Source organism: Bactrocera dorsalis, chromosome 2 (assembly GCF_023373825.1).
Source record: "Bactrocera dorsalis isolate Fly_Bdor chromosome 2, ASM2337382v1, whole genome shotgun sequence".
NCBI lineage: Eukaryota > Metazoa > Arthropoda > Insecta > Diptera > Tephritidae > Bactrocera > Bactrocera dorsalis.
This window is the reverse complement of record NC_064304.1, coordinates 82,510,828-82,569,512: the sequence shown is the minus strand read 5'-3', so window position 1 is coordinate 82,569,512 and position 58,685 is coordinate 82,510,828. Positions and strand designations below refer to the sequence as shown.

At 34.4% G+C, this 58,685-nt stretch overlaps 3 protein-coding genes across 4 annotated transcripts in view; all 3 read left to right on the top strand.

The window, feature by feature from the left end:
- The first annotated feature begins 1,159 nt into the window (after positions 1 to 1,159).
- Positions 1,160 to 41,456, top strand: LOC105226558 (alpha-tocopherol transfer protein-like). Of its 2 annotated transcripts, none has more exons than XM_049450533.1 (3): positions 1,160 to 1,262; positions 39,996 to 40,300; positions 40,376 to 41,456. In XM_049450533.1, exons 2-3 carry the CDS (start codon positions 39,996 to 39,998, stop codon positions 40,995 to 40,997), a joined length of 927 nt encoding a protein of 308 aa, XP_049306490.1. In that variant the 5' UTR covers positions 1,160 to 1,262; the 3' UTR covers positions 40,998 to 41,456. The 2 variants fall into 2 exon arrangements, with proteins under 2 accessions (XP_049306490.1, XP_011203780.2); XM_011205478.4 differs by lacking the exon at positions 1,160 to 1,262 and adding an exon at positions 27,164 to 27,377.
- Positions 41,457 to 47,894: 6,438 nt separating this feature from the next.
- Positions 47,895 to 51,478, top strand: LOC105226603 (odorant receptor 83a). The gene is made up of 5 exons (XM_011205570.3): positions 47,895 to 48,631; positions 48,704 to 48,903; positions 49,895 to 50,183; positions 50,243 to 50,509; positions 50,575 to 51,478. The coding sequence occupies exons 1-5, from the start codon at positions 48,038 to 48,040 to the stop codon at positions 50,644 to 50,646; spliced, it is 1,422 nt and encodes a 473-aa protein (XP_011203872.2). The 5' UTR covers positions 47,895 to 48,037; the 3' UTR covers positions 50,647 to 51,478.
- A 3,470-nt stretch (positions 51,479 to 54,948) lies between these two features.
- LOC125776166 (odorant receptor 83a-like) overlaps positions 54,949 to 58,685 on the top strand; it is a 12,940-nt gene continuing 9,203 nt past the window's right edge. The window contains exon 1 of the mRNA XM_049447055.1: positions 54,949 to 55,393. Coding sequence (XP_049303012.1) covers positions 54,964 to 55,393 — 430 coding nt within the window. The 5' untranslated portion in view covers positions 54,949 to 54,963. The remainder of the gene's footprint in view (positions 55,394 to 58,685) is intronic.

The window sequence follows — 58,685 nt, the reverse complement described above, 5'->3', positions numbered from 1 at the left end:
GGGATTCTTTCAACAATGACTTCTGAGCGTGATGTCCGAGTAAGGGTACAGACTTACCGATATAGAAGGGTTCTGGCCTCGCAAAGCATACTACCTACTACAGTAGGTACTACATTTGTACTAGAACCGTTTTGTCGTGACTGCTAGATTTTAATGAGATGGGCTTTTGATCCACATTTCGATATGTAGATTTCTAAAAAAAATCGATCTGTACTTTAAAAAACAAGTTCCACTGTATCTTGTTGTTGTCTGACATACATATGTATGGTGGGGCCTTTAAGTCTGAAATGTTCTTTAAGCGAATGCAATTTGTACAAAATGGTTACATCAGACAATTTTGAACCATTAATCTATCCCATGACAGTCAGATAATGACTCCACTTAGCCAAACTGATTCCAGATCTATCGGCTGAGATTATTTTTATGAATTTCTGATTTTATTGTAACCGTATTTGTATTAAATACCCATCATGGCAACATGATAAACTTAAATGAAAGATACAATTTTTCTGCTGGTCTTCTTTGACCATCTAAATTAAATACCCATTGTAATCGGAAGTGGAAACAGTTGCTGCCCAAAGCCTTTGCTCAAAAAACCCCTCTACCGTATCCTAGTCGTACCGACCAGTTATATATTTATATGTGGCCTTTGGGGGACTTTTTTTGCACTTGATAGGCTAATGAAAAAAATATGGCGAGTTTAATTATATCTTTTGAGTGTGCTGAGTTTGTGAGTTTGTATGTACTCAAGTACATTTATAAAAAATCAGGTAAATGTGAAATGCAGTGATTAAGGAATTTGATTTGCTAGCTAATAATAATTTTCAAGTGTTTTGTTGAATATTTTTTTCTTGCACTAAGAACACTCTCCAATATGATAAATATAACTGCTTGAATATATACACAAATCTACCGAAAGTATCAGGGTACCCAAAACGTAATATGTATATCATATTAATAAATATATATAATTCTATTGTTCGGAAATCCTGTATTAGCTCACAAGTACAACCACCTGAGTCTGAGTGGTCTGGCTTACATTTATGATAATCCTGCCTTTTCAGAGTTTCAAATCCACCGAACTCGAACATTGAACAATCCTGTCATGTTTGTAAACAAACTTAGATAGATAAATAGAAGCACATGGGTACTGCAAAGGGGGATTTTCACTGTGAATAGTTTGAAGTGAGGAACATCCAGTGTGCTTAACGTGTGTACCTGCTGACGACAGCCTTACCCCACGGTGAAGTGAGGAACAAAAGGTGAATAGAGCTTTCAAGGCTTAGTGCAACCGGAAGCGAGCCCAAATCGAAAATGTAAACGTCTCTAAAAATTCAGAAACGCTGAAAAGCGTTAAGACAGATGATTATACCAGAAATGCAACGAATATCAAAACTTTGTCGCTTTCTAAGCTTCTGGCCTCTTAGTAAACGTGCCGGAATTACTATGAATTCATAAAGTTAATGAGAATAAGAAAGTTGTAGTTTTATCTTGTTTGAATCTCGGCTATAGCTCTCTAGTTATCATGGTGTTAAATACAAAGAATTCTGTTGATAGCTCTTTACCAGGAAAACGAACCCCATCTTGTAGACTCGTATCATCGACCTTTCGCTCTTTTTACTAACATATTGGAAAACATTAACAGCAACCTTTTAAATGTAGTCTTAGAACTTCAACGAGATTATACTAATTACAACGTAGGAGTTATATTCTCGTTGTAGTTTAAGATTCAGAGACTTTAAGTAGACTCTAAAGGTAGTGCTGGTAGGAATTGGGTAGTATTAATAAGCCAAGAAATAAGAAAATATACTTCAAAGGATGAGCTGGAAAAATATTAATTTGAATTATTAATGCTATTTTAGAAAAAAATATTTTCTTATTCTCAATGCACTCAAAACTTACTAAAAATCGACAGTCCGTGACGCTCGTCCACGTTATCTACATTTTGAGTGCATGAATTGACGTACGCTAGTTAAAAATAAACCCAGTCAAGTTCTGAATGAGTCATAATTTCAACACAACGGATGTACCAAGTCGTCTGCAATTAATTAATAATGATTTAGTATACGTATAACTTTAGTACAAACCAAGAAGAAAAGTTAACTTCAGTTGCACCGCTAAAAAATACCCTTCACGAAAAAAGTTTCCATACAAGAAATTGATTATGATCTATGCTTCTTTGGCAGCTCTATATAAATTCTATAATGATTCGATCTCACCAATTTCTTCAGAGATTATAGCGTTGTCTTGGACAAGATCCTACTAGAACTTGACATTGATCGGCCAGTTCGTATATAAAAAGACTCCTCAACAAATATAAAGGAAATTTTGGGATAATACGTACTAAGAAGTCTGTATGGTATCTGAGGTGTTCTGATTACTAATTTGAGTTCAAAATTTTTCTATTTAACACAAACAATTTTACGTGTTAGAAAATTTTTACAATCATTTTCGTTTTTAGCAACCCAAAAAACTAACAAGAAATAGCCTCCAAAATCTCAGTTGCAAAAAGACTGTAAGCTAGAGTAATCCACGCCAAATTTCGTGACATTAGCTTGTCAAACAAAAAACCTTTCAATACGAAGGATTGAGTTTGAACCTTCAGTTTGTATGACAGCTACATGCTATAATGGTTCGATATCGGCGTTTCCGGGAAATGAGCAGCTTCTTGGAGAGGAAATTCCTTGTTCAAAATTTCAGATTTACATCTCAAAAACTGAAGGACTCGACTCGTTACTCTAATCTTTTCTAAAAATATGAACTTTATAGGGTCTCCAAAATTAGCTTCTGAGTGTTATAAACATCGCGGAAAACTTAATATACTCTGTTCAAGGTATGAAAAAACTAAAATATTGTTTTTTGATAAAGATATGTAAATCAATTCAACTTTGAATATAGGTATAAGACGTAAACACGTACATTAGTGTGTTCCGGAATGAAAATGATTTTCGGTCAAACTGATCTCTAGAGCTTAGTCTTTAATTGTCACAATCTTTGTTTACAATTATAATAAGTAAAAATTATTTATTAAGCGAATATAAAAGCAGAAATAACCTATACTTACTTTCATCACAAGAAAATCCTAAAAAATTAATTGCCCTGCCATTTTATAATCTTTTTATAATATTTCCATTATTTTATTTTGTTATTTTATAATATCAAAATACTCTTACTGCTATATCATCAAGAAGAACCTCTCAAAAACGGTTTTTTAGAACCGCCTTAATGCATGTATTTATGAAATCTACACTCAAAATATCAATATTATAAAACTTTGCTATTAAAAATTTACTATTATTTACATAAGTAATAAGCAATAGGCAATATAAAGATAAGAATCTTATGGGATGGACGTGATTGAAGGCGGAAGAATTGAAAGCGTTTGATTACTCATAAACCTGAATTTAATCATCAGCTACAAAGATAAAAAAAATTAAAAAAAAAAGATTCCATAAATGTAGAAAACTTAAAATTATATATGATAATGTAATGGTTTCAGCAAACTACGCAAGCAAAGTGCTTTTGGAGAGTTTTTTTTTATTTCCATTAAGTCGATTTCGGAAAGTGAATTATGGATAGTATGCTATAAATCAGCTCCTTTACTTGCCAAGTCCGCCGGAACCCTAACGAAATATCAGATCTTTGCAATTTTCAAGCGCCAAAGTTTCGAGAATTGTCGATTATTATATCAAAATGGATCACTTAGTTTGCACGAGAAGCTTTAAATTGCCAAAGCTTAGATGAAAATACAACTGTAAGTAGCTGCCTTATCAGGACGAACAACCAACTCATATCCACTAATAGCTCAAAGTACCGCTAATTGGTTTCTAGAACAATTAATTAGCCTGTTAACGCCCAGAAAAAATTTTCAGAGGGGGTTTTATGTTTAAATTTTGCTTCATATTAAAAAGGTAGAGAGGATAAAAATAGTTAGTGCTGCCAAGGTGTATTTTTTATGGTTTATATTTACTTTTTACTGAACAAAATGCGCAAAGTGCAAAAGTGCAAAAAGTGCTTTAAAACGAAACCCAATTTTCTGCGCTGAGAAGCCAAGATGTTCAAAATTTCTTCTCTCGAAACATCAATATGCCGTTCAATTTTTCTCCGCTAGTCGCACTCCACTAGTAAGTTTTCAGCTTGCGAAGAGAGGTAAAACGATCTCTCACTGGGAGCAGCTGATATCGGTAGAGTTGCTTTGCAAATATTGATGCATAATAGGTTTTCAATGAATTTTTTGAACCCCTTTTGTGTATGCCCATGCCTAGTGGGTATAAAAATATAATTCTTGTCATTGTATTTCTTATAAGTTTTATATAATTGAAAAATTATATGTTTTACGAAAAAGATTTGTCACTCATTTTAGTCAGGTGGGGTGATTAGATATCACTTTCCGAAACGAACAACGCTATTAACGGTAATTAATCAAAACAGTAAAGGAAACTTAATTTGATTTTCGCAAAAAAAGAGAGAATATTGACACATTTGCTGACGTACGGTGAAATATACAGGGTGTAAAGAAAATATGTGTTTAAACGATAATAAAAGTTTTCTATGAAAGATGTATACACATTGCCTAAAATTAGGTCAAACATATATGATCCCGCACTATCCCATATACAGTTTAACTTGTCAAAAGAAAATTGATGTGAATTTTATTTTTGGATCTGGTATCTGGAGCAAGGAGGTATATAACAGATACACCACCATATTCATAAATGACTGAAGGTATTATTTATCTACTGCTGACAAACATGAAAACTATGAAGCACTACAGCAGAAGACCACCGTCGGTTGCGATATAAAAAAAAGTTAATCGAATTTTGGTTCACCCTGTCAAATACATAAATATGAGTAAATTTTTAAATTATAATGGATATAAACACAAATTGAGCTAAGGAATTATATTTGGTTCAATTGTCTTTCAGCAGTACTTTGTGATGTCTGTAGACGAGCCAATAAATAGGAATCGCTGCCAATTATTATTTTCTAATGCCTTAAGTCATTTAAAAGGTATTGCGAAAATTGGTGAAATTATTTCTTTGAAATTTCTTTATTTACAATTCTTTCTTTCAATATTTAATTTATTTTCATTCAAATCTAAACTCAAATATTAATAAAATATGGTATTAGAAGCCAAACAAACGACAATAATATTGCGTTGTAATGTTCCTGGAATTAAAATAACGACGCCAATTCTTGCAGTATTTAAAGAATAAAGAAAAAGATATGAAAGCTGTGTGAAAAAATTTGGCACCATAAATAAAAAATGAGAAAAATCATTAAGGTACACTCTTCACAAACACAAATTTGGACGTACGGACCGTCTTCAACACCGCACAATGGAAATCATGGTTTAAGCATTTGATGAAAAATTAAAAAAAAAAATACACACATATTTCAAGGTAATGGTAGGAGCTATTTGGAAGGCAGAATCTTGCTGTATAAAATCTCTGAGCGACCACGACGCTTTAAGGTAGCATTAGGAGCTGCGTAGGGATCAATAGTATTCAGTCCACACCTCTGTAACGCCAGTTAGCTCTATATATAACAAGAAAATGTGGACTTTGAAGAAAGATTACTTAGAAAAGGCACCTGGCCGCAGCTAATGGCATGCAAGTCAGAGACGAAAAATACGAAATGAAACCCGGAAGTAATGCGAAAGTGGTGCCAGGGTGGGCAACGTTTCCGTAAAAGAAATTTGTTTAGTGACATGCAAGCGGCACATACCATTGCTGTGCCGACACAATGATGATGCAGAAGGCACTTCTCTCAACCCCTTCCGAAAAACAAGTGCAATAGTTGTTTGATCTGAACAATTTATCCGAAAATTGTGCCGTTGCCTTGAAGAATACCACGTGCCAAATTCCTTGAAGATATCTCGTCAAATGAAAAGAGGATATGATTTTGATCATTCAGTAGGGTGGTCGTATGCTATAGTGGTCCGATATCGGCGATTCCGATGTATACAAACAGACGGCTAAAGCAAAATCGAGCTCGTCTAGCTGATCATATACGAGCACATATGTATACATTTAGATTCTTTTCCTACTCGGAGTTACAATCATCGTGACAAGCTTAATGTTCAGTGTATAATTATCAAGTGACCGCTAAATAGTTTAAATATAATATTAATCAGTTAGACGTTCAAGAAAATTCATTAATATTCTTCAATTGCTTTCATCAGATTAAGTTAACTGATTTCAAACATACCACTTAACATATTATCAATTTCGCCATATACCATATAATAAACATATAATATTTGCAAGCAGTAAAGATTTCGAGTGTGTTTTCGAATATTTTAGGGTGATAATTTTCGATTAGATCTAAAGCTTTTGAGCTTTTTATATATGTAAGTGCTAACGCATAGCAAATAACGGGTATTATTTTAATAATTATTATATATGTTTGTATGTCCATATAAAAAATAAAGCGGCAGGAATGTCAACCTGGTTACTAAATATATATTTATATAAGTATTAATAAATAAATTAATAAAGCTATATTTACTATACACAATATATGAATACTTAAATTAGTCATTGTTGGGAAATTCCGACGAGTTCGACTGCTTTCGATAACCATTTCAAAAGTCTAAGTAAACAAAGAGGTAACGAATATGTTATATATATTACTTTTAAGAGTATATCAAATAAAAAAGTTAAACTTTTTGGTGGATGTGTGTCATGAAAGAACACAAGGTCAAAATGAGAGAAGTGAGAGGTAAAATGTGGCTTGGGACCCGTGGAACTTTTCTGTTATTCAACAGCATTAAGAAACTCCACAAACAAATGAAGTAAAAGGGTTAAGAAACGCAAACTAATTAAATGATCCAATCGAGGCTGATCTTTTAAAATGGATTGCTCCTGTAGTCGAGGCTGGGGATCGCAAAGCAGTAGGTACATAGCCGGCCTGCGACAATTTACCGCCCTAAGCAAATGCCAATTTCTGCGAATTTTCTAAGTCTTTCTTGCCTTAACAACAAAATTTTTAACTATTGAAAATTATTATGGTCATTTTATTAAAAAAATACTCGTACTCCAAAGGTTTAACATACACCCTTATTACGGTTTTCAACTCCATTTAGTTGTATTGAAGTTGAAGCAATTCAACTTCAGATTAACCAAACTCTTAGATATTGAGAACTTTAAATATTTTGAATAGAAACTTCATTATACCAACAATAATAAGGAAGACTTGACAAACAGTTGAAGAGTTAAAAGTAAAAATAGTTCAATTCAGTTACTGCTAACGTTACTGTTAAGGGGTTGCATGGTTTTCCTCGGGTTAAATACCTCTGCTCATTTAACGGAATTACCAATATCGGACCATTGTAGCTTTAATTGCCGTAGAAGCTGAACGATCGGAATCAAGTGCTTGCATAAACAACTTTCTCATTTGACGCGATACGTATCATTAGGCGTGTTTTATTTGACCAGCAAATTAAGCTATTAGCTTATTTTGTATGGAAGACTTAGCCAACATTATGAAATTTTTGTAAGGACAATTTTGCATTTCGTGAAGGGCATGCTTCGGTGCAACCGAAGTTAACATTTTTTCTTTTTCCTTCTTAAATCTGCAACTCCTCTGCAAAACAACCTAACATCAAATGTGAGTAATTGCGAATTATCTCACTCCAAAATATATACTATATAAGGAATTGAAATATTAAAATACATTTTGCAAATAAAAATGTTTGAATTCACACACTACATTCCGAAGCAATTCAGAATTTAGACGCGCTTGTATTTATAGTAAATATTCCCGACATGCAAAAGACACAAAGTCACAATTAATTTGAGGAGAAACCACAAAGCTAAAAATGCCATATAACGAAGTGTCATTGAAGGGGAAATTTCGATTGTTCGAAAGTGAGCACTTGCGGTTAAAATAAGAAATTGAGTGCGATTGAGTTGTCTGGCGACCACAAAAATGACACCACAGGGATGAAAGGTGTTGATAGAAGGTGCTGAAAAAGGTTACAATAGCTTAAAACGTAGTTGTGGAGCCCACAAAGCAACACATTTCTGAGCAGTTCCCAACAATACTTCGACATTTTGCTAGTGCAATCGACAAATTTGCTTGTGTATTGGTATTTATGGATGAGTGTGTCCTATATAGAAAGCCAAAATTTAAGCAGTGTAATAAATGGAAAACTGAAAACTCTAACTAAAAATAAATGATTTGAATTAAATGTGATATTCATAACACAGAGTGGTTCATATATCGTGTGTTTGTCCCATTTTAGTTGCGAAGTCTTTGGAGCTCACGCTGTACACTGACAATTCAACAGTATTTCCACAGAAAGAGTCTAAATGAACAGGCAAGCGAGTAACAGAAAAGCCTATCCACCATTAACGAAAAGGTAGTAATATTGATTGCGCTGTATGAAAAATTCGAGCGACGTAAAGTCTCAATTCCAAGATATTGATTTCGTTCGAAATTGCAATATGTTGAGCCATTCTGGAGTCTAAAGGAAAAATAGTTCAAATAAGTAAATTTTCAACCATCATGTATTCAAGTTTATTTTACCAAAAATGTATTTTCTCTCTCGCAATATATGTATTGCCAGTAGTGTAATATTCAGGCAGTGAGACAGAGAGACAGGCGTGCCAAAATCGACTAAGCTCGTCACGCTGATCATTTAGATATATATTTTATAGTGTCACCGACGTTTCCTGCTGGGTGTTTCAAACTTCGTGGCAAGTAAAAATTTGCGAAGGCCTTCCGCGGAGGTATGCCACCTTACATCTAAAAATTGTTGAACTCGGACCACAGTTACTGAATATGGGGTCACATAGCCTATGGCTGACTTTTTATAGAAAGTATCAAGATATAAAGATTTTTGAGCTTAGATTAGATTTATTACCATATCTCGGTCAATATATGAGATTCCTTTTTATACCCTCAACATATTTCAGGGAAATATATAGTATGGTAAGATAGACTACTTGGTAAGACAAAGCCGGGTTTGTTGTTTTAACGAAGCTTGATACTTATTGAACATAGCTTTTGGGACCTTTACCTCACATCGCTGGTTTTATACATCTCTTTACACATTTTCTCGTTTTTTTTTTTTTGGTTAATCACTTTCGTTATTGCCCACGTGATTACAATTTTGATGTTAATTTAACGTTACACTTTCTTAACACGTTCGCGGACGCAAAAAATTTTAGGGAGCTGCAAAAATATACAGGCAATTATTTTTGAAACTAGTTGTAATATCCGAAATCTAATTAGACATATATTATAAGAGTAGTCAGAACATCGTATTTTAACCGTTATATACAATGAATGCTATAGCATCCACGACGATATAGATACTATTTTTCAACCAGAATGACGTGAATGAATTTGTAAATACACTGAGAAAAGTTAAAATAATATGAAAGTATCTAATGAACCAATTGGTCATTATTTTGAAATGTGTATTAATAACACACACTTAAGATTGTCTACAATTAAATGAATAAAAATTGGCGTTAACGTGTGAAAGCTATAGCATTCACGTCCGCGACCGTGTTAAGTATTTCTTATTGTTGTTGCATTTTTGCAAGACTGGTATCTGAACATTTCACTTCGGAAGCATAAAAAACAGTGAAACTTAGTTTTATGCAATTTCTTCGCATTTTTCTATGTGTTTATATAAGTATTTAATTTTATTATTTACCTGCTATATCTTAAGTATTCAAATAAAAAAAATTGTCAGACTTTCATAGTGCAGGAAGTCTAGCGAAATAAATGTAATAACTTTAAAATATCACACGTGTAGAGTTGCCGGTAGCCAAAACGAGTCTTTTTTAATTTTATACTCATATTTTGGTACGTTCCTCACTGCTTTCGGTTACGCCGAAACGTAATTACTTTTTATTACCTACTATGAATTAATGAAAATATTCTGTAATATCTGGCTTTTGATAGAATGGCATTTGAGTTACTCAACCGAAAGCTTTGCAATGTCAAATGCCTCCTCGAATAGCAATGTTGTTGCATTCTTCACGAAAGCCATATTTCTTCAATTTCGTTAATAATAACGACCGTCTAATAATTCATCTTCGAGGTCTAGGAGTGCAATTTCGACTCATCAGATGATGTCACTGTTCAAGCCTCTGCACCATATAGAAGGACAGAAATGAAGAGGGATTTGTAGAGTTTGGGCTTTGTTCGTCGAGAGAGTACTTACTTTTCAATGGCCTACTCAGTCCAAAGTAGCACCTGTTAGCAAGAATTATTCTGCGTTGGATTTCCAGGCTGACATTGTTGGTGGTGTTAATACTGGTTCCAAAATAGACGAAATTATCTACGACTTTGAAGTTATGACTGCCAACAGCACGTGGAAGCGAAGAATGCGGCGACTGTTTGTTTGACGACAAAAGATATTTCCTCTTGAACTCGTTCACTATCAAACCATTTTCTTCGCTTCTTTGTCCAACCTGGAGAAAACAAAACCGACGTAATTTACCAAGGCAAATTGAAACTAAATGAAATATTCTTACATATTGACCTTATACGGAGGTGCTGGCGAGTGCTCTCAAAGAGCAGGAGTACAAGTCCAGTAAAACATCATTTCGCTGTCGGTTGTAATGGTCGACGTCGTACGCCCTGTGTATAGAGGCGGGCGCGTGTCTTCGCTAAAACAATATAGTGATGCGTGCCGATGTTAGGTCGTCAGAGCGTAGTACGTAAAGGATAGTGGATACATGTCGTCATCTATCGCAACATCGATCAGGTTTCGAACTTTTCGATCCGGAGACAGCCCAGTAGCTTGATGAGTTTTCTTGTATCAAAATCTTGTATTATTATTATCGTATCGCCAGTGCAGAGACATGGATCATGACAATATCTGATGAGAAGACGTTTTTCAAGAGAAAGATTCTGTGAAAGTTTTATGGCCACGCGTTGGCCACGGTGAATATCGCATTCGATGGATCGATGAGCTGTATGAGATATACGACGACATATACATAGTTCAGCGAATTACAGACACCTTCTACGCTGATTAGGTCATGTCGTCTCATTGGATGAAAACACTCCAGCTCTGAAAGCATTCGACGCAGTACCCACCGTGGGAAGCAGAGGAAGAGGAAGAAGAAAAATAATCTAGTACTACAAACAACTATATTTCGGACCCCTGCGAAGTCGATCAGCATCATCCCGTTTGGCGATGTTTCGCCATGGAGGCTGAGTTTTCTGACTGTTCTTTGCCCACCCTGGCGTTAGAATCGCTGCAATCCCTTATAAAACGTATCTTTGGTCATATCGTTGTTCTCTTCTGTCGGGGCGCGCGCACAAATCAGTTTTATGTGGAAAAATTTTGCTCTGATGCGAATTGTGTGAGCTTTCCTCCCACCACGAACCCGACACCGATTTTGCGCTTATTTATAAGCCCACTGTAGTAAATCGTACACTCTGCTACGGGATACGCAATCATCACCATAAACTTGTTTCATCAACTGAAACGTGTCAGTAACAGTTTTGCCAATTTTTAAACAAAATTTAATGTTGACTCGTTGTTCGAAGCTCATTTTCGCACCGATAACACAAACATACTGCACAAACATACTGACACTTAAAACGCAAAGACGTCACTTCCAATATATGAAATGTCAAGAAATTCTCACTGGACAATCGACAAAGATAGCAGATTATAACGCATCAGTCGACATATATGTAGATGGCGCTACCAGGGAGCGGAGGGGCTAGATTCAAAAAGTCCAGTTTACTCTGGAACGTTCCTTGTAATTTTCGTTAGATCGAAGCGCTTTCTCTGATATTACAAATCATCATCTTCAGCCTGATATCCATACACTTGGTCACAATATTGTTCACAAACCAAGGTCTTCGGATATCGTAAAACCGACTCAAACTTCAAAGCTGCTTAAAGACAACTGCAGCAGAGTTCGCTCCCAAAAAAATAGGGTATAAATGAAACGGGAATGGACCATTTTATCAATTTTTTATGTTGCTACACGAGCTGCACCCACAAAAAACGTGCAACTAACGAAGCCGCCAGTTCATCACCTCCGATTTACCTCACCTCACTACTGGGTTATTATACGACACTTCTCACCATCAATTGGTTCTTCCCGTAGACGAGTTGTTGAAATTGCGGTAAGTACTGTGGTCACATGGTTTTGTATTGCATTACTTTAATTACTACCACCGCATAAGTAATTGAAAGTAATGTTGCCATTGGGCTTGTTGAGATGCTCGTTAATGGGTAGACGAGGTGAGCAAAAGTGTGTTGTTGCAACATTTAAGTGAATGTTTTATTTCACTTTTTAAAATTTTATATATTTTTTTCTGCTTCTTTCACTTTTATTTCGTTATAACTTTTGCTCATAAGTATGCATGTCTGTCTGTAAGTTTCTAAGTACATTTACCATTGCCATGGCTGTAAGTAGTCGCTGTTGCATAAAACGCACAAAATGTGGCAGATAACGGCCTCTACTAGTTGCCAGTGTATACATACATGCATACACACTTACAAATCCTCGTGCATGAGTATGATATGAAATTGCTCAGTTGTAACAGTAATTATAGTCATTACCCGCAAGTTATACTTATTCAAGCATACATACAAGCTCTGCTTGCGTAATTGCGGTTCAAAATATACTAGTAAGCATACGCGTCTAAGTCAGCAGTTTCATAGTGAAGCCTCATATTTGGCCATTTTATGAGGGTCAAACGTCGAGAAGTTTAAAATTATGTGCGCATTTTATTGGGCAAACTCAAAACAAAGGGTTCGTTTGAATGACTTCGGTACGAGATATTTACATACATATATGTTTGCGTGTGTGTTTTGCAACTGAAACTTGGCATGCTAATATCTATTAAAAAAATTAAATCGAAATTTAAAAGGTTAACTTTTTTGGCAAAGTTTGGTTTTTTTTATTCAACATAGCTCCCTTCACTAGTGAAACACTGATTATAACCACCCTCCAAGTTTTCGAAACCATTTTTGTAGTACTCCATTGCTTCAAAATTGCCCCAATTTCGGTGATCACCTCTTCATTCGACGAACTTCCTAGCAAGCATACTTTGAAGATCTGAGAACAGGAAATATTCGCTGGGGAGCAAATCTGGATAATACGATGGATGCGGAAGCAATTCGATCCGGTTACTTTTCCTGTGGTAAAGTCCATCATATTTTTGCTTCTACTGTAGCATTTTCCTTCACATTAACAAAATTTGCTTCACTAAAAATGATATAAATCACAAACTAATGATCCGACAGCTGTCAAATTTATACACGCATCCTTTGAAGATTTGAGCTAACTAAGAGTCATATGGATTATGGATATTTGCTTTAGTGGACCGGTATCTGTGATACCAGCGATATTTGAGTTGGTGGTGAGGTATTTTTAGCAAAATTAGATAACAAAATCGGCTTCCAACTACCATACCAATGCAGTGTCTTCCTAGCGGAGATCGCTGCTATTAAAGAATGCAATGAAAACAAGTGAATTATAGTATATTTATATACAGAAATCCAAGCGGCTTTGATATAACTGCAGTCTCTTAGGGTTTCATCAAATATAGGGCAAGAATGCCTTGATATCTAGAGTATTTAGTGAGGGAATTTAAGTAATAGTATTAATGACGAACTTACAAAGTATACATAGGTTACTTAGGTTACTTACATTTAAGCTTTAAGACAATTAACACATATTGAATAGCTGAGAAGTTTGTAGGATTGTTAAATCCTTCCGAGATATAATCCGAGCTGACATTCTCTTGCCACTCGCTGTTAAAGAAAGGAAAATGGCCGAACTAAAATTGAAGCATTGAGCATGAGGGAATAGGCAAGATAAATGCAACGATTAACAAATTGAACCACAAGCATATTTCAGAATTCAACTTAATCGAGTTTTGAGGAAATATTCAACTTTAATAGAAAATATTTTAATTTTTTTGCTCCTCGAACTAAACATGTATACATCATAGAGCAAAGATCGAGAAACATTCTGGATTAAGTTACATACTTAAGTTTCTAATTGACAGTGAATTGAATTTGTGAACAATTCTCAAGAGCATCGGATTTTCCTTTCACAAAGAAAAAATTACTAACGAGGATAGTTGGAATACTAAGAATTATAAATTTCGCGTATTTTTAATTCCCAACATTAATATAGTACATACATATATCATTTAAATGTTTACAGGAAGTCTGTGCCACAGACTATACATCACGTAAGTCAGCGCAGGAACTTATCTTGACCGAATCATACAAGAAATGAGTATGTCAATTGACGAACTAGTTCACGCGAGTCGTTAGACAAGTTTTTGTGGAAAACGTCATATCAGTGGTCTATGGTGATGAACCAGCTACGACGACCATCTGGTAACCAATGTTAGGCGCTTATTGGCAAATCAGATCAGCACTGCTGGAAAAATATTAAACCTAAATTCATTCAAACACTAAATATCGTAAAATTTGTGTCTAATAAAGTAAAAAATAAGAAAAGACGATTCCTTCGATTGTAGCGATGTTATTATTACCCTTCATAAACCAAAATGCTTATAAGAGCTTGATTTTAATCGATAAGTTTGTATGGCAGCTATAAGCTATATTAATCTAGTAGAGTGACAAAAATTGAGGAGCTTCTTAAGAAGAAAAGAACGAGTGCAAAAATTCAGATCGATATCTCAAAAACTGTGGAACTAGTTCGTGTATATGCTTAATCGACTAAGCTCATCATGCTGATCATTGAGATATATATTTTTATAGGAACTCCGACGTTTCTGGGTGTTACAAACTGAATATATTTTGTTCAGGGTGTAAATATTAGATTATTCGTTAATTTTTCTGTGCTTGATTTAAATCAAAGTTTATAAAACCTCCTCTATTATATATTGAAAACAACACTTTGTTTCATTGCTATAAAGACTGTCCTTCCATCACGAAAAAAGGAAGGAATCAAATTTCTCTTTTTTATACTTTTGCAACCAGCTGCTACAGAGCATTAAAGGATTGTTCACCTAACGGTTATACGTATCACCTAAAACTAATGGAGATAGATATCGGGGTATATATATAATTATAAATGATCAGGATGACGAGAAAAGTTGAAATCAGTTTCACAGTCTGTCTGTCCGTCCGCTCGTCCGCCCGTCGGTGCAAGCTGTAACTTGAGTAAGAATTGAGACAGTTTGATGAGAAAAAAAAGTCGAGTTCGTAGATGGGCGTAATCGGCCCACTGCCACGCCCACAAATCGCCATTTACCAAAAACCTATAAAGTGCCATAACTAGGCACTTAAATAAGGTAATGTAATTTGGCACAGGGGATCACAGTAGCAAGGGGCAGGTGTGGATGAAATTTTTTGAAAAAGTGGGCGTGGTCCCGCTCCCTAAGACGTTTAATGTGCATATCTCCTATACCACTAAAGCAGCTACAAACAAACTCGCCCAGCACGAAGAAGTACTACTATAGTGTGAAAATGATTGACATTGGATGAAAACCCCGCTTTCTCTCCATATAACGATACTGTTCACAGCCACTAAAAGCGCGTTAAATCAATAACTAAATGCGCCAGAAATGTAAAAATTTCAGGACGGGTTAGTATGATAGGCGTGGCACCGCCCACTTTTTGGTGAAATATCATGTCTCGGAACCCGACTGACCGATTTCGACAAAATTTGGTACGTGACATTCTTTTCATATTTCTGTGTCATAAGCGAAATCTATAGCGTAATTTTAAATTCACATCCAACCAAAACTGTTCAAGACCCTAGGTACCGAATATGTGGATCCCAGTACCTATAGTTGACTTTTGATTGGAAATGTCGGTCAATGTGTGATATTATACATACATACGAGTATAACTGGATTTAAGGGATAATCCTTCTCTTATAATGGTATGGCTGCATGTCAAAAATGGGTTGAATCGGACCAATAGTTCTTAGGGTCTACGACATACTTAATATAAAGAATTTCGAACTTCCGGGTGACTTTGTACTGCATAAATCGCCCAATATGTGAGTTATCCCAATGAAAATAAGCTAGCGTTTTTACTCATAAGAGTGTATCTTTGTGTCTAAAATAGATAAATTTGAGCGAAAATGTGACCCATACCCTAAACAACTAATACCAGGATTTTCGAATATCCGACTGACTTTAGTCTACATGATTTCTTTTATACCTTAAAGTATTTCCCTGGTTTTGATTCTTGCAAATTGCAAGAGTATAAAATGTTCTGTTGCACCCGAACTTAGCCTTTCATTCGACAAAAAGGGAATGCCAACGGCTCTCTCACAGAACTTTAAAATGCGCCCCAGACCACAAGGGAGCCTCCGCCTCCGCTAAATCTCTCTAGTATCCCAAAAAGTTGTCTGGACCATCAAGGTTGATCTTTTTATCATCGAAAAAATCATTTACAATAAATAGCAAAGTTTTTCGTAAGCGCATTATCTACTTTGCCGCAACTGTATATTTATTTGCTAACTGTCGACAAATTTCTCTATAATTTTCTTTATTATTCAGACAATTACACACCACTTGTTTTTATAGAATTGTTAGAGTTAGCACAGAACTTTAAAATAATTTACTATGAGAAAATACTAAAAAAAGAGAAGGATATGGTGCTTGGAAACCATTAGGAAAGTGTTAGAGAGAGCTCAACATTTGAAAGAGTCCGTTCGACTGATATTTTTCTCGAAAAAAGTGCGAATTTAATGCCAAAAACTTAATGAATACCATCGATCAAACACCATATTCACCAAATTTGGCTCCATGTGATATTTTCTTGTTCTGGAAACTGAAATTGCCGCTCGTGAAAGCCGTTATCAGTCGATCGAAGAGATACAACAAAATTCACTGAAGGAGCTGAAGGCCATCCCAAAAGTGAAAAGTGTTTCGAAAACTGGAAAATCGTTGCCGTAACTCTATTACATCTGATGGGACAGAATAAATATTGATGATATTGATGAATAATTAAATATTTGGTTTTATTTACAATTCTCGAGTTCTTTTTGACACAATTTATATATATATGAATATTTTCGATTGAATTTTGAATCATAGTATCATCATAATTGCACTCTTATTTTAATAACAAAACGTTTAAATCTCTGTTAATTTTTTCACCAATAGAATCTTTTTAAGCAACAGACAATAAAAATGTAGTTTGTGTGATATAATTAAATATTTATACTTTGACAATTTCAATAACAAAAGGTCAATATTTGCTTGCTAACCAGAAAATTAAAGCAAAGCATAAGTGTTCCAGGAGCGCAATGCTTAATTAAATCCAATAATAAATAGTTTAAGGGAAAACAATACACTAAATATACTCAGATATCTAAATATGTTTTCACATTTTTGTTTGGCAATTAGTTATACACGAGAGTAATCAATATTTTTTACCCCCGATAAACTGTTTGGTAAAGTGTTTTTAGTCAACACAACATTGTCAGTCAAAAAAGCACTCGGGCGTACTCATTACTCAACCGTGAAAGGTCAAGGCAAATGGAATACTTCAGTGAATCAATTATTATTAGAATAGACCTTACAAAGATTAGTGGCGACATCCATTTTGCGTCTTCTAAATACTTCTCCAACTGTTCTAGATTCATATCACTCCATTTGAGGTAAAGTAAATATATTACAATTACTTTGAAGCTTTCAGTGTTGATGTTGATGACCTCAATCGGGTTTAAATTATTATCCCTCAACTTCTTCAATAACGCCTAATAATTGCGAAGTCCTAAAACTGTGTAAGCCAATTCTTTGTTTTTTTTTTAACCACCATACATTAATCACCAAATATTTAAGTATATTATGACTACTAATCTTGGATTGGTCTGGGAAAACTGCATTTCAGACCCATGTCCTGAAATAATCGAGTAGGTACGTATACATTGTGGCAAAAAAATGCCTACCGTATTATAATTATTGTATGCTAGTATGGCAATAGTAAATAAAACGCAAAATCACCACTAGATTTTTTTTTTTTGAAATAACAAATACAGTTAAAGCAAATACTTTTTTAGGAAATTCAGCCATCAAGGATTGATATGCTAACTTTAGACGAGGTGAAATGAACACCGAAGACGACGATGGGTAAAATTGAATTTTGTGTGTAGATAAAATATTGCTTTTTGAAGGCAAAAAATGAGTTCAATTCAAACCGAAAACAACAACGAGTTGATGATTCGGAGCATTGTACATATATGTACATATGTTCAAGCGTAAAAAACCTGGGTTTTTGCTTCGATATGGGAAAATTAAGAAACATGACTCTATCATTTCACTCCGAAGTCCAATCTACAGTCATCAGTGTGGACTGCACACGAAGTATCCTCTTCAAAGCAAGGTTATGGCGGGATGAGCATGGAATAATTTTTATTAACTAACTTGAAAAAGAAAGGACCAGCAACAACGACGATTACATGGCGTTATTTCACCGTTTGCAAGACGAAATTGATAAAAAAACGGTCGCATTTGAAGAAAAGGGAGGTTATGTTACACCAAAACAAATTACAAGTCGATGAAAACGATGGCAAAAATCTATGAATTGGCTTTAAAGTGCTTCCGCAAAAATCATAGTCTCCAGATCTAGCCCCCAGCGACTACTTCCTATTCTCAGATCTCAAAAGAATGCTTGTTAAAAAGAGATTTTCGTCGAATAAAGATTTAAGCGCCGAAAGTGAGGCCTATTATGAAGCAAAAGAAAAAATTTTTAAAGGTGGAGGGTGGCTATAAGCAGTGTATCAGCCTTGAGGGGAACTGTGTTAATAAAAAATACAAATTTTGCCAAAAAATGTGTTTTACTATGGTAAGCCGGAGACTTTGCAAATAACCTTTTAAACATAATTATTCTCATAAATCGCTATCTAATTGCTTTACTCGAGAGCAGTTCGAAACATCATAATACTCAGTTGAAAATTTTACATATTTGCTCACGCGGCCTTTGATATTATCTCAGCCCACTGATAACGGTTAACCTTAGATAATTTTACACACATATTTGCTTAGAGACATGTCAATAACGCACTGGACGTGATTTTTGGCGGGAACATGTTACATTTTGAAATGAAATCAATTACGGCAAGTGAAGCGTTTTGTGCAAATTACTTAAAAACAATGGGCATTTGCCATTTTGTGCAATTAAAGCACTAATTATTTTAATATATCAAATCTAAGCAGATATTGCAGCTAAAATAGCAGCCAAGTTTGTGGCATGTGGCACATCTGCCTCAGAGCGAAATCATCTCTTGTCTCTTTGCTTTTCTTTTCTACTTTAGTTATTTATTCATTTCATTGTTGTTGTTTTTGCTTTCTGCTAGTAATTAATTAATGCATAATCGTACGTTTGCGTTTCCAAGCGTTTGCCAAGTGAGTCACTAGTTGGTCGGTTGGCTGGCCGCTTGGACGATGGTTAGATACACATGCATACATTTCTTATTGTTTACATATACATATGTTTGTGTGTGTGTTTAGTGGTTGCTAGTGTTGCCAATGAACTTGACGTTAATCATTCACGTTTCTCTTTTCAACACGATTTCTTTAAAGCTTCTGCTACGGTTAATAGTCCATAAGCAAGCTATGTGTACGTATGTATGTGCATATATAAATGTACCGTTTTCTAGTTCATTGCAATTTTATATTTTAATTATATTTGCATAACAATAAAAACAGCCAACTAAAAACTTAAAAGATCGTCGAAAATTTGCAGAAACTACCATACTTTATATCATTAAGACGGTTATGAAAAAATTCGCAAGCGCTACTTTTTGCACAGATGCACTTGTTAGCGTTAACCCTGGTGTGACCAACACTTTTTAAATAATTTTATTTTTTGCGTTATACTCTGAACAGAGTATATTAACCACGAAGTTTATAAGGCTCAAACGGAAACGTCGAAGATCCTCTAAAATATATATGTGTATACCAAATAAATGATTAGCCATGTCCCTCAGTCTGTACGCGAACTAATCCCTTAACTTTTCAGATATCGACCTGGAATTTGGCGCACGTAGATGGGCGTAATCGAGCCATTACCATGCCCACAAAAACTATTAAACGAAAACCTGCAAAGTTAAACACTAAAATAGGATATGGGACTGCAAATTAGCACAATGGATCGCGGTAACTAGGGGCAGTTTTGACTAAAAATTTTGAAAAAATGGCTGTGGCCTCGCCCTCTAATAGGTTTAATGTACATATCTCCTAGGCTAAAGCTACATTAGTCACATCGCTTAAGGTAATTCCTACTGGACTTCTTATCGATGAAATTGCATGAAACCAGATGATAACTCACTCAAACCCACTACCAATATAACGGTACTGTTCAAAACTACTCACTTTATGGTAAATTTAAATATTTCAGGAATTTCTTAAGCGATTTTAACCAAATTCGGCACATAATAATTCTTTGACATTCCTATATTACAATGGGAAAATGGGTGGAATCGGACTACAACACCGAATTTTTTCCTCACAAGAAGCAATTAATATTACGAGATAAAACTTTGCACGAATAGTGCCTTTGAATTATGTGACCAAATGACCAAAAATTGTCCGAACCAAAGCTGTTCAAGCTTCTAGGTACCATGTGTTATCTCAATGAAAATTAGAGAGCGTGTTTTACTAAATATATCTTCATGTCTAAACTGGATTAAACTTCCACTAGGCTCCGTTTAACCACTATCAGGAATTTCGATGACCCGGCTGACTTTACTCCATATACATGTATGTATATTATTGAGGTATTGCCAACATATTGTAAAATTTTTATAAAATCGCCGGTTTTGATCCTTGCAAGAGTATAAAATGTTCACTTACCACCGAACTTAGCCGTTCCTTAGATAAATCAATGAGGATTGCACCGCAACCGAGGTTCTATTGTGCCCTTGGCCGTCCCTTACTTGTTCTAATGCTGCCTCTTATAACTTACCCGAGCCCCAAATGACTTACATGAGAATTTTGAAACATCCTGTTGACTTTACTCCATGTATGTATATTTGTGATGGAATGTAAGAAACCTGAATGAAACTAAGGGAGGATTTTATTCTATATTGCTAAAAATAACTACAATCGCAAATCAAACTTTACGCCGGAATTGTCATTCCGGCTTTCCACCTCACAAAATGTGTGATGTTTTAATAAAATACAATAAATGAAAAAGTTTTCTAAAAAATTATGTGGTTTAGTGCTTAATATGAATGAAATTGGTTTAAACTTTATATCCCCAATATAATGAATTCCGATCGCCTGGTTTACCTTTTCTTCATCAACTCGATACATGACATTTAAACTCTTTGCTTTACGAGTATTTTATGATAGATATTTTGCATTTGAGTGGTATTTTAATAAAACTTTCGCTGACGGGAGATAAAATATTGTTATAAAACTAATTTTATTCTATGAATCAATGAATGTTTTAAAAATTTCGGAAGGTCTTTAGCCAGCTTTTTGATATTGGCAAGTTGTAAGATTATGAAATGCTCGGTTACACCCGAACACAGACCCTCCCTACTAGTTCAAGCATAAATTTGATTTTGACTTTTCTTGTACCGTAAGATACTGACGGTCGATTTCGACCAAACTAAAATAATAATGAAATCGAATTTGCTTTTGTGCTCTGTGATACGCCCAAAAGGGTTAATGATCACAACTTTAAGAGTCTATAATTTAATTTAAATTTGCAATAATTTTTACCGCAACCAGTTGTTCGAGTTCTACGCGTTTTGCACTGACTTTTGTACTTCTCAAGCGTTTTCTATTGCGCTTTTTTAGCTTTAGTAGGTCATTCAGCGAATTGCAGTCGAAAAACCGGAAGCTCGTGATTAAAACTCAGTAAATCATTTAAAGTTATGAATAACGTTTGAAAGCGCTTAAAAAGCGAAATCTCTTAATCATTACCTATTAAATTAATAGGGTTCAACTAACTGTGCCTAACAGTAAAATGCGTTGTACAAGTGTTCTCACATTATAACGTTTTTTTATTTTAGCAGAACAAAAGCGATTTAACAGAACATTTCGTTCGATTAGCCATGTACATACAGGGTGAGTCAAATAATCAATAATTTGTTCGTCAAGTGAAAATTAATTAATATTTCAAAAAGTAAGAGTGAAGAAGAGTTCTGTCTAGAATGGGCTATCGGTATTGTAAACTCGGCAATGTTTGTCTTTCTCTCCTGTCTCTTTCTCGATATCTTGGCAAATAAATCCAGCTTTGTTAATTTATGCCATTATAAAGCACCGTTAAGTCAACAATGTTATAAAACTGGCATGAAAACAAGCACACAACACAGCTTACATACATATATATTTTATTTATTTGAAATTTTTTTACAAAGCACCAGTAGATTAGCAGCGTCTGTGTAATTATACATTAAAAAAATATATTGAAGATTCGAAAACTGGCTGTTTGAACCAAAACAAAGCAATTTAAAAATACAAAGCGAAAGTGAATAAAACCATTAAAGATCAATATAAAATATTGTACTTTAGACAACTCTGATTGAAGAAAAAATTCAAACAGGAACCGGGCATATGGATTTGCGTTTGTATTTTCCACTTTTTTCTTTATTAGACTTATCAAACTGTAGACAATAATTATTGAATGGAATTTTTAAACAAATTATTATTTTTTTAAATAAATGCAACGCAAAATAATTCTTCAATATTTATCACACTTTCATTTGAGATTTCTATAATATACTAGCTGACCCCGCAGCCGTTGCCCTGCGTGAAATTATGTGTTTTGAAATGAAAATAAGGTTGAATTTATATTGTGTTAAAATCATATATTTGCGATTTTTCTACATTTTGTTTAATGTAGCGCGGCTTGATAAACAAAATTTTTTGGTTTCTGTTCTGGTGCGTAAATGTACAGATGTAATATCTTTCTGGTGCCGAAACATTTAGAAAGTTGCAAAAGACCCTCGGTGATAATTGTTTTTCGCGAGGAAGTGTTTTTGATAAGTGGGGTCGAGAAGGCGTTGACGACGAACCACGTCCAGGACGGATCAACATGAACTGATGATCAAGACGTCAATAAAATAAAGAAAGGGTTTTAGAATCGACGATTAGCTGTCAGGGATCTTACTGGCATAGGTGAAATGTGGGAAAAATTAGTGAAAACCAAGTTTGAAAACTCAACTGGCTGCCAAGATATCATAGAATGTTATATTACGCACCATGAGCCTTGGATCTATGCTTACTACCCGGAAACAGACGATCAATCTGTCGAATATAGTGTCAAGGATGAGCCGTAGTCGAAAAAACACTTCAAAGCAGGTAAAAAATCAAGGTTATGTATATAGTTTTCTTCGATTATCGAATTCCTTCCGACCGGCCAAACTCTCAACAAGGAATAGTATTTGAATGTTATGCTTCGTTTGCGCGAAGGTATTCGTAAAACAAGGTTGGAATTATCGGCCGACAACTCTTGGTCTTTGCACCACGATAATGCACCGTCGCATGCTGCATTAATTCTTCGAGAGCTCTTCGCCAAATTGTCAACCAATATCGTGCCGCAACCATCATATTTGCCTGATTTAGCTCTCTGTGACTTCGGCTATTCAGCAAACTCCAAAGACCGTTCCAGAGAAACCGTTTTCAATCAATTGAAGACATCAAACGTGAATCGCTTTGAAGGATATTTCGCAAATTTTCTTTTAACGAGGATTGGAAAAAGCGTTGGCACAAGTGGACTGTAGCCAAGGGGAATTACTCTGGGGGGACGGCATACATAGTTTCGGAAAATACATTAAGAATTTTAAAATTACGAGCAAAGTCTTTCAATTTTTTTGCTCAAAGTAGTACGATATATAATTCTATAATTATCTCCTTTAGTTCATGTCGTCATTCCTGCAACAAGTTTGCGGAAGTTTAAAATACATATTTACCCAAGCATGTGTATATTTATAGAAGCACTTAGAGAACAATTAACAATTAAATAAATGTAAAAAAATAATGGAGGCAATTTTGCATTTAATCCATATACTTTATTGGAATAATATAAATGTATTTAAATACATAATAATTTAATATATCTCGCATTTAGTAACAGTTATTTATTTGAGACTTTGTATATCAATCCATCCAATTTGAAAGGAACCTTAATTGTAAAATTATACCTAAAGGATTTTCATACTCTTCACAGCGTGCCATATGCCAGGTTCGGACCATAAGGTGGAACATTCCAACTCTGCTCACAGAATCACTGGCGAGTCACTATCGTTTTATTACACTACTGGTCGAAGATGAACACTTCTGGGCTATTGCTTCCTTCAAGCGGTCCTGCTCCCTCTCGACATTGTCGTAAGTGGCTCACTATTCATATTCATAGGCACATTGTGATTCGAAAACTTGTGATTTTAAAGCTTCCAAATGATTTCTTTGTGTAATGTTTAAGACCTAGACAATTGAAATAGGGTATGCAAGACTCTCAGATTAGACGATTTCCATTTCTTGATAGATATTTTCTTCGATTGACCTTCTAAAGCGCGGTGCATTTTTGACATCGAACCTACCGAATCGACGAAACAAAACATGGGCGTAATTGGCTGTTACGGTATCAGGACCATAAAAATTGTTCACATTTTCAGTCACCTGGCTAGCCTATTCTGATCGATTAAATATTTTTTTTTTTAACTCTCGTAGAACTTTGTTCTTAGTATATTTCCATTAAGCTTGCACGAATTTGTCTGATGCTTTAAGCATTAGGTGTTTCATTATTGCATAAATTTTGGACTGAGTTTGTTTTATAAAAGTTTTTATGGAGCTTTAGTTCAAGATTTTCTAATACTGAAGGAGTTTCCCATGAAACTTGCGCTTTTAAGAGCTTTTATTGAGGCTTAAGCTTTCACGATTCTTAGCTCTTTCTACTGGATCATTGTTCCAATAATTTATATTAATATTTATATAAATGGTTCCCACATACATTCAATGTATAAGCAGTACACTTTTTCAATGATTTTGCAAATTAAATGACTTTAAAATGTCTGATTCTTGGGTTTCCATTATATTATAGAACTTTCTAATTTTCAACATGCAAATCTCTTCTTCTTTCTTCAGGAAGCAATTCCAAAAATATTTTTTCAAGATAGTGGAATGATACTGCTTCTTTCCTTCATGTCTGGTCTATCAGTCTATGATGCCATGCCAACGCATTTAGCTTCGGGTCAAGCTGTTTCAGTTGAGAGTGAGCGAATCAAGTGCAAATATAGTGTATTTGAACACTGCATTTCTAATATTAAATAATTATAATTATTCGTGTGTGCACTCTACAATTATGATTGATTGACATGTTATTGCTCAAGATGTGGACCTTAACTTCCAGCAGCGGGCAATTACACAAGTCGCGGTGTGCAGTTATATGATGATTATCTTGTGATTACTTTTACTAACAACTTCCCCTTAACTAATAATATTCTTTTCCTTGCAAAAAAAAAATATTTAAATAAAATTGAAAATTTTGAAATACTATATTAAACATTAAATATATCTCATTGAAAAAGAATTATATTTTGAAATGAATTAATAGTAAAGAATAAAACCAAAATATATGTTAAACATTTTTATAATTAAAAAGAATATCCAAAAATTTCTATTATTTGATATAATTTTATTTTTTAGTTTAAAAATATCTTAAATTATCAACAGAATTAATAACAAGGGACTGTTACCCGGATTTCAACTTGTCTCGTCAAGCTGAACATTTTTATATATGTATATATAGTAAACCTTATAACTATCTCTGTATCTGTAGCAACGTGTTGCAAATGTTTAAAAAGTTAATAAAATTTTTAATGGACAGTGGCACAATTAACCCCAAAATAAATATGGAATGCTTGTATGCTTGCACGGACAATCACATTTTTCCAAAAGTAACTTCTTTCTCCACAACTCAGCAGAAATTAAAGAAAAATGCAAAAAGCAAAAAAATTAATCAATTTTCAGCAGCAAATAAAATTTCCGTATCGAATATAATTGCCTCCGCAAATTTCCACACTCGCCTGACTTTGACGATGCAGACTTACCATGCATATGGATATGTATATATATACTTGTTTATATATGTATATGTATATATATATCTACATAGATACACATACATATGTACATGTATGGATACTGTCACTGTATGTATTGTATTGATATGTCCGCACACCACCAAGTCTTGCTACATTTTCCAGCCATGACTCAAATACGAGCAATGGCAACAACAATAACGACAACACACACCAAAAAATCATAACTGTAGTAAATCAAAAACGAAATAATAATAATGAAAAAAAGTTGAGAATCATAGGTGCATGAAGGAAAACTCGTAGTCAGGCACACATGGCATCACTTTAACTCGTTGGAGGGGTGATATGAGGCGGCGCAGAGCCAGACCGCTCGTTGTGAGCATTTCCACAGCAAACTTCTTCAAATTATAAATGATAAACTTTTACAGGCGCACACACATACAAGCGTACACCGCTAAAGATCTATGTGTATATATGCATGAGTGTATATATGTATGTATGTATGCATGAATGCATGTGCTTGGACGGCTATTGACTTTCGCATGCGAACGCGCTCAAGTACCGTCGCTAGCTAGTGCTGGCGTTTTGGGGCGCGTGCGCTATATAATATTTGTTCAAAGCACTTTTACTGTTGTTTTTGTTGCAGAAACTATTATGCATGCATTCAAGTTGTTACAGTTTAGTTGTAGTTGTTGTTGTTGTCATGGTTGTTATTGTTAATGCGTCTTCTTCAGCTACTGCTTCAATCCGCATGAGCAATGGCTCCGTTCCACATAACAACAACAAAAATAATGAATACAACAACCACAGCAACAATAACAACAATAACAACACCGAACCAATTCATAGCTTTAGCCGATTTCGCACATTCCTTTTTGTTGCTATTATTGTAGTTTGGCTTATTTCGTGGCGATTTCGATTTCGGCTTTGACTTAGTGATGTGGAACCCAGTTGCGCGGCAACGCATCGCGCCAGCGCAGCACAGCTCGCCACGCACACACGCAATAAGATAGAGATACGAAGAAACACACACATACACGAAGTGACTTAGACTGCCACTTAGCTGTGCCATTGCACAAAGCGCCGACGACGACAACGATGCCGACAACAACAGCTGGCGACGGTACAACAACAACTCGCTGCAGCTACACCGGACTTATATAGCGGCAAAACATGTTTGGCAGTGTTCAGTTGCAGATTTAGCCACCAACGAAGCGGTTGTTGTCGTTGTTGCTAGTGCGGTCGTGAATAATTCAATATTTGCCAAAAATTTCAAAACCAAAAATAAAAATTAGAAAACTTAGTTAAAGCGCGCAAATCGCCCGTGACAATTTCAAAAGGAATACAGCTTTTTTGGATTAAAACTTCTAAAACAACTTGAAAGTGCTCAAGGTAAGGAAACGCGAAAGGATCAAATTGTATTCGCTGAAAATTACAGTTTGAACTTAAAATATAAATAAACGGATATGAGATAGGCAAACAAAAGACTTAAGAAGCGCACTTAACGGTGAATTTTCAGTGTTTGGAAATTGTTTTCAAATCACACATAATTAAAAAAATAAAGAGCTAAAAAACGATTTTTCCTGAAAACTTTAAAATTTTTGTGAAAAAAATATATTTTGTGTAAAAAAAAAATATTTTGTGCATGGAATATATTTACATTTTGCGACAAAATAATTTATTTTTATTTTTCATGAAAATGGTTTCTTGAAACAGGTTATGCCTAAATCAATAGCAAATTGTATATATGAAGGAAATCAATAAAAAAAAGATTTTAAAGAATAAATTAAACTCTAAATTTTTAACATTTCAAATATTTCTTTCCAAAATTTTATATTTAAATTGAAAAAAAATAAGACCAAAACAAATCAATGTAAGATTTTAAGATAAAACGTTGTTGGGAAAAATATTATAATAGTAATTCAAAAAATTAACGAAAAACTAAAAAAAGAAAAAACATTTTTGAAACTTTACAATAAAAATATAAATTGAAAACTCACTATTTCAAAATTTTTCGAAAACTTATTATTTGAACTGAAAACAAATATTTTTTTTTTTAATTTTAGAACAAAATTTTCAATAATTTTGGCTCAAAACGTATTTTTATGCACGAATTTTTCTGAAATATGTTTTTAAGAAAATTTTTTAAATAAAATATTATTATTTAAAAAAAATCAAAGTATATTAAATTTTTTTTATTAATAACAAAGTAAACAAAAAAGGTTTTTTATGTTCCGAAATAATTCCTAAGTTTTTATTCAAATATTTCATAAATGGACAAAAGTTTATATGCATATCTTCTATATTTAACCTAATACAGTTGAAATGAGCTGACAAATTACGATTCCAAATAATTTGCCAGGAAACTGTGTGTGAAATTACCATTCTATTTATAAAGTTTCGTGAGAGATTCTCAATAAATATATTTTTAAAGCTAAAGCTTACAAAATCAAGCAAAATATTTTTATATATTGCTTTTCAGAGGATTTTGTTTTTCAATTTACAACACAAAATTTTAAAAATATGCAAAAACAATATATTTTCAAAAAATAATGTAATAATTATACAAAATATATTTAAATTAGAAAATTTAAACAAATTTTTCCAAATAAAAAAATTTAAACTTTATTTTAATTTAAAAAAAATTAAAAAAAAAAATAAATTAGAAAAAATTTCCAAAATAAATTCTTTTTTTTTTTCAAGTTTTAATTTTTTTTGTAGTCCAAAATAAATCAAAAATAAATTTGTTTTTTAAATACATTACCAAACAAAAATTAAATAAAGCTTAATCAAAACTTTTTTCCAAAATAAATTTTTAAAAATTATTTTCCAAAATAATTTAAAAAGTTTTTTTTAGTTATTGTGAAAATTAAAATTTCAAATATTACTTACAAAAATTAATTATTGACAATTTTTTTCAAAGTTAGGCATAATAATATTATTACTTGCTTCTAAATACGATCTTTGCACATCATTTTTTAAATTCTTTCACAAAATTTGTCAGCAAGCTTGTCTCTTGAATGTTTCAAAATGAAAAGCTGTTTAAGTTTAATTAAATCGTTCACTAGAATAATTTGGAACATAAAATCGTTCAAACATCGTTCCGATATATTCTAAAATCAATCTAAGTATTAGTATAATATTTCAAGTATAATTTACTATAAAATCGTGTATATAATTTGTTAAGAAATTAAAAGAAACTCGATAAGTAAGAAAATACTTTCAATTTTCGAAAAAACTCACTGAAGAAACCCATAAACACAGTGCTTCAAGCTTAAAAAAAAAATTATTTATTTAAAAAATAATAATTATTTATAAATATTGAAATTTAAAGTTTAAAATTAACAGCCCAAAAACTATTACAAAAATTAAAATTTTTTTAAAACTGTTTAACGAGTTTTTCATTGTCTCAAAAAAATTACTTCACAGTAGAAAACCCAACAAAATTTAATAAAATTAAACAGAGAATGCCATAAAATGTGTACAAGCAGTACTAAAATTACAACAAACTAATTTGTTAACTGTAACAATAACTGTTACATTAGCGGGAATGAAAACAGCGTTTCTTAGCATATTCCACGCTGCTCAATATGTCTAGCAGTTTGCTAAAAAATTTAGAATTGCTCACTTCACTTAACTTTTTACCGCAAACCGCAATGCAACACATAACTTCAACAAATTCATTTTACAACAAATATTTGCACATGTGTTTCATACAAAGCAAATAGAGCACACCAACAATCACTAGTATATTTACTAAGGCACTCGTTTCGGCTCACAAAAAATTAAAAGCTTGTTGTTGCAAATACGGTTGTTTGCAAAAATTATACAGAAATGTTATAACAACAACAGCATCGAAGACCTTGCGCAATGTCAAGTTCGTCGCTTGAGTCTTTTGTTTGTGCTGCTGCGAAATCTAGGTGAATGTGGCAATGGCTCATGATGCTTTGGTGTTGGTAGCACCAGGCCGACTTGTCGCCAATATTCAACACAAAAAATTCGCACACACTAAAGGTCAATGCGGAAGTGTTGTGACCAATATGTAAATAAACACGCCGGCAAAGACCCGGTTTCTTTGGCAGCGCAAACTAATTTGCATGCGATTAATAAACTGTGAAGATTTCTACTACTTTGTTGTATTTTTGTGTGATAGTTAGCGCAATACAATACTTGTATTGATTATGGATTATGCCAACGTTAACTCGAAACCAAAATTTTTTCGACAAATGGGAGATAATAAACAATTTGACATATATTATTATTATTCCATAGTTTATTATATTGAATTTTTCCGATATTTCTGTTTGTTCTGGAAAACTTTTTTGTTGTTGAGATTTTTCAAATAAATTTTAAAATAAATAATTTGCTAAAGTTTGTAAAGTTGGAAAAAAATTTCAATATATTTTAAAAATTTATTTCTATAAAAACCCATGTAACATATATATATATGAACAATATATATTAGGGTGATTCAAAAAAAAATTTTTTTGTTTTTTTTTTATTGGTACTCGGAAAAATGGGTTCCTAGACACCTCTAAGAAATCCTCTCCAAATATGAGTTTTTAATTGTAACGGGAAGGTCCTCCGCCTAACGGTTTTCTATTTTTTCTTATTATCAGATAGAAAAATTTATATCCCGCTTCCAACTACTTGAAAAAATATCTTGTTAATTAGGTTTTGTAGGAAATTGAATGCTCTAAAATATGGTCTCTTATGATTTTTTCGTAAACCCAACCGTTTAAAAGATATTAACGGTTGAAATTTGACTATTTTTGGAAAAATTCTTTATTTCTTATTAATTTTATAACTCAATGAAAAAAAATTATTATGAATGATAAAACACATAGTTTTGTAGGAAATTTACTGCTCTATAAAAATGGTCTACTATGATTTTTCGATTAAGTTAAGCGTTTACGAGATATTCATCGTCAAACATCAATGCATATTAGGGTGGATCAAAAAAAAAATTTTTTTTTTCGTTTGGTTCTGTGAAAAACAGGTTCCTAGACACCTCTAAGAAATCCTCTTCAAAAACCTATTCATAATAATTTTTTTTCATTGAGTTATAAAATTAATAAGAAATAAAGAATTTTTCCAAAAATAGTCAAATTTCAACCGTTAATATCTTTTAAACGGTTGGGTTTACGAAAAAATCATAAGAGACCATATTTTAGAGCATTCAATTTCCTACAAAACCTAATTAACAAGATATTTTTTCAAGTAGTTGGAAGCGAGATATAAATTTTTCTATCTGATAATAAGAAAAAATAGAAAACCGTTAGGCGGAGGACCTTCCCGTTACAATTAAAAACTCATATTTGGAGAGGATTTCTTAGAGGTGTCTAGGAACCCATTTTTCTGAGTACCAATAAAAAAAAACAAAAATTTTTTTTTTTGAATCACCCTAATATATATATATGTGTACAAATATGATTTTATAAAATGTGTCCATGTAAATAGTATTTTTTGATTGATTTAAAATATGTAGTATAAATTAATTTCTATTCAATACAAAATAATATTAAAAAAATTAAAAATATTTTAATTATTAAAGAAAGCACATTGGTAAAAGATTGATATACATATATTTTTATTTTTTTTCTTAATTTTATACAATATATTTTCTTTTACTTTTTTATTATAACAAAATTATATTTTCTAAATCAATCAAAAAATTTATTTTATTTCATATAAAAAATTTAGAAAAGTTATTAAAAATAATAAAAATGTTTCTTAAAAATTATGTTAAACTTTTTTTAAACAACTTAAAATATAGATTTCTTATATAGTCGATTATTAAATTTTAATGAAAACTATTTTTGTTAATTAAGAAAATTCTAAAATCAACAATCATTCTTTTGAAAAAATTAAATAAATACTAAAAAGTATTTTTTTTTAATATAAAATATAAATAATTTTATTAATATTATTTTAAATACATTTTTAATATAAAAAATAATTTTTTTTTGTAAGAATTATAGTACTTTTAATTATCATAAATATTTTATAGATATTTTCCGAATTTAAATGATTTTTTTTCATTTTGTTAAGTTTAAAAATAAAAATCAGCAACAAAAAATGGTTATTTCTTACCCAAACAACTTTTTTTAAAATGAGTAAAGGCTTATAAAAATTTTTGGCGTCTATGATAATCATTATAATTTAAAACTTAGAGATATACAAAGTCCCAAATTATAGATTTTCTGAACGCAAATATGCATAAATATTTTTTATAAATATAGAAATATTTTGTGATTTATATTCTTTTCTTTTGCAAGATCAACTTATCGCGAGGCGTTGAAAAGCTTCTAAAATTCATATAACTTAACATATTTTCATATATAAAGCAATTCGGTTTTTAACTCTTTTTTAAAAAATTTTGACATCAAATCTACCAAAACCCAATTTTGAATTAAAATACAAACCTTCTCAAATTGAAGTTGTCCACATGCGCCATAAACATTTATTAAAGCTAATTGTAATCCTCAATACCATCGTAGAGTGTCTGAAACCGAAACTTGCGAAAAGCCATTTATCGCCTTTTTATTGCCACTTCCCGAAGCACAAGAATGACAAAAGTTGCCCAACATAAACAAACAACAAGTATGTTGTAAACAACATGCTTGCCAAATGCTTGCTGGCTTGGGTCAATAAACACACACGGCGCTTTAGCTAAGCACACATACATGCACAACAACAAAAATGCCATAAAAGCAAAAAAGTACGAAGAAATACAAACAAATGGTGCAAAAAGCTGGCAAATGTTAGACAATAGACCAAATGCTGCGGCAAGAGCGACCAAACAGGTTTGTTTCTGGTTTTCTAGATGTTGCAACTTCTGGCGGCAGAAACACGCTCAGCAAATGTGCAAAGCTGCAAGCAGGTTGCAAGCACTTAGCGAGCGTAATCAACTTGCAATTGCAGACTGGCCAGAGTTAGAAGTCTGCATGTAAGCGGATTTGTACACCGAATTGTGATTGCAAGGCATTTTTGTATATTTACAATAGCAACAAAAGCAAACTGATCAAGTGCGTCCAGCGCGATTCTACACGCTGCCAACGGGAGCAAAGCGCGCCAACAGCCGCATGCAATTGCAAGCATATTTACTAGATATTGTGTAGATATGTGCTATATATATATATATTTATATATATGAATATAATCTCATATATATTTACAAAAACACGTATGTATGTGTAATTGCTGCGATTTTACGAGTAATTGCCTAATTTCCCCTCCAAAATAAGAGTTGCAATCGATTTTGCTAGCGCTTGCCACATAAAATTGTTGCCGTTGCATTACAACAACAAACTAATAGTGAATAGTATTGCTTTAGTTGTAGTAATTACCGCTCAATGCATTTGCTGTGCACATACCATACAAACATGTGTGCAAAGCTTCGCATTCGCTGTTGATTGCTGCAGCAGCTTGCAGGCACCAGCAAGTCCACCGCTTCCATCGAAATCAAAAGCGACGCACAGCGTTACCGTTAGCCGCCATCAACTGTAAGGCACATTTATTGGTCGTAGCCCCGAACGTGCGCACCAATTTCCGCGGCATAAATGTAATAAAAGCAAAATGCGAAAGTATTGTTGCGAAAACGTGCTGCCTGCGTTTGCAACAACAACAAGCAAATATGGTTATTATATTTTAAAATTTTATTATTGTCATAATTTTTTTAATTACACTCTGTAATTGCTTAATTTTGCCGTTGCTGAGTTGGCGAAACGAATTCGCAGCGAAATTTATTTCTATTCGCTATTATGAAAATAATTTAATAATTTTGTGCAAAGCGCTAAGTTTGGCAAGAGAAAAATTGATTGCTCGCTTAATTGCTCAGATTTTGGTAGCTTTTTTAATTATTTATACGCTTTCATTTAAGATTTTGGACTCTTATACGAGAAAAAGTAAATGTGCTTTCACTTTATTCATTTTTTTAAGCTAAAATTTGTATATAAAATCAAACTTCTAGAATGCAAAATTAAATAAAAAATATCGGAGTTGCTTCCCAACACACAAATATGTTAACTTGAACCAAAAACAGAAATACTCGTAGATATCATATATCTTCCATGCCAGCTACTCAATTGCACACATTAAAAACATATCATAACCAGTGTTGCCACCCACAGTGCTTCAAAACTTCGCATTTTCCTACAAATCGCCTTATGTTTACTTCCTTATACCACAAGTGCTATAAAAATCGTATATATTGTATATCCAACGAATTTTTTAAAGAAAATAATAAAGAAATTCAACTCATCTTCGAAAATACCGTTTAACGTATATCAAAAAAAGCATCATAATACTGACAATATTTATTGCAAGCAATAACTTCTTTAATGTTTTATACAATTACTGAATTAACTTCAAAAACTTCTGAAAAGCTTTTTACTTAGTATTTTAATTGCTTATGAAAAATATTTTCAATGTACATATATCATATTCGAAAAATATTCGGGGGTTAGAAAATCAAATTACAGAGCCAAAAGAAAAAAATCCTAAAGTTCAATTAAAAAAACAAGCTCACCATGTTTAATTTTAAAAAGCTTGTTTTTAAAATGATAGTTCGATCCAATAATTTCTTACTGAAAGTTTTTCATTAATTTTGCTGAGCTTAAAAATTTTATATTGTGGAAACTAAACTTTTTCAACAACATTAGTCATGTCGAAACAGGTGAATTTACACATGCAATGCTTTCTGTGAGCTTTAAGCTCGAAAACATTAAATCATAAAACAAGTTTTAATCCTTTTTGTAAAATATTATGTTTTGTATATTATATGAATTCCTTTAGTTTTTAGGACTTAGCGTCTCCGTAATATGAATTCAAAATGTTCAGACAAGTCAAAAAATAAATCACTTGAGTTGGCAGAAGCTCAAAAGTATAAAAATAACGCTTTTATTTTCGGATTAGTCTCTAATATCATTCATTAAAAAATCTCTTTTCTTCAATTTTTTTCTCTACAGAAAGCGAAACAAAATTCCTTAATTTCTTCCAGTTCTTTATGTCGCTCTATTCTGACTTCACTGCAAGTTTATATTTCTACACACCTTTTTTCTCCCTATGTTCCAGTATGTATATCCGAAGTTAAGCTTTGAAAGTAGAAATATAAGCAAGCAAATAAAGGTGTCTATATCCACAAATTATAGAGTTGAACCCTGTCTTACCATTCGAAATGGAAATACAGTTTTTTTTTTCAAAACTGAAAACTTAAAAAAAAAAGAGTTTTATGTATATAGAAAATTATTATTGTTTATAGAAAACGCTTCAAATTAAGACGTTACTAAAATGTTTCCTTCGGAGAATTAAATAAGTAGAATTTCCAAAACAAACAAAGAAGAGTAACAACAGCGTATGTACCAGAAAACGTGATAGCACAGGGTTTCTACGCAACTGCTGCCACATTGTTTTAGAGATTGGTATAATTTATTCAATTCACTACTCTCCAATGCTTGGCAAATCGACGACAGCCAATATTTTGAGAATTTACCATTTTTCGAACTCACTAGACAAGCTCAATAGAGTTCTCAAATGAACCGATGATCCCAGAAATGCTAACAGAAAAACAACTTATTAAAATGTTTGAGAACCGAGAGTTTATTTGAAACCTAAGAAGAAACAGCCAAATGAGGCATAAGTGAAGTTTCTGGTTTAAAAAGAAAACGTTTTTGGTTGGGATTTTTTTCAAATTTCTTTGCAGTAACTGCTCTGTAGCCAACTTTAGTCCAGTGAAACCGATAAGAAACTACAACACGCTCAGCAAAGCCACCACAACTCTTATTTGGAAGTCCATACGCATTTGTACAATATTTCACTAACTAATGCTAATCAATTAACCAAAGTATTGAGAGTATAACAGCAAATCCACACACAAGACGGCCGTCAATATCAATGAAATGAGCAAATAAATATTGCACAATATTAGAGAGGGCGGGTAGGTGTGATGCCTTCCATTTGTATACAAACAGATATTAATATACTGTATATAGATATAAATGAATGTGTGTGTATGCGTGTGTGTGAACGCGGTTCATTCACATCAACGACAGTAGTTGGCTCGTACGTAAGTACAACTATTTGCCTGCAGTGTTGTTGTGCTGCCAGCGGCATTGCATGACAAAGTGTTTATGCAAATTGCGTGTACAACTAAAACATCAGCAACAACCGCGTCTACCAGCAACATTAGTAATTGCAAGACGACTAACAACAACTAATTTGTCAGCTGTTCGTGGGTGTGTCTTGCAACTGTGAGCCACTAAACAGCGTTGCAAACACTCGTAAATAGTTCAACACAAATCTGCCTAAATGGCACATCACGATAGCACGAGCATGCGGTTTGTTGTTATTGCTGTTATTGTAACAGTTGCTCGCTGTCGCTGATTGCTATTTAATCAGTACTATGAATGAATCGAATGAGTGACTGTTGATTGGGCGGTCTGCCAGTTGAAGCGTGATTGCTAGGTGAAGTTGAAAGGCGGTTATATAACACTTTTTTGTTGTTCTCTCAATTTGATGAATGGCAGCTCTTTGATTTTCCAAATCTTAGAAAAGCATCGCAACAGAATGTTTCTGAAATTGGAATTCGTTTGCGTACTCGCAGTCCTTTGAAGTTTGTACTTTTTGGTTGCTCACACACTTTTATCTATAAGTACCTTGTTGTTATCATAAAAACTAATTGTTTTATTATTACAGACGCTTTTGCGCACTTTGAGCGAATTATGTTTTGTTTCCTCTCAAAATGCTGAACATAAAAGTAGTTGGATATTTTGGCTTTGTAGTCTGTTTTTTAAAGCATATTCACGGCTTTTGGTATTCGGTATAAAAGAATTCTTACAAAAATTATGTACATATGTGAGCCAATTTTTCTTTTTAACTGAAAAAATTGTTATTTCTATTTCGATTCGTTTTTTGATTGAAGATATTTCTGAATATAGAGAGCCTCAAACTTTTCAATACCATTTTTAAAGTACGATTTGTCGTTTGCTTTAAAATATGCCGTTTCTTCCCAGCTAGCATTCGCTTGAGATCTTAGAACAGGAAATAGTCATTAGGAACCTGATCTGGAGAATACGGTGGGTGCGGAAATAATTCTAAGCCCGATTTTTTCAAATTTTCTGTGAATTGTAACACCGTAAAGTATTTTGGTAAAAATAGCACTTCCTTTTTCTTCAAATGCGGAGATTTTATCCGATTTCATCCTTTACAGGATCCAATATTGCTATTTAATAGTCGCTGCTGCTTCCTTTTTGAAGGTTGCCAATAAGAATTATTCCAAGCACATCCCCTAAATATGGACGCCATAACTTTGTCGAATATTGCGTTTTTCCACTCTCGTTAGCTGGTTCATCGTGTGCAGTCAACTCAGATGACTATGGATTGGATTTAGAAGTAAAGTGATGGAGCCATATTTCATCCATCGCTTGAAAATCTCCAAACACTCCTATCAATCATCAACTCGTTACTCTTATATATGATCACAATCTCCAGTCAAAATTTTTGCCAGACAACCTTAGCAAAGCCAAAAAACAAAAACTGATATAAAATTTACTATTGCTACTGCGCCGCTATACTCGACATCATAATTTAAAAATACAAATAATTTTATGCCGAAACAATTGTCATGTGTATCGCAATTAAATGGCACTGTTATCGAAGCGCTGTCATCAAGCGTGACGCCACGCCTGCAAAATTGAGAAATAATCTTCTTTTAAATTGAAGACGCAATAATAATTGCAACTGTTGTCGCATTTTTCAGTATGTATGTACAGTACATGCACATGCGCACTTGCCATAATCAAAATTGCGAACAATTAAAAGACAATTAATTTGTAATAAACATGAAAACTACAAAAAAGCTCATTAAAAGTATGATGAAAAATGATATTTTATATTTGTTTTTGTTTTTTTTATTTAACTTTATTTATTTTATTTTATTTTAAATTATTTTATTTTTTTGGAATTTTTTGCCGTGCGACATTACATCCCAACCACGGCTGAAGTGGTGAGTTCAAGCGATTTCCGTCCGTCAACTCAGAAGCGTGGTTTTGCGCATAATTAGCGGAAATGTGGCGTGATTGCAAACAAATAAACAAAAATAGCTCAAACCAAATGCCAATTTGCACTGGCTACATTAAGTTGTTTGCACACATCAATAAGTAAACAAGCATGCCTCGCACACAGCTCAGTATCAATACCGGCTTTGGTCACTCGGTGCACTAAGCTGTTGGCAACAAAAGTTGTGGTCACCACGAGGCGGCAATGCGGCTTGCCAAGCTGGCAGATATTGAAGAATCATAAAAGATTATAAACAAATAACACAAACATATTTTATTCATAAACTTAATCTTTATTACACAACATCACAGCAACTATATATATACTATATAACTATGCATATACTTATCATATATTTTGGTGAACTTCCTACTATTATGCAACATCCAAAACCTGTTGCGCAGCTGCACGCAACATCAGCTAAAGAACAATATTAGAATAACCGAAGCAAGCGTGCGCACTATACTATTTAGCTATGCGTAAAACAGGTCTGCATACCGGCCGCCGGAACTATTTGTGCCCGACAGAATTAGCGCTCGTCTCTGGTTGGCGTAAATATTTATTTATTCCGCTTTAGTCGCGTGTTTTTATTTATTTCTTACATTTTTTAGCAAACTTGTGAACAAATATACAAACATATATTCACTTTGCATACATACAACGACATGAAGCAGTTCAGTTCACTCATACTATTGCGTTAGCATATTAACGTCTGCTTGGCCAACATCACTATGTTGCGAAACATTAGCATCAACATGTTGCGCAAGTTGTGTGCAGACATGTTAGCTGCAATCGGCGCAAGCTGTGAAGCAAAATTTGAAGGTTGTCTCTGTGTATACATTTTATTATTACTGATATGTTTTTTTTTGCGAATTTGGCTGTACAGGTTCAGGTTATATTGATCTAAAAATTTGCTACCCGAATACCTTACGAAACTGTTATATGTAGGTAGAAAATAGCAATAAACATTAAAAAAAACTAATTAGTGAAGACAGAAATAATGTTTTCCGATTTAATGCATTACAAAAATATATATGTATGCTTTATTATACCAGTTTAATGAATTTAAATCAATTGCTTAATCGTTTCACCCCCTTAAAATTAGGAAGTTTTGTTTGATTATGCCAGTTTTTAATATTTATACCAGTTTTTTTCCTGCTAGTCTTTGTTTTATATTAAGTATTTACACAATGAGTTAGTTTTTTATATTTATTCGCGTATAATAAGCATTGCAATTCTTTATGCCAGTTTATCTAGCTTGTTTTTATTATACCAGTTATATATTAAAAATTTACTAGAATTATCACACTCAAATGTTTCGAGTATAAAAGACAGGGTGGTTGTTTATGTTAGTTTTTATATTTATACCAGTTTGTTTGCCTACTGTTTGATTATACAAGTTCTATTGGTGTATAAAAAATATCTGTTCGATTCACCACACTCCAATGTTTTATATATAAAATACGCCGTTACAGGTTTGCCACTTTTTATGCCGTTTTTCGGCTGCTATTTTATTATATCAATTCCTTTGATTTATATAAATTATTTGATCTATTTACCACATTTAAACGTTTTGCAAATAAAAAATCATGATTTGAGACAAGCTTTTCATATTTATGCCAATTGTTTGTTTAATTTACCACTCTCAAATCCATTCAAATCTACTACGCGCTTATTTTATTGTTATACACTTATACCAGTTGTTTGTTTGATTCATTACTACCAGTTTGGTTTCTATTTTGTTATGCCAGTTGTCGGAGACTTAGAGATCGAAAATAGCCTTTATTTGTTTATAACAAACTTTCATATTTATGCCAATTGTTTGTTCCACTTGTCACTCTTCTCTTTGGTCATTATACGAATATATTTTAATTGTACTGTTTTATAAATTATTTTATAATTCCAAATAAAATCAGAGAGTAAAAACAATTTGCAATCTCTACTCACCAACAGATGATGCTCATCCAGCCTACACCTCAACAACGCATCTCCATTCGTGAGGAATTACGCGAACCTGAAAACCAATCGGATATCGATCGTGACATCAAACTCATACGCGAATGGTTGGACACACAACCGCATCTGCCCAAGGATATGGACGATGGCCGTTTGGCCACATTCTTGCGTGGCTGCAAATTCAGTTTGGAGAAGGTGAAAAAGAAGCTCGACATGTACTATACAATGCGTAATGCCGTACCGGAATTCTTCGCCAATCGTGATATTAATCGGCCAGAATTGGCGATGGTCTTGGATTACTTGTAAGTATTTACAATGTCCGCGTTGATATCAGCTAGACTTATTTGGCTCTTTTTCTCACGCTCTCGCATGATTAGACACTGCCCAACTTTACCTGGTCTCACGCCCAACGGTCGCCGCATCACTTTCGTTCGCGGCATTGATGTCGACTTTCAGGCGCAGCATATTAACGATGCCGCCAAGGTGGCGCTTATGATCGGCGATATTCGCCTGTTGGAGGAGAAAGTCGGCATTGCCGGTGATATTTTCATTGTCGATGCTACGCTGGCTTCGGCACATCATTTTGCCAAATTCACGCCAACTGTGATTAAAAAATTCCTCATTGCCGTGCAGGAGGCATACCCGGTGAAGGTGAAGGAAGTGCATGTGTTCAACATTTCCCCATTGGTAGATACGATCTTCAACTTTGTGCGCCCCTTCGTTAAGGAGAAGATACGCAATCGTATCACTTTCCACAGCAACATCGAAAGCTTGTACAAGGCGGTGCCACGTGACTTGTTGCCCGACGAATATGGCGGCAAAGCTGGTTCGGTGGTCGAATTGAATCAACAATGGAAGAAGAAGTTGGAGGAATACACACCTTGGTTCAAAGAACAGGAGGGCAAGAAGGCCAACGAAGCGTTGCGTCCCGGCTCACCGAAGACCAGCGACGATTTGTTCGGTATGGAGGGTACCTTCCGACAACTGAACATCGATTAGGTAGCACGACTTCCAGATCAAATTTAATCGTAGTTGAGATTAGCGCTAGGATAGAATGGATGTACGGATACGGTTGCGTTCCGCGGCTTTCTCTTGCTCTCTGCTTTGAAGCTAGCTGCTGCTTTTTGTGCTCAAATTCGTATTATAGCTTAAATAAATTACTGACATCGCCCCATTTGTATAAATACCGTTCGCTTGTGTGTATATGCAAATAATTAAATTTTACCATTATTATTATCATTTTGTTACTATCGTTCCGTATTGCCTCGTAGTTTTTTGCAAGACTGTGCCACAGTCGCGCAAATTATTACTCACATTTATACTTTTTATAATCAAATCTTTCGCATTTTGTTAATTTGTTGCGTGCGTACAACTTACTCACGTCACTCATTTCATTCTCTTTTCTTTTATACTATTCGTTTATGTTTAATGAAATAAATAAAAATCAGAAAAAGTTAAGCATTATTTTACTATTGTATCAATCACAATGCATCCGACTCTGTCTTCGTCAGTTTTCATATGCTTTGAACAGCATAATTCCTTTGATTGCAACTGACAAGCTTTCTGCCATCACGTTGTCGGATGTCAGCCGCACACCGTTCTTGACAATCTCGTCGACTATTTCATTGCCCTCGATGCCTTTGTGGCCTGGTACCCAATAGAAGTGAAGTTGCTTACTTCTGGCAATACTTTCCACTGCAATCCTGCTTCCCAATACTTCTGGCCGATATGCAATGCGGGGCTACTGCCTTTATTGCTGCTTGCCTGTCTGCGTAGATTTTGACTCTGGAATTCCCTACAGGTGCATTAGAGACCAGCTTCGCTGCTTTCGCAAAAGCCAAGACCTCAGCTTGAAATATACTGCAGTGAACCGGCAACTTAAATGGTTGTCTTATGTCTAACTCTGGACTCAGTAGCTCTGTATATTCCCGCACCAACTCCACCGTCCATTTTTAAGCCATCCGTATAGATGTTTAGAGATGTGTAACTTTACAAAGCTTAAATGAATGGAGTTAGCTCTCCAACAGGACCTTCTATACGATCCTCCAATACATTACAGACAAATCTTACACATCCACAAAACTTTGACCAATGCTTTTGTAAATTTCAATCTTTCTAAAAGAGCCAGAACTGATAGTGTATGACTTGGTATCACCTTGAATTTGTCCGTCCGTCCAACTAGCTTACTATTAAATATGCCGATTGAAGCAGCCCGCTACCCTATTTACACATTTAGTATAGATAACTGTAATTAATGCCTTCCATTTTGGCGCTTCGTTTCGGAATCATATTGAAAACACCACGTTTCGTCACCAGTCACAATATTTTTGTCTTTTTTGGCCTCTTTAATGATGTCCTTCGAATGTTGGATTCTGAACATTTTTTGGTCGGCAGGTAAATGTTCGGTCAAAATGCGATAAATTAATGTTTTGAAGAAGTTCAATTCCATTTCCATGATTTTCAATGATATTAAATTAAATGGATTTTCGGTGATAACGGGCATTTCATTGGAGTGGCGATTCCGCTGCCCTAGTCTCTACTGATCCATATTCTACATTTATTTCGTTAACATACAGACCTCAAGCTTTCTGAGGACCAGTGCATATTGTTACCTGTCCTTATCAAGGTAGTGAAAACCACTAATCTCAATAAAGGTTGTAGGCAACCTCATTATAACAACATATTTAAACTAAAACTGTCTTGTTCTTCTATAAACCCAGCTCGGAGTTCAGGTTCGTATTATATATCAAAGGTTTCGACCAACTTATCCACATACGAACTGATATTCATCTGATCAGTTCGTTCAAAAATACGGTAGAAATGGTTACTTACGCGAGAAAAATTTGGTTGATAGCTCAGTCTTTTCAATTATTTTATGTACTGTAACATAACAGTGTTCACTCTGTTGCCAAATTTCACTAACGGTAAAGAAACATTATTACAATTAACGAACACCAACGCAAATTGTCGCCTGCAAAAAGGCGAACGGAAGTAAAACTTAATCAAAGGGTTTGAATTCACTAAAACTTTTCAGAAAGATCTATGTTAATACTCAACAAAACAGCTGACCCCCCACACACATTGCGCACCATCTAGTTATTTGCATGTGTGCGTACGAATCTTTTCACATGCTCTTTCCCAGTGAAGCCTGAACACACTTGCCTTGCATTGAAGTGAAATTTGTCTGTGTGACACGTGTGAGTGGCATTTTACTGTCCACTCAATTGTAGACCACTTCTCTTGCGAATGCTCATTTATGCCATTTGCTCATGTAACTGTAGATATTTATGCGATCAAACAATAATGCTTAACTCAAAGTTGAGTGAGTCGGAATGTTTCTATTTAAAATAACAATTTTTATGTGCGAAATATTTTAATTTTGGATTTTCAAAATTTCCTAACTTAATTACCCGTTTGTGAACGGAAAAACGAAAATCATTTCAGCGGAAGAACCAAATTTCTAACCACACTTCATTACAGTCCAAACACAACTTATGCGGTTGTCTTGTTCGTACAAGCAAATCTACTTGAGTGCCTTCTGCTGATGAATGAAGCAATAAATGTAGCAGAAAGGGGAATTGAAATGTTTATTCTTATTAATATCTATAAATTAAGTATATAATTAGCGTCCTGAGTCGGAATAAATGGTTGATGACCGGGTGATGGAGTGATAGAGTTACCGAGCATATCCTGCGAATGCGTACGAACAAACAGAGCTGAAACAACCATGCAGCCGAACATATACTCTTGCAACTTACAAAGAGAGTTAAAGCCAGGGAAATACTTAATGGTGTAAAATGTCAACTTGAGGGTCGAAATCCAAGCAATTCTATTTATATTTGTACATACATAACTCCTATACTGGCAGCCACATAAGGTTTGTTAGAAAAACGAAAACCATTATATGTAGAATATGGCAATTAGGGTATCGAACAGATTTTATCCATTTTTCCCAATACCACATATTATTAAAATGTCACATACTAAACTACAAATCATATACTCGTAGAGTAAAGTCAGCCGGATGTTCTAAAATCCTGATATTAGTTATATAGGGGGTAAGTCAAGTTTTCGCTCATATTTATCTATTTTAGGCATAAAGATATGTATACTGTAAAGTAAACACGCTCTGTAATTTTTATCGAGATAACTCACATATTGACCGATATATGCGGTACGAAGTCATTCGGAAGTTCGAAAATCTTTATTTTAGGTATATGGGGGATAAGGAAAGTATTGACCATTTTTAATTTACTGACATACCATTGTCAGAGAAGTACTATCCCTGAATTTCAATTATATATCACACACATTGACAGATATTTTCGATCAAAAGTCAACATAGGTACTATGGTACTAGGAGTCAAAATATTCGGAACCTAGGGGCTTGAACAGTTTTGGTTTGAACAATTTGTGGTCATAAAGTCGCATACTTCAAAAGCATTATTCATGCAAAGTTTTATCTCGTTATATTATTGCTTCCAGATTTGTACACTGGAAAGGAAAGAATCAGATGGAATTTAAAATTGTGTTATATGACAAGTAGACGTGGTTATTGTCTGATTTCGCTCATTTTCATAACGTGACATGGAAATATGAAAAAATACCACATATAAAATTTTGTTGAAACCGGTCAGTCGGGTCCCGAGATAAGGGATTTCACCAAAAAGTAGGCGGTGCCACGCCCATCGTCCAATTTTTACCCCGGTCCCTATAAAGTTTTGTCATACCATCCCGGCGGCAAATTCTTGCATCTCTGGCGAATTTAATTATTAATTTATCGCGCTTTTAGTAGTTTTGAGCAGTACCGTTATATGGGAAGTGAGCGGGGTTTTCATCTAATTTCGTCCATTTTCACGCTATAGGTAGAAGTTCTTGTAATATTCGTGCTGAGTGGTTTAGGAGATATAGACATTCAACTTGTTAGAGGGTGAGACCGCGCCCACTTTTCCAAAAAAAAATTTTCCACAGGTGCTCCTGGCTACTGCGATTCCCTGTGCCAAATATAAGTTTTATATCTTAATTTAGTGCTTAGTTGTAGCACTTCATATGTTTTCGGTTAACGGCGATTTGTGGGCGTGGCAGTGGTCCGATTGCGCCCTTCTGCGAACCCGAACATTTTTGTACTAAGAAACCTGCATACCAAGTTTCATGAAGATATCTAAATTTTTACTCAATTTACAGCTTTCACGCACGGACGAACGGACAGACAGACAGTCAAATGGATTTCAACTTTTCTCATCACCCTGATCATTTAGATAATGGGTTGTCAAAAAAGTCTTGCGGTATTTTTATTGAATTTTTTTTTTTATTGAAATTGAAATGAATTTTCGATGACTCATGCCCAGCTCTTGACCGATGCTACGGCTGCTACTATGCCGGTCTCTTTCGACCAATTCAGCGATTTTATCGCAATTCTCGAAGACAGGCCTTCCGGAGCGTGGCGCATCTATCTCGCTAAGTTTTAGGTGATACGTACAACCGTTAGATGAACAAAACTATAATACTCTGTAGCAACTGGTTGCAAGAGTATAAACATTTGGTAGTTGCATAATTCAAGACTATTCCTGAAAGTGTACCTCAATAAGGAAGCAATAAGCGTAATTGGGTTTTCCTGATCATAACATTACTAACAACAGATTGATCAGCGGACAAAAATTCTTTAAGGTCCTTTGCCTTCACAAAAATATTTAAAAACGTTTAGACCATTATTCATAATATTCATGGTTCGGAAATTATTAGAACCTATTCATCGGGGAGTAATATCTTCCTGCTTTTCATCCTTCGATCAACCAAGAGCTGTACTCTTATTATTTTAAATTATTAATATTAATTAAATATATACAAAAAAGTCCGTTAGGTAGACAACAAACCACGCCGAAATAATGCCGACGACAACTGATGATAAACACAATTCAAAATATTCACATATGAGTGCAAGGTCTGTCGCAAAAGAAACAGGACTGTTAAAAAAAACAACAAAAAATTAATATTTTTCAAAAGTTATATTTTTTTATTCAAAGTAGTTTCCTTGTGCTTCGATACAGCGTTTAGCCCGGTCGATTAGCATTTCAAATGAGTGTTTAAGGTAATTTTTCGGAATGCTCTTGAGAATATCGGTCGTCGCCTTTTGGCTAGCTGAAATGTCCTGAAACCAGTGTCCTTTCATGAGCAAATTAAGTTTTCCAAATAGGTAAAAATCACAGGGTGCCAGATCAGATGAGTGGGGTGAGTGATTAATGGTTAATATGGAGTTTTTTGTCAAAAAATCAGTGACAAGCGTCTACCGATGACACGGCGCATTATCGTGCAACAGGCGACAGGACCCTCACGGTATTGTGGTCGAGCACGAAGAATGCGTGACAAAAGACGCTTCATAACATCAAGGTAAAACACAGCATTAATCGTTTGGCCAGATGGGACGAACTCTCGGTGTACAATACCCTCGGAATCGTAAAAACAAATCAGCATTGTCTTTATTTTTGACTTCTGATCGTCACAGAGGTCCTCACGACCTTCTTGGAATCGCTTAAATCACCCATGCACATTACTACGGGATAGGCACTGATCACCATAAACATTTTCATCATTTGAAATGTTTCAGTAAATGTTTTCCCAAGTTTAAAACAAAATTTAATATTTGATCTTTTAAAAAGTTCTGTTTCTTTTGCGACAGACCTTGTATGCTCATAACCTTCTTCCAAAAAAGAGATAGTTTTGCAAGGACATCTACGAATATCCGTTCATTTAATGGGTCCAAAAATTTAGCTCATGTTTTGTACGAGTATATTTACTTATTGGTCTGACACGACGTTTTACTCATAATGATATACGAATTATGGATTTCGCAGCACTGATTCCTGTAGATATCTCCGCGAAAAAGTGGATATCTATTGAGAATCATCTATCTACTGAATCTTGATACTTGTTGTTATCATACGAAGATGGAGCCCGAATAATGTATGTAGAACTTCATAACACTGAATGAGAGATACTCAGCGTGGATACCGCGAACGTTGAATTGCAAAGTGGAATCACTCAGAATAGAACCAAGCTTCGCAGCTCTTAAAGTATACAAAACAAAAGCAGAAGAAGAAGGGCGGCCTACTTTGTCTGTGTCAGTTAGGGATGGGTTTGACTAGACTTGTGTTTCGAATAATTATAGCGACTGTAAAATTTTATTCATCAACAACAAACTTCCCACATCATTTTTACTTTAATATATTTGGCTTTTCTTGGATACCTTGAAAATCTGACCTAACTTTTAAACATTTGCCAGAAGTAACTATTTCAAGTTAAAAGCTAAGAAAAGCGTAAATATGTGATTAAATATTATTAAAACTTCGAATGTCATCGAAACTCCTTCCCTGTCAGTTAAACTTGCCTATAATTTGTCCATTAGGCTTTAATCACATGAGCAAAGGTAATTCGAAAAGTTTTCACGCACAATTCTTATTAAAACCAATAATTTCCGCCTATAAAATTGTTTTAATTTAGTAATTATTGCCACACAATGGTACATATTGGGCCATAAGGGATGCAACCCTTTGATCAAAATAACAAAGTGAAAGTGATGCAAGCAACCCCGCCGGAGTTTTTTGTGTGGATTTTAAAAATGGAAGAAAAAAAGTGAGTTATTGTAAAAAAAGTGCTTCAATCCTCCCGTTAGACATTTCGAGATGAGGTCCTTAGACCTTTCGTCTTCATTCTCTAAAATTATATTTCCATTCAAAAAACAGTGAATCAAGGATTGACTTCCTAACAACACGCCTAACGGTTAAAAGCTGTGGGTATGCCTCAGCACTCGCCATATCCTTTTTAAGACTATCTTCCCTAAGTTCAAATATTTCTATAAATATGAAACATCCACGGCCCTTGATTGAATTGGGAACTCGTTACTCAATTTTATTTGTAAACATAAAAAACACGCTTCGGAGAGAGCATTCCTGCTGGGCAAATTAACAATGCTTGGTGCTTACAAACTTATAAAAAGGGCACACAAACTATTTTCTTTTTATTGACAAAAAAACGTGATTCAAATGTCATCGAATGAAGAAAAGCAAAAACCTGATATTTCCGCAACGGTGCACGATGGATGTTCGACATGCAGAATGCAACGACGTGATATGTTCAGATGTATTCGTTGGCATTTATGGTTCTCTGCCATGTATCGTCTACCACTAGAGCGCTATTTTCCTGCTCGTCTGCGGTTTCTCGCCGTTACTTTGGATTGGACTTATGAACTGTTCTTATATTCCACATTGCTACATATCGACATACTCTTTATCTGTACCATATATTTGAATCAGGATAAAGGTGATCTGGAACTGCTGGTGAATTGTATTATCCAGACGGTCATCTATACGTGGGCAATAGTCGCAAAGGTCTTCTTTAAACGCATCCAACCCAAACGTGTAAAAGAGCTAATGCGCTATTTGAACGAGGAATGTCGAACGCGGTCAGCTGCTGGATTCACTTATGTTACATTTAAGGAGAGCGTCGATATGTCGAACATGTGGACCACGGTATTTCTGATTTGCTGTTATGCTGGCGTTACTTTCTGGCTTTTCGTACCCATCTTTAATCAGGATCGCAGCTTGCCACTGGCCTGCTGGTATCCCATCGATTTTAAGGTCGGTTTAAGTTGAGGTGACTGTCTCGAGACGACTCCTGATTCACATTTTCATTCGTTGAAATTCTTTTAGGTACCCATAGTTTATGAGTTCATTTACTTTCTACAAACTGTGGGTCAGCTTCAAATTGCTGCTGCCTTTGGCTGTACGAGTGCTTTCTATGTGCTAATAGCGGTGATCTTCTCTGGCCAATTCGATATACTTAACTGCAGTCTGAAGAATATTTTGGCTACCACATATATAATTCTAAGAAAACCGAAATCGGAACTCATGTAAGTTTATATTGCAGTGCACAGACAAATTGCTGCATAACCATTTGGCAGTGAAAGCACAATAACTGTCGTGAAAGGTCGTGTGAAAGGCCGCTACTAAAACCTGAGAAACACAACAACCTAGGGGAGTATTATCGTCCAATAACTCTCCCTTCCTAAGTAGTAAAGACACTTGAGGGAGGTTACTCTCGACCTTAACTCAACTTCTGTGTCTAGGAGGTCATCAACCGTACAACAACTTCACAACAGCACTTACCGTCGTAAATGCCCATATAATGCGCGGCCAAAAATGACGATTCTATCTCAAAGGGAGGTTTTTGATTTAGTAGCATTAAACTTATCAAAAGCTTTTCGCATAGTCAATTACCTAAGTCTCATTGAAGGTATCAAACAATTTATGTTCCTTCCCGGTCTGAAAACGTACTCCAACAATTATTCAAGGTGTCGGCAATCATTCGTGCTATTTCAAGGTCAGAAAAACTGAGCGTTCAGCAAGCAATCGATGGCAGTGTAATATCGCCTACCAAAAACCATATGATTTTATGTGTTACAATCGACAGCGTCTACTCTTTCACTCTCCAAACAACAGCGACTATTTCCAAAGTACAGAGACACACAACACATTCGCTAGCCGGCAACTCCAGGGGGAAAGACAAAGAGATTTCATTAACTACTCTACACCTCTAGATCTGCATAACTGACAGTTTCTGTTGAGATGCCCCCTCTGCATCGAACAATACGAACACAACTAGCTACAGATACGCACTGTACGCCATTAACAGTGGACCTAATGAAGTTGTTAGGCTTATCTCACACCCCACTCCCTATACCACAGCCCATTGAAAACGCAAGTTTCCAGAACCTCCCAAATAACTTAAGCCTTTCCGCACATATAGAGTCTAGAATAATCAATGTGGAGTAGATGCACGATAATTTGAGTAAGATGTGTTCTTTATAACTTTCTCTAAGTTTTTATGCCTCATATCTATAGTTTACTGAGAGAAGAACAAAGCATCGCCGACTACGAGCTTAATCAATATTACATCGCTAAGGAATACAGCAACGACTGCGACTGCATACCACATTTTTTCGACAAGGAAACACCGAAACCGGAAAATTTCTACGAAGGTTTCAAAATCGCCCTTAGACCTTGCATTGCTCATCATCGTTATATATTGTACGGCCTTAAAATGTTGGAGGACCTCTACAGTAATCTGTCGTTTCTCAAATATCTTGAAGTGACACTGCTCGTTTGCCTAGTCGCATTTGTTTGGGTTAAGGTAGGTGCACAAATGTAAAATGAAATTATAATTATATAACATTGTATCAACACTTTCAGTCCACAGCCGCCAACTCGTTCCTGCGTCTGCTCTCGCTTAGTCAGTATTTGCTCTTGGCGCTCTGGGAAATGTTTATGATCTGTTATATGGGGGAAATTATATTTTTGTGTAGCAAACGTTGTGATGAAGCCATTCAACGTAGCCCCTGGCACTTGCATTCTGGTGAAATAAAACAGGATACTTTATTCTTTATACTCAACGCCCAGCGTCCTTTCCGCTTGACCGGTGGCAAGATGTACAACTTAAATTTGAAAATGTTTCGCACAGTAATTGGCCTTTATATCGTATTTCCTTTTTAATAATGTAATTGCTTTTGTTGTTTTTTTTTCAGATTTTAACCACATCGTTCTCGATTTTAACCATATTGCAAAATATGGATCTGAGACAACCGCAGCCAAAATAATTTTTAAGTTTCCATTATGGGAACATTTTTAAATAAATGAATGAATTAGAATATTTTAAAATGTTCGTTTTATCGTATAATTGTTCCTGCATAACTGCTTTCTTTGACGCTATAACCAACGAAACGAAAGCTTCTTAGAAGTTTGCTAGTATAGCCAGAAAATAGAGCCAAGCGCGAATATTTAGACGATCCGGCAACAAGGGTTAAGCGAGCCAGATGGTTAATCTCAGTCATATCAACATTCGCCTTTATAATTCAATGATGATGATACATCAATTAAATAGGTCTTACAACTTCCAATTTTGGTAGTAGCATCTGTTTTTTACTTCAAAATGGCTCTTTGCTGGAACATTCTCTCATTTCTTTCTTGAGAGTAAATCATTTGTGGCCTTAGCAAACGGTGCATATGGAAGCAATACGAAGGCCAATTCTTTCAGTGACATTTTCCAACTGATCTTTGATGTTTTTAGTATGTCACTTTTCTTGACTGACCCTATTTTTGGGGCATAAAAACCAGGATGTTGGATTTTTAGTTATTCTAGTAGGAAACCTCCTCTTTAAGCTTTGGTCCATTGGATCGTTTCGTAATTGCAACAACCAACATCGCAATTCTTGCAAAAGTCCTATAAAAGAACGCTTTCTGAAGCGCTAAAAAATAGTAAGTGACTTGAAGGGTCTGGATTTCGTGAAATGATTCCAAAAAGTGCCGAAATATTGAGAACACCGAGAGTTGTGCCAACTCGTATGATTGCATATAGAACGAGAAACGTTGCTAATTTGGATGGCCAAACTATACCACGATTTCACATATTATATTACACCCATGTACATATATAATATTATTGAAGTATAAACACCACTGTGATTGTAAGTTCCCACAAAACTTTAAGAACCAAACTGCATAAGGTATCATTAATTTAGAATATGAGTATTTCAAGGAGCTTAACTAAACCTCGACACTAGGACAGCTTTCGTAAGACAAGATGAAGCACCTAAAACTAGTTAAACTATGTCTTAAATGATCGAATGTTAAATAAATTTGACATTCAAGTAATGGCTCTTTTTTGTATCAAACATTGGAATATTATTCAATCAATCTACTACATGCAATCCATTCTAAGTTTCATTTGTATATTTTTTCAGGTTTTACTTACGGCACAATGAAAATATGCTTGGATCAGGTCTGTAGAAGCTTAACCACTTCCGTCCTCTGCTGTTTCTCGGCTATACTGTTCGTGTGTGCCATAAAGTTCAACAAAGTTTGCTAGATTTACTCACATTTAATTTACTTTACTTTGAATATATGTCAATTATATTATCAGGCACCAGTAAACTATGAAATCGCTTAATTTTTCCAAATCCTGACACAAATACAACTTTGGGCTACATTTATGTTTACCTGCTTCTACTGCGCTACAATGCGCAAAGGACTTCAAATCTTTCGGAAAATTGGTTTATCGTCACAGCTAAATTGTTTTCTAGATTTCCATACAAACTAATGTATCTTTTATGAGTTTACTAATAATTTTAATGAAATTTCAATAAAAAATGGACTTTTTTATTACTTAAAATGAGCATCTAAAAAAACCATCCAATAAAACACGCTGTAAAATCTTAAAGAATTATTTTAAAGAAAAATCGTAGAAGAAATGTTGTTTGTAACCGGCAATTATAATGCATATCAAAATTTTGAATGAATCGAAGTTATCAGGCTTTTAAGGGTTAAGTATGGACCTGCAAGAGTATGCTCCGGTCTGTAAACCTTCCGTTAGTCGCCATATCTTTTTCTACAATTTTTGAGACTAGGAGCGTACGCATGTCAAAAATACTGATTACATGTTGTTCGTCTAACACAAAATAATCGAATATATGGAAGTGACTCCGCTGAATATTCCTCTCTTTCAGCCGTGACCGCAGGCTCTACACGGGTTGGCTATCGCACCTGACACGAGGCTCGCTCACGTTTCCAGAGTGCGCGGCGAGGACGCAAGAGTAGGCATTGGGTGCAGCCCTACGACTGTAACTGTAACCCCATACTGCAATCTTCAGTACCAAATAACAAGCTTATTTCTTAATTATGGCATTATGATGGCATTTCATGGGTTTTCGATTAACGGATTTTTGTGGGCATGGCAGCTGTCCGATTTCTTCCATCTATGAACTCGTCCACACTTTTGAGATATAAGTATGTGATATGAACTCAATCAAAGAGGCTAAATTTTAATATACTCAATAAATTATATGAGAAAAGCAAAACAAACATTGAAATAGCAATCATTATAATGGAATAAGGCGCTTAGACCATGATCTAATTGTACTTACCTATATTATTAGAAATTAAGTTGTTAAGCATTATTAAATAGTAATGCTGACACTCAAATATAATATAACGAAAGACAGCGCAAAGCGTAGGCAACTCCTTAACCATTTAAGACGCGGTAGGTATACATACATACATATCTATGCTAAGAAATAAGTCCAATTGTGAGTAGATCGCATTCTGTTATTCCAACCATATGCCGAATATGTCGATGAGTATGTGAGTATTTATAAATTGCTTCAAAACATGTTTTCGAGTGTACCTGAGCAATGTCAAAAGTGAATGCAATCACCCCAAACATTTTTTGAACCGAATATACTTTATATAGGGATTTTCGACTTTCTGATGTTGCCGTCAAAATATGTGACATTTTAATGAAATTAAGTGAACAAGATTTCTCAAAAAATATGTGGATTAACGCAAAAATATTAATGGAATGAGTCGAGACGTTTGTCCAGATAAAAACTCCCTAATACAATGAATTCCAATCTTCAGGTTTTCCATATGAATGCCTCACCGGGTGAGTTTATGTTTTGCCAAAACCTAAAGGTGCTTCCCCGGCTTTGATACTTGCAATTTGGGAGAGTATAAGATGTTCGGGCACACCCAAACTTTACACTCATACATAGTAGAAAAAGAGCGTTTGTTCGAATTTAGTTGGATAAATGATTTTTCAAATTTTACAGTTATGAAGTTGTATGAATATAACACAACTGGTTAATAATACAATGTGCTTTTCACCAATAGTCAAATATCAAATGTTGTCTTCACACAAAGGGGTGTGAATAAAGTACACTTAATGACCTGCAAGAAGGTGTTTCTTACGTGCAAATGACAATTATTGTAAATCCCTACGAAAGAACGCATTCCAAGCTCTTCAAAATAGTAAGGTACGCGCAGGAAATGGTTTTCGTGAAATGATTACAGCGTGTAAAGGAAATGTCGTCAAAACCGAGCGCTGTGTCCTAAAAGTCGCTTTTCGATATTTAGTATACCCCGAGTTTACCGATGAAATTGTGAAATTCGCAAATTAAGATTTCGTGGTTCATTCGGTTCTCAGTAAGTGGTAGCATTGTGAAATTTAAATATATTTTTAGAGAAGAGAAAGGTTTTCATGGAAAATTATAAATTGATTTTTTATATTTCGGCGCGCCAAAAAACTTCGATATACGGAATCATAACAGTAAGTGATGTGATAAAGTATCATATTTTTCGATTTTAAATAGATTAGAAAAGTACATCAACTTGAAATCAAGAATTTCAAAGTAAATTTTATAAGCTTTGCGGTTTCATGCTTACTTTAATATATACGAATCTCCTTTTATATGAATTAGCAAACTATACCAAGATCCCAGGTAGTGGTCAGCAATTGATATATTTTTATTCTAGAAACTGGATATTTGTTGTCGACATATCTGATATTGAAGGCGGACTAAACCCTTTCAATGAAGCATCTTCTTAAAAACAAACCGTGTATAGAAAATAGAGCACATAATCAAAACAGTTAGAAAAAGCAGCATTGCTATCCAGGTTTGAAAGATTCGAAAAGTCGCAGTCTCAACATAGGTCAATCCATCTACATGAGAGTAAAAGCAGCGGACTAAGAGGGAATCACTTAGTGAGTATTCAGCCTCCTGGTTATCTATTTGACAACCTGTTTTAGCATCCCAGGCCGTGTGATCGAAGTTAGTACTTGAATACTAAACTAGAATACCGGAACTAGTTATTAAATCACCGTCATCTGTGCATAAATACAGAACTGTTCACCACTAACCCTAAATTAAAATGTCATTAGTTGTATTAACACCTGGAGCTGTTAATAAAGTACGCTTAATACCCTTACATTTGCATAATTGCGTCTCGAATTTCGAACAATTAGAAGGCGTTTCTTACTTGCAACAACAAACATTGCGATTCTGGCAATGGCAATCTATAAAAGAACGCTTTGTGAAGCGCTAGAAAATAGTAAGTGACTTGAAAGATCTGAGTTTCGTAAAATGATTCCAGTAAGGGAACGAAATATCGGTAAAGACGAGCGCTGTGCCAACCCGAACGGTTGCATATCGAACGAAAGTCGTTGCGATCTATTCCGATATGTGCGTTGGCTTTTGTATGCTGCTGCGATACGTCCAACACCGTTCGAAGAATTTCTGCCGCAACGCTTTCATCGTTACAGTGTGCTACTTAATTGGATTCTGGACATATTTCTCGATTTAATGGTGCTTCATATGTTAGTGCTCTTCCTCTGTACCATTTACTTCAATTATGACAATGGAGATTTGGAGTTTCTAATTAGTGTTGGCATCCAAACGGCTGTGTACTCGTGGGTTACTATCATAAAACTGATTTTTCGATATGTGTACCCCGATCTTACCAATGGAATTTTGGATTACGTAAATAAAGAATATATAGTTCATTCAGCTGTCGGTAAGTGATGTGATATTTAGCAATATGATATTTAGAATTCATTTAGAGAAGAAAGAAATTTTCGTGAAAAATGATAAATTGGTTTTTAATTTTCGATATGCCTAAAGAACTTCCGATATACCGATTTTCGCAAATCAATTTGAAGTAAAATACTTCGGAGCAAATAACTCTGTAGTTCTATGGTTTTAATAATTGTCGACAATGACGTACTTTAGATTTGATTATAAATTAAGAAAATTGTTTCTTTTTGGTATCAGGACAATTAAAAAAATGTAAAAAGTTCTAAGTTCGTCAGCAACCGAACGTTTTATAAAGTTCAAAGGGGGAAATACTTTCAGTTATTGACAAAGGTTGGCTGAAAAAAATCGATATTCGTTGTTCAACGAAAATATCTCAGGATCCAACCATATTTGGTATATTTTTCACTTCCATTATAGGTCATAGACTCACTTAATTCAATTTTACACTTATCTTTATGTCTGTGATATTTATACATACATATGTGTTTCAATCAACATAACAAACTCAAATGCTATGAAGGTGTTATAAACTTAACCAAAGAGACGAAAGTTTTCTGAATATGAGGGCCAAATAACTGAAAGCGGGGCTACAGTAAGGTTAACGGCTGCAATCTTTGTTCCATGTATCTTCAAAACTGAAGCCAGCTAACTGGGAATGCTATAGAACCATGATTAATGACTTTATCGTGCTTGAATTGGAGGATGTTGATGTGGACGACCTTTGGTTCCAACAAGAAGTCGCTACATGCCATACATCTAAGGAAACAGTCAATTTATAGAAGAAAACTTTTGGTTAGCGCATTAATCGCGTCGTGGACCTGTGGACTGGCCTACAAGATCGTGCAATTTAACACCGCTGGAGAACGTTTTGTGAGGTTATATGAAGATAAACCTGCAAAGATTGACGCTTTTTAAAAAAATATTAGACTCGTTATTGCTGACATATGTATATCCCGAATGCAGCTAAAAGTAGTCCAAAATTAGGCCTCGAGGCTGAGAGCGGTCAGTTGCCCGAAATCATTTTAAAAACATAATTTATTTATAACAAAGCTAAATTCTTGGCCATAACTCCCTTTATTAGGCACTGCCCAAAAAAATGCCCTCAGAGTTGTATTGAAATACCACACAGATTGACCGATATGTATCTTATAAAGCCAGCGGATATAAGTATATTTGGGACTAAGGCAAATAATGGGAGAGGAGTTTTCAGAAGTTCATTGAAACCTCGCACGGCTTGACCTATATACATATACGCTATAAAGTCAAGCAGAAGTTCGAAAATATTTACATGGCGTACGGATGGTATTCGTATAAACGATCAATTTTATATAACTTTCACATTTGGTAGCGGCATATTTTTGATCAAACTCTAATACATGCAATCCATTACCCGATCACATTTTTATTTTTTATTTTTTTTAGGATTTTCTTACGTCACCATGAAAGCATGCTCGGAAAGGGTCAATAACGGCATAAAAATATTCGCTGCCGGCTGTATCTCAGCTATAGTATTTCAATTGTTTCTACCAATTATTTACGGAAGCCGTACGCTGCCGCTGGTCTGCTGGTATCCTGTGGACTATAAGGTTCAACAGAATTTGCAGAGATTTACTCTCACTCAAACAAAAAAAACAAATACTTTTATAAATAAATATACGTACATATGTCAATTTTACTTTCAGGCACCCTTTATTTACGAAATCGCTTACATTTTTCAAACCGTGGCGCAAGTACAAATGTCAACTCTATTTGCGTTTTACAGCGCTTACTTCTTGTCACTTTGTTACTTACTCTCCGGACAATTCGATATTCTGAACTGCAGTTTGAAGAATATAGTGGCAACGACCTACATTTATATGGGTGCAAGCAAAAGTGAATTAATGTAAATATGAACCAAATTTAGAGATTATGTTTTAAAGAGGCCCAACTATACTACACCTTACTTTAGTTAACTTTTATTTGATGCTCACAAACCGACCATTTAACTTAAAAATATTAAATAATAGCCTTATTCCGAGAAAATCTCACAACTGATTTGTGAAGTTTGCTTTCAAACAAAAAAAATTATTGTAAACTAACCTGCACGTATTGCCTATGGAGACTCGATATTACTTATGGAATAATGCATGCAATGAACTGTCACTTCAGCAGTTTGAAAGATCAGTTTTCATTTCTATGAAAATTTCGAGGAGACAACACATCCCATTTACATATATACCGACGGCAATTTCATTTCGGTAATTTTAAATTTAGTAGCGCGAGTATTAAAACGGTTGTGTTAAATAATAAAAACAAAGTACGAAATAATAAGTACATTTTCTAAGTAATTTAATATATTTTTCTAAAAAATTAATATTTAGTTTAATATTGTTATTTTGTAGTAAAATTTTACAAAATGGATTGGCGAAGTCTTAAATTTAAAAACTTATACAAATACACATCAAAATATCATTTTTCATATTAAATTTATTAATTTAATTGGTATGTAAATTAGCAACGGCAACGGCAATACATTTGACAGTTAGTATGCCATAAACTTTAGCCTGTCGAGATGCGGGGTAAGGTTAACCTCACAAAATTCGAAGAACTCACAATAGTGAGAGTTGGGATTTTTGTGAGGGCAGTGAATAAGGCTGTAAATTTATAAAATATTATCGATTCTATAAGAGAAAATCATAAAATTCTTCAAACTAATTCCCATTTCGTAATACTTTTTTATCTTAACAGTTTATTCGATTTTTGAAACAGTTGAGTTAATCGAACTCTGCCTATTTTCATACTCTTGCAACCAGTCGCTACAGAGTTTTATAGTTTTGTTCGCCTAACAGTTGTACGTATCACCTAAAACTAATCGCGATAGGTATATACATATAAATGATCAGGATGAGGAGAAAAGTTGAAATCCGGTTGCCTGTCTGTCTGTCCGTCCGACCGTCTGTGCAAGCTTGAACTTGAGTAAAAATTGAGATATCTTGATGAAGCTTGATATGCGTGTTCCCTAGTTTAAAAAAAGTTCGGATTCGTCGACGGGCGTAATCGGACCGCCACGCCCACAAATCGCCATTATCTGAAAACATATAAAGGGCCATAACTCAGGACTAAATTAAGATATAAAACTGTAATTTGGCACAGGAGATCGCAGTAGCAAAACACACTTGTGGATAAATAATTTTGAAAAAGTGGCCCCGCCCCCTAATATGTTTATTGTGCATATCTCCTAACCCATTTAACTTACAACAACAAAGCCCAGCACAAATATTACAAGAACCACT

Excerpts from the sequence above, each read along its gene's own strand:
- LOC105226558 (XM_049450533.1), top strand. The coding sequence starts at position 39,996 with ATGATGCTCATCCAGCCTACACCTCAACAACGCATCTCCATTCGTGAG. Across the intron at positions 40,301-40,375 it reads GCGATGGTCTTGGATTACTT|ACACTGCCCAACTTTACCTG; the intron begins GTAAGTATTTAC and ends TCGCATGATTAG.
- LOC105226603 (XM_011205570.3), top strand. The coding sequence starts at position 48,038 with ATGTCATCGAATGAAGAAAAGCAAAAACCTGATATTTCCGCAACGGTG. Across the intron at positions 48,632-48,703 it reads GGTATCCCATCGATTTTAAG|GTACCCATAGTTTATGAGTT; the intron begins GTCGGTTTAAGT and ends AAATTCTTTTAG. Across the intron at positions 50,510-50,574 it reads ATTTGAAAATGTTTCGCACA|ATTTTAACCACATCGTTCTC; the intron begins GTAATTGGCCTT and ends TTTTTTTTTCAG.